The sequence below is a fragment of the Oryzias latipes genome, chromosome 1 (genome assembly GCF_002234675.1).
Source record: "Oryzias latipes chromosome 1, ASM223467v1".
NCBI classification, from domain to species: domain Eukaryota; kingdom Metazoa; phylum Chordata; class Actinopteri; order Beloniformes; family Adrianichthyidae; genus Oryzias; species Oryzias latipes.
The window spans coordinates 29,597,472-29,658,419 of NC_019859.2; the positions used below are offsets into that span (position 1 = coordinate 29,597,472).

Here is a 60,948-nt window from a genome sequence, read left to right on the forward strand (position 1 = left end):
ATCCATTTGTTCTGATAGTCTGTTTTTTTTTTTAAATTAAAGAACTATATATTGTATTATCTATCTACATATTAAACAGGAGCATATATTTAATATTTTATTTTAAAATGAATCATATAATGTGATTTCATTATGTAAACAATATATACACATTATGTTGAGCACATACTGTGTTACATCTGCTTTCCTGATCATTTTAAAATAAAAAACTGAACATATATATAAACAAAATGGCAATACTTAAGTTTACACATTTTAACATCTTACCTTCCTGGATACCTTCCAGGATTTTTGTTAATTATTTATTAATTTATTTAGTTTTTTATTCATTTTATTTTTTCTGCATTTGGCTTTGAAACAAGATGTTGCAACATCACATATAAATTTGGGCCCAGATGCCACCAGATGCTGAAGCAGAGTAAGGTCCCCTTTCAGCCCGGCTTGACCTGCTTTCTATTGTTCATATAAAATTAAAAAAGAAACAGGGAAAAAAAAAAGACTTTAACTAGTTTTCTGGATTATATGCACCATATTTTAATTATTTTACAGTTGTGCATATTTAAATATCATACAATATTTTAGTTAATGTGAATTTGCTGTTAAATTTCGTACATACCACATGTGTCAATTGCCTTTTTGTAAACCAAAATCATCAATCTTTTTCTTCACAGCAAAAGAAAATGGAGGTTTTTCTATGAAGTTACTTATTGGTCGAGCTGATTTAAAACAATTTTTTTGACATGGTTTGGTTTTGGCATGGTTTTCTCATGCTTTGTTCTCGCAGGTTAGCAGTTACTTCTTCCTGAGTCGGTCACAGCTGCCTGCAACCACTAGTTAAGTCTGTTTTTAAAGAGATGTCTTTTTGTGTTCTGCTCCAAGTTTGTCTTTCTTGGAACATTAAATGTTTTGGATAATGGAGAAACCAAAGCTTTCTGAACCACTGAACCAAAATGAATCAAATTGTATTGAAATAGTTCAGAGTTGTGAAGCATTTGACAAACTGACATATATTGACCAGACTAGAAAAGTGCATCAGAATGAAACAAAAAAGACGCAGCATGTCATGAAAGAGTGTGTTAAGTCATGTGTTCTTTCATAAATAATTATAATGTGGTTGTCACTTAGTAACATTTCATGTATAGTATAAAGCAAATACTGTTTGTTTGCAAGATTAGTTTAAAAAATAAAATATCGTTAAAATACCACATTTCATAAAAAGAAACAACAGTGAAATTCTTGAGCTATGCTACATGAATATTTAGGCATATCTGTCCTGAATGTGTGGATAAATGTTTTTATGTTAAAAAATGTTAGGATTGTAAATGTCAATGTCTGAACGCAAATTTCAGTAAATGAAATTTTCTACCAAACTGACTAAATTTTTTTCCCCTGTTTATAAATTAATGTGACCACAGCTCATCTAGTGAAGCTCATATAGTGATGGGAATTCTGGCTTTTCTCATTGAGAACAGGTTCTTCTGGCTCGGCTCACTAAGAGCCAATTCTGTGCTCCAAATCAGCTCTTCAGATTGTTTTGTTGTTTTAAATTATTTAATATCAATAAAAATGTAATATCATGCACAAAATGAATTGTTAATATTAAAAAACATGTTTTTCTTAATATGTTTTATATAAAATGCTTTTATTAGTTGCCTGCTGATAAAATGTAAAGATAAAACAAATTAAAATACAAAAAACTACAATTAAATTTACATAGTTAAAAAATCTGTTTTATTTTTTATCAAATTTAAAAAAAAACAACACAAAACACTGCAACATAAAATATAAATTAAAATATGCAAAAAGATTTGAATAAATCTCGGTTGGCAAGTTTCTCAGCTTCAGTCAGTAATGATCTGCTGTGGTTTTAAGATTCTCTCAGTTCTCAGGTGCAGGTTAGTTTATGAGTCAGTTCTAGATTAAATTAAGGGGAAATGGTTCCAGGTTTTACTTCTTTTCCTGGTGTTACATATTTTTTTCCACTTTATCTTTCTGTGTTGTTGTTTCTTCTTGTTACACTTGTCTGTCTGTCTCTTTTCCTCATGTGGCTACTGAGAGTGGAGGAAGCGTGCAGCTTATAGAAAAAAAAGATATATATATCTGCGACCGACTCATCATTACTCTCTGAACAAAGGAATAGTCCCAAGTGGGCAGAAATTGTGGGCCCCAGATGGGTTTGTCTGCAGTTTCCACTGTGGCCCCACCTGTGTTTGCCCACATTGGCTTAGTGCTCAGTGCTGTCCACCAGGCAGCTGGCTAGCGCCGCCCGGACGCTGTACCGCCTGGTCGACAGCACAGTTGTCCACCGGGCAGCTGTTTTATAATTGGTACGGAGCATATCTAGTATTGCTTAATGTTAAATGACTTTCCATTGAAATGATGAACATACATCATCATCCAATCATCCATGTCCCATAGTACCAATTATCTGTTAAAAAGAAAAAAAAACATTCTGGAAAAAGAATGTATTCTCCAGAAATCAAAAGGAAAGGTTAAAAATGAAACCAAAGAAGAAACAATGAAAGGCAAGTACTATGGGACATCACTGATCGGATGATCGAAAAACCAAATGTATGATCAAAAGTATCTATTCCAGTTGTTTCATTTTGTGAATTTTCATTTTTATTTCTGGAAATCGCTTTCCCATAGAAAAATATTCATGAACATTTTGGCCAAACAGGGTCACCAGGTGGTCTACAATCTTAATGTTTCAAGAGGGCCACATGCGTACCTATACAGTTTTGCCTATTTGTTTTCCTGGAGACAGCCTGTGTCCACCAGTAAGGGCAGTTGTGACTTAGGCTGTTGATTTATTTCAAGCATTGTAGTCAAAGCAATAAAGAATTTACACATATTTATCAAACTCATTACAGACAAAAACGTCACTTAAATCATATATGCTTAATTAAATACAGTGATTATTAACTGAGGTATAAGTAGAGTTTGATTTATTGCTTGAAAAGGAGTGGGAAGAAGCAAGCTTACATAATCCCACCCCTACTCAGTGGGAAATGAAGTGGTTCTCAGAGTAAAGAGAATCGGAGAGGACTGCTTGCATCTTAGCTCCATCTTTCCCTTTGGTAAAGTTCCATTTAATGGTTGGTGGATCTTCTCTGACTGATTAGGACAGTTTTCATTTGAAGTAATATGGTTTTCACTCATGCCTTTGTTGTTCCTCCACCAGGGCTTCACAGTCTAGCTCCTCAAACATGTTTTTTGTTGGATATACCAAAATGTCACATTCAAGAACCAGGAGAGTGTCTTTTCCAGCTGGATGCTGTGAACTCTTTGTCTGAAGAAAGGCAGATGACACACCCTGAGCTGATAGAGCAGCTCCAACTGGGAGAGTGAACGATAGCCACCTTGATCAAGGGGCACTTCGGATGGAAGTCATTCTTCAAAGGTCAGAGAACCAAAAAAGTGGCGTTCCAGTGTGGAGCCACTTCCATCTGTGCATGTGTCCCTTGATCTTAATGAAGTCGGTGTAAAACAGTTTCATATCACAGCCCCTCCCTGCTCTCAGCTCCCTCCCACGCTCTCTGCCTCAGCCGACATCTAACAGCCAGTTAGGCAGCACGCTGCAGGTCCCTCATGCTCCAAGATTAACATGGCTGTGTCTTCATCGCTATGAATAATGCACATCACATCTAACAGGAATGAAACTCCCACCAACACCATCCTGGATTTCTCCTGAAAGCAACCGAACAAAGTCCAGCTCTGCTTGAGTTTGAAGAAGCTTCTGCTTCACGTGAGAAAAACGTTCTTTGTTCACAAAGCTTTTTGAAGACTCACACACTGGCGGCTGCTGTGCTGGTGAGATGATTGTTAAAGGTCAGTCATTTCTTCTTCAACCTGTAAGACAGTGTCCACAGTCAAAAATGGGGAAATCGTAGTGACAGTAATTTGCATTATTTTCCAAATGCCAGTATTAGCTTTTTCACATTGGATCTGAGTTGTGCAACTGGATAAAGAAATACTGACTGTTTCCAAACCCAATAGGATTTGTGAGGACAATGGCATTCTCTTTAGGCTGCCATGTTTGGAATTTTCCTCTGAGGACATCCAGGACAACAGATGGGCTGATAAAGGTCCCACTCAGAGGGACAATTCCACAATACCTGTCAGGTCTGAGTCTCAATAAGGAGCTCTGTGAGGATCAAAGACACTCATTTTCATTTTTTTAACACTCATTTTCCAGACAGACACACATCGAAGGCTGACCCTTTGTTCTCCAAGAGGTGTGTGACCAAAAGGCTAGGGTGGGGGTGAGCCAGGTCTCTTTTTGTTGCCATCGCATGATGTCATCAGACTGCAGCAGGGGGGGGCATGGTTTTGGCTGCGTCCTTGACCAACCTCTGTTGCATGGAATGACAGCAAGCTGCTAAAGTCGGAAAGGTCCAACTGCGTCAGAGGTGTGCTTTCTCAAAAAGGTTTTTAACAAACCATTTTCCTTTCCTTCCTCTCTTTTCCTTACTAATAGACAAGTCTCCACCCCTTTGAGGCCAGATGTCTTATGCTTGGTTGAAATTCTCCTAACAGGTTTTATAATTCAAAGATGGTCGCACCTGTCTGTCTGCTAACACAAGCGTTTCAGCTTCTCATACAGATTTAGGTGAATGTTTCCAGTTTTATAAATGGTGCAAACATCTTTAGATAAAACTGTCAATCCAATGGAAAATAACATCACAAAGCAACTGTCTGCCATCTTATGTCCATTCACAGAGGAACAGTGGGAATGACCAGCACTACACAGCTTTTTGAAAGTACAGAGAAATACAGAGAACACCAGGTAACCACAGCTCTGGTTACATCGTTTGGATGTTATGTCTAAACGGCCTACACCTAACTCCCATTCATCCATCCATCTTGTCACTCTTTTCAGTGTCATATGGCTGTCGGAGCCTGTTCCGGCTACTGTTGGGCAAAGACGGGCTACATGCCGGAAAGGTCGTCGCTGGTTACAGGACCCGGAACTGTGATTAAACACAGAACTCTAAATACAAACGGAGACTTAGCAGTTTTTTCAGAAGGCTCACAGTCACTTATTAGAAAGCTTTGGAATGGAGGTTCACTCTTAATTTCAAATTTAAAGTTGCACAAACAAAAAAGCCTTCACACGCGCACACACACTGTCACACAAATGACAAAAGAGAGGAAAGGTCATAGGGAAACGATTCTCATAGGTAATAACTGCAAGTGAAAAACAAAATAAACACATCCAGACTCATGTTTAGATGTTTAGAAATCCAGTTTCTGCTCAGGAATTAAAAAAAGCCTCCCTGAAACTTTGCTTGGGTTTTTGCCCAGCAACAGGAAGCTCTGTGCTGAAACAAGCAATACCTTAAAATCAGGCATCAATAAAACAAACACATTAGAATCAATTATATGATCAGTCCTAAACAATGCATATGTGTCTGTGAAATAAAGGGAATGGTCCAGGAAACTTGCTCGATTGTAGCTGTGTGTACACCATTGACTGTATAAGATAACTGGACTTAGTGTGACGTCATCCACGGAAAATTACTTGCTTCTGGCCCTAATGAAACAAAGTCAATTCAATCGCTATTGCTTTGTTAAAACCAGACGAAGTCAGTAAGCAGTGAGTGATCCAAGACTGTCTGAGTCTCGGATCACCAAAGGTCCCCCATTGGTGACTCTGTTTCCAGGCAAGAGCGCTAACCGTACAGCCCTGTCTGTCTGTCATTCACAGTAAATGAGAACTGGACTTAACAACCCCTCCCCCCTCACGTTCCAAATACAAAGCACCCGCTAGTCCCAAAAAGCAGAAATCCTATAGACTTCTATTGACCCTTGTGCTATCTTAGATGACCCCACCCTTACATTGACGTGTTCTCCCTACCATGACAAAGGTGGATAAAGGTGGAAAGATTTCATGTAATCCATGGACACCAGTGAGGATCAACAATCATTGAAGAAAAAAGGTTCAGAGCACTGTTTAGTGGGTCTAGATGACCCAACGTTAAAGTGCCTAGGATAGCACAAGGGTTAAGAAAAAAACAGCTATTAGTCAGTCATGATGTTAGACAAAATAATTCTTTCGGTGATACCTTTTTATGAACATGTTCTTGCTAATCCTATTTCTTTTAATGATATTTTTGCTTTATCGCAAGTTATTCAAGTAATAAACTGACAAACCAGATGCCACAAAGGGTGACTGAATGGACTTTATTTTGTCGGAACCAGAAGCAAGGCATTTTCTGTGGGCGTCCATCCAGTTATATTATACGGTCAATAGTCTGAGTCAACGTTTCTATGGCAACCACTCCTTCCAATCAGGAGTGAGCTTGATGGAAATCCACACCCCTACCACTGAAAGCGTCTTGGGAAAATCTGCCAATCTAATCAAACATTTGACCTGACACCTCATACTTTTATTGAAGCAACGAATTGACTGATTTATAACTTGAATACCTTTCACTACAGAAAAAAAAAATAGGGAAAAAAAATTAAGATGAGCAAAAACATGTTAAAAAAAGATGTAGCAGAGCAAGAATGGTTATTTTGACAAATATAATGATTGAGGAATAGCTGTTTAATTCTTTTGGAAATCAATGGGAATTTGGTCACTTGGGACCAGCGGGTACTTACTATTTGAAAGGTGAGTCCAGTTCTCCTATACAATCAATGGTGTACACCCATCCAACTTGCAGATACATGCTATTTTAAACGGACACAAACAATGTTAGGATTAAACTTTTATGAGAATTTTTCCTTTTTTATCTGCACAGAATCTGTGAGATCAAATCTGTAAATATTTTCTAATTAAAAACTGCCTTAATGATTGGCTCTGCAATGACTGTGTGTCTTTATTATACTTCTGCTACCTTGTCACATGCACACTCAGTTTCAGACATGTGCATGCACATACAGTACAAAACCCTCTGCATTGAGTATGGTGCTTTTCTGCCTTCCCTCCACTATGGGAGATAAATATTTAAAAACTTAACTCGCCTTCAGTGCGGACTCTTACGGTTTGAAATGTGTTCATGTGGCGATAATGGAAAGCTTGAGGTGTTTTCCAGCCGATCAATAGCTGTTCACAAGCTCACAGGGACACAGTATCTCAGGCTGCAGGCAGACTGCCAGCGGGCGGGAAATGACTCCAGTCAGCACTTTAGAAGACGTGCATGTGCCGAGGACAAACATGTGCACACACATTCCTGAAGTATTTGTGATGCTGATGAGGAGGACAAAGCAAGGCCTGCACAGGTGCTGCCCCTTAATGGCTTAAAGATTTGAGAAATTTCAGGTGAACCTGCAAAGAGCATGTATGGATTTAAGCAGCAGACCAGAGGCGGTAACAAGAAAATGAATAATCTGTGGCCTGCAGACTTAGATATGCTTGGATTCTCATAAGGAGCCTATCAAATGTGGCCTTTAATCACAGAGAAGAGCAGTGGCACAATAATTCATGTCGTGAGTCAGAACCACCTCTGCCTCAGAGAGGCAATGGATTTATTAAAATAGTCATTTGTGTGACATTTGTGTCTCTGATTAAAGCAAAACCTTTGTGGCGGCTAGTTATGCACACACGGACATCTTGGGAACATCAGCGCCATATTAGTCCTCCAGTATAACCTCTGAGTGATCAGGTTCTGAAGGATATCCTGTAATCGCCCAGCAGTAGGAGAGTGGCAGTTCACAGCTGAGCTTTATGCCATTTCTGCAGCATTCAAGGATAAAATGACTGTTGTGACTCATGGGAGACAGCTGAGGAAGGCAGTGTTGTTTATCCCCACCAACCTGACCACACTAAGACCAGCATGGCGGGGGGGGGGGGGTATGAGAGCAGCCAGGAAAAGCAAATCTGGCGGCAGGACAAACGGGCCAAATGGATGACCGAACATCAAATATTTGTTTCAAACAAATATTGTAATACTGTACATCCTCTCAGCGCACAATCTCCAACAAGAATGAGTCATTTCAATTAAACACCTTTTAAAAAAAAAGATTTTCAGGATTTACCTTGTTCTGTATTTTCCGTGATCACAATACAGTTGAAACATTAAGGCCTTCAGAAATGAAGAATATTCCTCAAATCTCCACATGGCACAAAGGAATCCACAAGCAAGTCCCCCATACTTAGTTCTGCCCAACAACAATGTTCCAAAAAGGGGGTGAGACAAAGTAAAATTGGATTTTGTCAAGTTCATCTATCTGACAATCAAAGACCCCCCTAGTTGTGTTCAAATGTGAGCTCTAGCATCAAATTAACTAAATTAAACAGCAAACTCAAAAAAGCCTTTTGAAACCAATGGGTGTGCACTTTTAGTATAACTTCTGAACATGGGACTTATGGGGAAACAGTTTTCCTTCTGAATTCAGACTCTAGTCGTCATTTGACAAAGCAAGCTGAGTGTTGGAGCTCAAGTTAAACATTTGTTCTCTCTCTCTCTGTTTACAAACTCTCAACTGGACTCCCAACTGGGAATTGAACCTTCTTTGCAGAAAGCATTCATTTGGAACCTGAGCCTACTGATGAAAATTAGACAGAGAGACTCAAAAAGATTTGGCTAAAATTGAAATATACCAAATTATAAATCAGCCCTCAATGCTTTAGTGTTCAGAATTGGAACAAGAAAAGGATTGCGTGATGGATTATTTTTAGTGGTCTCTGCTCTGCCTGCTTGTTGTTATCTTGTGGCTCTTCTAATAAAGTTTTATTGATTTGGCTTTAAATGAAACAGATTAAAGGAAGAAGCTGCTAAACCCTGAGCACACCTCTCCTTTTGAGCAGTTTTCGGACAGACCTGAATGTGTTTTGCATTTTGATGATCGTCTGTGTTTGTCCTTGGGGTGTCATTGTATTTCTTGAAATAAGAAAAGCAGACAAATTTGTGCATTGAGGGCTGTGGGTGGTCTCTTAATGTGGACAAAAAATCTATTCTTCTCCTAATTGTCCAATGAAGGTTCATCCTTTCTAAGTAATAGTTTGTTGCAGCAGACAAATGAGCTGTGAGAGGTCGTCAGCTGAGTGCAGCAGATAGCATCTCACCCCCACCTCAGAGGTGTCCAGCCGCCCTGCACACGTCTGCATGTTTGATATCTGTATGCTCTGAGGAGCGTGGGGGTCATTCATCAATAGAGGCCTCTGGAGGCAGAAAATCTTTACTGTTTTTTTGTGGGGGTAGGACTGTGAACCACGTTTTATACCCTGAAAGAGAGCAGACAAGAAGTGGGAGGGGGGACACATTAGACTGACACATGCTAATCAATGTAAACTAAAAGAATACCACAGTTTATGAGTGAAGGTAGTGCAGACAATATTTAACTTCTTGTACAGAAAATAAAACGGAAGAAAATAATTTTCTGATGAAGAAGATATTTGTGTTAATACCCGCTACCGGCTTATCATCCTGGAGATGCTCTTTATTCTGCATGGCAGAAAAGTCTCAAAACCACAGACATGCTACAGAACTCCAGCAGAACTGCAACAGAAGTCCAGCAGAACTGTAGCAGCCTTCCAATACAACTTTAGCAGAATTTTACTAAAACCTCATCAGAATGACTGCAGCAGAACAGGTGCCTGCTCACCTTTGTAATGTTTGTATTTGCCCAGGAATGTTGTATACTGAACATGTGTTTGTCTTGTATGCATATAAGTACTGTATGTGCGTGTGCATCTGTATTTTGTACTTCAGTATGTACATATGTGAAGGTTTTTGCAAACAGATACAGTACATACCAAAAGTTTGGACACCACTTCCAATTCATTTGAAGGTGAGTCTGTACTGTATGTTTGTAGTTATTCGGTGTATGGATAAGTTTTTCTTTGGACACCACTTTGATAAACATCGGTAACGCTTCATAATAAGAGTTCTTAATAAACCATTTACAAACATTAACAAGCACTGTTAATGTTTTATTAAGCTGCTTATAAGTACATTAATTAGCATTTGTAATATCTTACAACTGACTTACAAGTTTAAATAAGCTGTTTATAAAAACAGTGCTTGTTGATGTTTTATAAATGGTTTATTAAGGACTCTTATCATAAAGGGTAACGCTTTATTATAAGAGTCCTTAATAAACCATTTATAAGATATTAACAAGCACTACTAATTTTTTATTAAGGCGCTTATAAGTACATTAATTAGCATTTGTAAATGTCTTACAACTGACTTACAAGTTTAAATACGCTTGTTATAAATACATAAAACTTTTCCAACTACTAAAGGCCCGTACACACCAGGACGAATTTCACCAGCGATATTCGCCGACATTTAACGCCTTGTGACTAAACAAAGGGCACCAATGTGAGTGTGCACACCGACGCGAGAAAACGCCACGCGTCAAAGCGTCACTTTTTAAAAAAACGCCTCGGGTTCGTTTTTTTGATTTGACGCATCGCGTCGAAAACTATACGACCAATGAGAATGGCGCAATGGCACACGTGTCTGGAGCTTCTGAAGTTACAGTAAAACACAACTTGGGGGCGCTTAAACACAAAACTGCCTTTCTGAGCACATATACCAGCGAAAAAGATAGACTCCAAGTAGCGTCTACACTGCCGCGAAGAAATAATGACGGACATTCTGAAATATCCCCGAACCAAGCACCAGTTGGAGCAACTGGTGCTTGAAATATTCATGTTTTCTTTGTATGATTCTGACAAGCGCGTAAATACTTGCTCTTTTCTTCTGAGTGAAAAGTGACTTTAAGAAGCGTAAAGTTGCACAGCGCCACCTTGTGTACAGGAGTATTTCTGTTTTACATTAAGCGCCATCTAATGTCAGGGAATGAAATTGCATGTTCGCTCGGCTCATCGTCAGCGAAAATCACCTGGGTGTGAACACAAAAAACGCAGCGAAAAACGCTGGCGAATAACGCCTGGCGAATATTCATCCCGGTGTGTACGGGCCTTAATAAGACATTAACAACCATGACTAATGTGGTATGAAGCTGATTATAAAGACATTTATAAGCATTTATTAATCATTTATAAAGTATTTTTTGGCATTTGCAATTTTATACAAATACCTTATAAGACAACAATGCATGTAATACTTGTGTTCTTGTTAACAGTTTATTGAGTGTTTTGCAGCCCCCCCAATCTAAAGCGTGACCAAATATTTACAAGCCATTTATAAATGGCTTGTACAGGATTAATAATAACAGTTCCCATGTTAAGATGGACTTACATTTTTTTAAGTCCAGCTGATATGACTCAACCTCAACACTACACCACCTGGATGAACGAGAACCTTCATTGACAGTTTGAGTCAATGAAGAACCATAAAGAACCACAAACTACAGAAAATGAAAAATTATCTTTTTTACTTTAAACAGGCCACAAACATATAGCAACTCAACACATCACAACCACATTGTGAACGAAGAGACACCCGTACTGCCGTTTACAGATTGTGCCCTACTTTATATAACATTTTGAACCAAACCACTCAGAATCTGCCCTTACCAAGGGTTAATAACTTTCCAATTTTTTAAAAAGTGTAAATTGTGTCTCCAAACTTTAAATTCACATAAATTATGTCGATGAAACCCTTTGTAAAGTCATTGAGCTTCTTTTTGGACTGTGCAGTTGTTTCAGCTCTGAGTTTTTCTTTGGGGCTGCAATGGCAAGTTCTGCCACCGCAGCCCTGCAAACAATTGTTTTCCGATCGACTCCCACTTTATGAAATGCTGAGGACAATGTACGTCCTTTGTTGTAGGCCTTGTTCACCTTTTGGTAATGCTCTACCACCTCATCAGGGACACGTGCTGAAATATAGAAATGGTGGTCAAGCAATGAATTTAAATTGTGTACTCTGCAGGTTTGCATGACATATATTAACTTATGTGGTCCAAAATTTTTCCAACTGCATTCCCTTAACCTTTTAATCAATATGCTAACAAACTTAAATTTGACCCTGATTGTCAAACTTATATGTTCCTGATAATATGGTCTGGCACAGTCTGTGTGCTGCCCCTTAGAGGTTGAAACAAGGTACTAAGGTTTAATTTCACGATTGTTGAACTCATACAAGTCTCATCTCATTTGAAAAGTTTCACGTCATGCTTGGCAGCTCTAGCATAAAAGCCCTGGCCACCTTAAAATGTGTAACGGTCGGACATGGAAGTTACGCACCAGTTGCAACTGCAACTGGCATTGAATCCAGCAAACTCTGTCCTTTTGGGATTTGCAATGAAGATTCACTCGGGATTCTTTGCTTAATACATCAGACTTTATTAATTCAATTCAATTCAATTCAATTTTATTTGTATAGCCCAAAATCACAATAACAGTCGTCTCTATGGGCTTCGAAGTAAAACATGAAATCAAAAGGATCACGAATACAAAGAGTTCAATAGAAAAATACTAAAATGAACTAACAAACTGACTAAGCTATACTGGCATCCCTGCCCTTAGACCCCCCTTCGCGGTAAGGAAAAACTCCCCAAAAAACCGGATTCCGGAAAAAACGAAGAAACCTCAGGGGTGCCCACATGAAGGAGGGATCCTCCCCCAGGACGGACAGGCGATTTACCAGAACTCTTAGAGAAGAATTAACTTATCTAAATCTACAACTACATATATAAAAGTCCAGCAGACGAGCTTCATCCAGCCGTGGTTGTGGGGACAGTCAAAGGCGCGAGTCGAGCCGGAGACAGGAACCACAGCCAGGTGTAGGAGCAGGAGCAGAGACGAGGTACTCGGTCAGGCACAGAGCAGAGACGAGCCAGAGATGAGCCAGAGGCAGGATCCACAGCCAGGTGTAGGAGCAGGAGCAAAGGCGAGGTAAACGGTCAGGAACTGGAGCACGGATGAGCCAACTGGAGTCTGGAAGCACTCCCACTCCCCAGGAGGGGAGAGGAAAAGAGGGACAATACATGAATCGCACTGCACCAAACAGAGGCATGGAGAACTAAATAATAAATTATGATCAAGAATAGAGGAGAGGAAGGGTAGAAGTAAAAAAGGAAAGAGGACAGAACCCCAGTGCACCATAGTTACCCCAGCTTCAACTTCTAGCAGCCTTTTAAAAGAAATAGTTTTTATTAAGTTTAATTTAAACAAACTAACATTAAGTTAAATAATCTCTGAATACTAACTAGTCTGACAATAAGCCTGTCCAAAGAGGAACGTTTTCAGTCTAGCTTTGAATGTAGAAACTGTGTCGGCCTCTCTTACATGAGCTGGGAGTTTATTCCATAAGACAGGGGCTTGGTGGCTAAACGCTCTACCTCCAACCGTACTTTTACTAATTCTAGGAACCACAAGCAGTCCTGCATTTTGCGAGCGAAGTGTTCTGATTGGTTGGTAAGGGACTATGAGGTCCTTAATATAGGACGGGGCCATTCCATGTAAGGCCTTATAGGTTAACAGGAGGATCTTGAACTTAATTCTAGAATCAACTGGGAGCCAATGGAGCGAAACTAACACAGGAGTGATGTGATCTCTTCTGCTGGTTCCAGCTAACAATCTAGCAGCTGCGTTCTGAACAAGCTGGAGACTTCTTAAGGAACTCTTAGGACACGCTGCTAACAAGGAGTTACAGTAATCCAGCCTCGACGTAACAAATGCATGGATGAGTTTTTCAGCATCACTCTTAGAAAGTATATTTCTGATCTTAGCAATATTCCGCAGGTGAAAAAAGGCAGTTCTACATGCCTGAGATATGTGAGCCTTAAATGATAAATCCTGGTCAAGTAAAACCCCAAGGTTTCTAACTGTGGAATTGGGGGCTATACTTATACCATCCAGGGAGACTATCTGAGCAGACAGAGCATCTCTGAGGTTTTTAGGACCAAGTATAATGACCTCAGTTTTTTCTGGGTTCAAGAGGAGGTAATTAATTGTCATCCAGGTCTTGATGTCACTGATGCAGGCGTTCAGTTTCTCTATCTGGTCATTCTGGTCAGGCTTCATGGATAAATACAACTGCGTATCGTCGGCATAACAATGAAAATTAATGCTGTGTTTCCTGATTATGTTTCCTAGGGGTAACATATAAAGCGTAAACAGGATCGGTCCCAAGACTGAGCCCTGTGGGACTCCATAGTTGACTCGAGTGCACTGAGAGGAATGGCCATTTACATTAACGAACTGATACCTATCAGACAGATAGGATTTAAACCACTGGAGAGCAGATCCTCTGATCCCTATGTCCTGCTCTAATCTATGGAGTAAAATACCGTGGTCGATAGTGTCAAAGGCTGCACTGAGGTCCAACAGGACCAGAATAGAAAGTAGTCCCTTTTCTGAGGCCAATAACAAGTCATTAGAGACTCTAACTAGTGCAGTTTCCGTACTGTGGTGAGGTCTAAACCCCGACTGAAAGTCTTCAAAGTGGCTGTTGTCCTGTAGGTGGCAGTAAAGCTGCTTAACTACAACTCTTTCTAGGATTTTAGAAATAAAGGGCAGGTTTGATATCGGTCTATAGTTGGCCAAGATGCTAGGATCCAAACTGGGCTTTTTCAGAAGAGGTTTAACAACTGCATATTTAAAAGACTGTGGCACGTAACCCATTTCCAGAGAGGTATTTATCATTGTTAATATGGGATCATTAATTAGGGGAAAAGTTTCTTTAAAAAGTCTAGTGGGAATTGGGTCTAACAGACACGTTGAGGATTTGGAGGACGTAATAATTGATGTTATTTCCGCTTGATCCACAGCAGTGAAGCAGTCCAATGTTACAGAGGTTTCTATGGATGCCTCCATTTCTACCGCTTCGGCCTGCTCTGGGCTGATAGTAGGAATAACTTGATTTAACTTATGTCTAATATTTGAGATTTTACTATCGAAAAATGTAAGAAAATCATCAGAGCTGAGAGAAACAGGAACATGTGGTTCTACTGAGCTCTGACTGCGAGTTAATTTAGCTATAGTGCTAAAAAGAAATCTTGGATTGTTTCCATTCTCTGATATTAAGGTTGAATAGTACTGGCTTCTAGCTCTACGCAGAGCTTTTTTATAATTTAATAGGCTATGTTTCCAGATATCCAGAGACTGCTGGTATGATGTTAGTGTCATTTTATCACTCAGACACAGGGATCCTGCAAACCCTCAGCTGTGCCAGCAGCCCCGCCGTTGAGCATTGTTGAGGCAGTGTCTTGAGTCAGCGGCTTGAAACAATAAAGTTCTGGACCATGAGCACCTGCCTCGGGAGAAGGTGGCATAGAAAATCCTCAACCTCCACAGAAAGTTCTGTGATGAAACTGGCATCACTTTGTTCTGAATCACTCTTCATACTGAAGATTCAGTGTGAGTGTAACCTACCCTAGCCCGGCCACTTATTTTTTTTCTTTCATTTTTTAAATTTGGGCTGGGAGTGGAGTCAGCCTCCAACTGTCCTGCAGGACAGTCCCATGTTATGAGTCTACTCCTAAAAAGCTGCTGAATGTCCACCACTTTGTAGAGAGGATGGGAGGGATTGTCCATGGTGGTCCATAGTTTAGCCTTCACCACCTATTCTATTCTATTCTATTCTATTCTATTCTATGAGATGGAGCATGAGATTTGAAAAATGTAAACTGTCTCTGTGGATTCAAACAATTTCACCTTTTATTTTTTTTTTCATTTAAATCTGCCTAAATGGACAGCAGGCAATCTGATTCAATGATCAAATATTGCTTTGATTGTATTCTAATACAAAAGTAAGGACTTAAAATCTCATTCAATGGCTGGAACAGGAGCCTGTATTTCTGTGATCCTGAAAGGAATAAGTAGAGAAGATTGATAGATGTTCATTATTAAATACTTATTTATTATTAACTTTAAATATTAAAATTGTATTATTTTTGGTGTGGAAGATGTTTTCTTTGTTAATTACTAATTAATTTAAAAAAAATAGAAGAAAAACACCACGAGGTAAATGTATACAATTTTAAAGATAGAATCAGGGATTACTGATGTCATAGATCTCATGACATCAGCGCCCTTATGTAATGATGATGTCAGAGCACCTGATGTTAGCTTATGTCATCATGATATCATATGACATCAGTGCCCTTATGTAATAATGTCAGAGCACATGATGCTAATTTAAGTAATCATATGACTTTAAATGATATCACATGATTTCATATGACATCATGCAGATGAGGCACTCTAGTCCAGATATACATCTCAGAATTCTAGTCCAAACGTTCGCTGTGGTCGAAGATATCAAAGGTCATTGCTCTAGAAAGAGTACTTTGAAAACGCACTTGGAGCACATTCTTTGCTGAGACAAAAAGCTTTTGTTTCTGAAACTTTCATTAAACCGTCATTTCTGTTATTTTACACCTAACGAGTAGTAAAAATGCCCCGTGTAACCAACGCAAACAGGCGCAAAAATCCAAGCCCAAAACTCAGTGAAGTTCTGGAGGAACTCAATACGCTGAAAAAGGCCCATGAAAACCTCATCCAGGACAAAAAAGGCCAGGGTCTTTCTACCAAAGTGGTAGCTCTTGAGCGTGAAAATGCTCAATTGAAGAAAGAACTGGAAGAACTTGCTGTTTCAACTGACACCAAAGAGTTGAGAGAGAAATTCAAAAACCTAAAAGAAGAGAAAGATCAGACGAGAGAAGAACATTTGACCCTGAAACAGGCCAACCTTGACATGGTCTGGGAGCTGGAAGAATGCAAGGCCGTGTTGATCCAACAAATGGACATCACTGACAAAAATGAAGCTCACATCAAAAAGCTGAAACAGCAGCTTAAAGATTTAAAAGAGCAGAAGGCTGCAAAGGGAGGCAAAGGACCCAAACCAGACAACAACAAAGCCTTTGAGGACCTTGAAAGAAAATATCAGGAGTCTCAAGAAGAAAATGAGGAACTAAAGGCAGAAAATCAAGTTCTGGTTGATGAAGTTGAAGATTTGGAGAAAGAAAATGCTGACTTAAACAAGAAACTGGAGGTCTCTGCTCAGCATGAATCCACTATCGCTGTGCTGAAAGAGCAACTGAAGAAACACGAAGAGGAGAAAAATGCACTCCTTGAATTGAACAAACTCAAGGAAAAAGAAGCAGAAGATGCAAAAAGGGAGTTGGAAGAACTGAAGGTAAACAAAGAGAAGAAAACAGTCTCTGTACAGACTGACTCTGATGCTGAGGAGAAGAAAACCGTCTCTGTACAGACTGACTCTGTGAATCAGGAATGCATCACTAAAGAGGGAGAAACCACAAATCCCAAAGACCAGACTGGGGAAAAGACAACAGAGGTTGAAAAAACAAACTGTCCTGACACAGAAAATGATGGAAGGGCTGAGAAGAAGAGTGATGGAATGAAGAAAGATCCTCAAGAAATCCAAGAGGAACTTTCAGTCAAGAACTTCGAAAGCAGGGAGAAAACAGAACAACAGGCTGAAGTAGAAGTGGAACCAAAGAAAGGAAAGAAGGTCAAGAGGTTTTCCTTCACCAAATTTTGCCGCAGAATTTTTTGCTCGAAAAAGTAAAGCAAGCGACTGCGCTCAATTAAAAAAACGGGCTGCATGGATAAATTGGCGTTTTCTTTCCATGCATGCGTGGGGTTTTCTCTGGGTGCTCTAGTTTCCCCCCACAACCAAAAATAAAAAAGATGTAAATCAAGATTCGTCAGGGTTTTGATGCTAGTGGGAATATGTGAAGTGATTGAGTTAAATCTTTTTTGGATTTTGTTTTTAGTTAAAAAAAACGGGCTGCATGGTTAAATTGGCGTTTTCTTTCCATGCACGCGTGGGGTTTTCTCTGGGTGCTCTAGTTTCCCCCCACACACACAAAAAAAAGTGAAAATCAAGATTCCTAAATGTAATGACACAAGACACTGCTAATATCCAGGAAAACATTTAAAAATATTTTAATAACATTTATTTTTAGAAAAATTTAATAAGTGTTCATTTCAAGTCATTTATCAACATTGTATTAGGTTTTATTTCCATGTATTTATGAAAATGTATATAATGTATAATGTATATAATGTTCAATTGCTAGATAGTTTTTAGTTTGTAATAAAAAATATACAAATAAAAAATAAATAAAAATAAACATATATATAATCCAGCCTCAGAGAGTCGCAAACTTTCTGTGATGGTCCCAAGCCCATAGAAATGGAGAGGGTATATATATGCTGGTTGGACTCCAGGTTTTTCTTTGCCGTCCGTGTTCAGTCAAAAAAGCAAAAGGCACTGGTAGATGGTTCTCTGGCTTCAGCTAGACGGGGTTCAACTCCCTGCAGTGTCCTTGAAAATTCTTTGACTTTGACATGAAACATCAAAGTAAATGTCTTACAGCTTGTAAGTCAGTTGTAAGACATTTACAAATGCTAATTAATGTACTTATTACCGGCTTAATAAAACATTAGTAGTGTTTGTTAATGTCTTATAAATGGTTTATTAAGGACTTATTCTAAAGCGTTACCGAAAATCAAGTTTAGCCTCAAATACTAAAGAGGTTTATACAAATGGTGTGTCTGAAGTTCCATAACCCCCTGCTGTAACAAGGACATCCGCCCAACAGAAGAGTGTCATGTTTTGCTTGTTTTGTGTTATTTTTCCAGTCTCTTCTTTTGCTTCTGTGCAGGCTGGTTGTGACTCCGCCTATTCTCCTGTGTTAAGCAGTCACAGCTGCCTGCACTTTAGTATTAATCTCAGTGTATTTAAGGAACTATGCTGGACCCTTTAGGGTTGGCTCGTTTTGCCTCTTGACTAGTTTGGTTCTTGTTTAAATATGTATTTTGTAAATTAAATATTTGGACTTTGCTTCTACAAGTGCTTGTGGTTCCGTCCTGCATCTTGGTTTCCTACTGCTTGCCAAACCGTGACAATACGAGTCGACCATGTCAATCCCAGCAGGATGGTCTCAAGCCAGAAGCTGAGGAGTTGTCAGCCTTAGTCTGAGATGTGCGAGGCTGTCAGGCGTGACATAACAATGTCCCCCACCTGGACCATGCCCTCCCATCCCGACAAGTGCAGCTGGGATCTCCTGAACTGTTTGATGGGACTGCTGGGAATTTCTCTCTTCATGGCTCCATTTTGAATTTAATGTAAGAGAGTTAAGGGAGCTCCTGGCAGTCAAACTAGCTCTCAAGGAGTGGCAACATTGGTTGGAGAGTGCAGAGCAGCCATTCCTGGTGTGGAGCGACCACAAATTATGTATCAAGAGACTAAACTCCTGTCAGGCACACTGGGCTTGTTCTTTGACAGGTTCCACTATACACTCTCCTACCAAACTGGCAGCAAGAACGCTAAGCCTGAAGCCCTGTCTTATCAGCACCAGGTAAAGGAGGAGGTCAAGGATTTGGGGAGTGAGACAACTATCTTGGCTCACAAGATGGTGCTGGGAATACGTCAATGGACTTGAGTGTAAGATTAAATCCTCTATGCCTGACTCCTCTACCATTCCTGCTGGTTGTCCTTCTGGGTGTCTGTATGTCCCTCCCAGTCTCCGTCCCCAGGTGCTAAAGTGGGGACACTCCACACATTTGGCCTGCCACCCTGGAGTTGCTCTGACTGGCTTTCTAGTGGCGCCACACCTTTGCTGCATCCTTTCTTGTGTGTGCTAGTGTTAAGGTTCCTTGTACCCCCACCCCCTCACCTTGTTGGACTCCTACAGCCTCTACTAATGCCCTCCAGACCCAGGTCTCATATAGCTATAGACTTTATCATGAGACTTTCCAGATCCAAAGTAAAACCCTTACTCTGACAGTGGTAGACAGATTTTCCACGTTGGTTCATGCCATTCCTTTGCCAGAGCTTCCATCTGCCAATGAGTTAGCGGTAATAATCTCCAACCATGTAATTTGTCTACACTGACTCTGCGAGCCATGTGCAACAAGAACCCAAACATGTAGTCTTCTCAACGTGGGCAGAGTACTCTCATAATGCTCTGGTCAACTCATAAGGCCCCTCCCCCTTCCAAGTGGCCAATGGGTACCAGCCACCCCAACAGTTGGCTTTGTTTGGTCCAGCAGCTTTTGTGAGGCGCTGCGGGCATACTTGGAGGTTTTTTCAAGAAAGGTTACTGAGAAACCAGGTAGAGGTTGACCACCGTGGCAACCCGTAGACGGGTTGCTGCACCAGAGTACTGGGAGGGAGACGGTGTGGCTTTCTTCCACTGATGTGCACCTAAAAGGGGGTTCCAAGAAACTGCTACCACATTACATCAGTCCCTTCCCCTTCACTAATGTAGCGCTTGTCCCATGTAGCCAATGAAATAGTAAACAACTAAAATATTGCAGTTCTATGGGCGGGACCCTGGGTGTGATTTAAAAAACAAAAAAAGTATGGTTTGGTGCTGCCACAAATCACTGACTGAAATCTGCATTCTGCATTCAACACATATGCAGATTTCCATCATCCTTCCCTCAAATAGTGTGATTGGACTACCATTCTCAACCAATCAATAACACTCAAAGCATTCTTTGATGGACAATCTGACATCCAATAGAATTAGCCAAATCATAGCTAGTAACTTATAAAAATATCAAAACAAATATTAAGTCAAAATCTTTACCAACAGTTTCACTTAACATAAGTAACTTACGTGGTATAGAAAACTTAAACATAATTAAATTATGTACCACATATTTATTAAGACAAATACTATTTAAATGAACAATTTCTCTTTTTTTTTTATTAAGACCGGGCTACACTAAGATCATCAACCTGGTGGTATTTAGGCTGGATATCCCTTCCACCCTTAGGATCCATCCAGTCTTCCACGTCAACTAGTTAAAACCTGCTCCAGGACTCCCTTCTGCACCTCGTCTCGTAGATGGTGTTCCAATTGTTAGACAAATATGATCAAAGATAGATGACAAACTGCAATCACACACAAACACTGGCTTTGGTGATCTCAGAAACTTGCAGTGAGCCGTCCCTCTGAGTCACAGAAAACAGAAACAGCCAAGGCCTGCCAGTCTTCATACCATTTTTTTCTTCATGCTCAGATTGATCACATAAACACAACATAATCTGCAAAAAGATAGTTTATTTTCTTGCGTGCAAGAACTTAAGACGCCATTTTACTTAGAAATAAAGGAGCTGATTTTAAAAAACTGAAGAAAGTTTCAGTGATGTCAGAGATTCAAGATGAATGACTGAAACATGGGCTGCCTGACCCCCCCGCTTGTAAAGGATATTAAATCATTAGTGTGAAAATCAAAAGTAGATGTAATCTGTTTTTGCAATAATGTTTCTGAAAATGTGGACACCTAACTTATGAGTTGAAGTCTGACTTCAGATTGGCCTTGCAGAGGAATCAGAATGACAAAAATCCAGTAGATCTTTCTAGTGATCAGAGTTCAAGTTTTAAAGATCAAATTAAACTGCTAATTTGATCAGAATAATCTCAATTTGATCAGAGCCATGCACAGGTTAGAATCTTTGATTTTTATTAGTTTGTCTTTGATGGGACCAACTGAAAAAAGATCACTCCTGACATGAGCTTTCCCTCTGATGCCTCTGAGTGCTGCGTCATGCATAGGCTGAATGGTGAGTCAAGCCCAGTTTGGACTCAGCTAATCCATTATGAATGGTGGGGGGCAGCTGCCTTCTTTCTTCTGAGAGCTGCTGGGGATTGTTACTGGGCACATGTGACACCATGTTCTGCAGAAAGAAAGGCATTTGTCTAAACAGCCTGCATCACGCAAACACGAGCGAATAACTGAAAAAAGCCTTTCTGTGTCGTCCTAGGATCAAACTCAGCTCAAATGAACCCAAATCCAGGTTCAAGTCCAGACCAATTCACTCAGGAGTGTTGCTGTGATAAATCCCCCGGGCTCCGCTTGTTTTTCTGCATCCTCTCAGTTGTCTCTAAACTAACAAGTCTCTGCTGAACAGCCCTGCTCCAGGTCCCTGAATGCACCATTTGAAGCAGCTGTCAAAGTCTAAACAGGTGATGAACTGATGCAATTTTTTTCTTTCAACCCGCAATAACTCTGTTGAAAACTTCATTTTTCGGTAAAATGCAAAAAAAGAGTCACAAAGGAACCACAGCTGCAGAACTGTTGTGCGCTAATGTGCAGCGTTGGTTATTAGGCAGACATTTCAGACTGTTTATGAAACTGTACAAACTAAATTACTGAGTGCATTAGCGAACTGAAAATAAATACTGCAGTTTCTCCAACAACCTTCCTTTCCTGCAAGCTTCAATCCGACCATCTAAAAGCTAAAAATACTCTCTTATTAATATTTCATCACACTGTTGTAATGAATTCCAGGTTCCATTCAGGAGGAACCTTTTAATTCAGTTTCATCTTTTTTACAAAAATTATTTGGATATTTCTTACTGCATGTTTTCTCCTATATACACTCCACCTTTATCTTATTTAAACTTTAATGATGATTTCGACTAAACCTAAAACACATTACATAATTTCCTTTTATAGATTTAAATTTTGAACTTCATGTGTTGGTAAATTTGTGCTATAACCCTTGCGTTAAATAAGGCACGTTAGCTTTGGCAGTGAGGTCATCTGGACCCCACAAGACAGTGCGCTAAACCTTTTTTATTCAATGATGTCCAGGGATTACATGAAATCCTCTTCACCTTTATCCACCTTTGTCATGGCAGGGATAAAATGTCAATGTAAGGGTGGGGTCATCTGGACCACATAAGAGAACACAAGGGTTAAAAAGAATCTGTCCTGAAATGATTCCAAATGATTGGGGAACCCTCCCCTGAGATGAGAACGCAATCGGTTGAGCAGGAACCGCACCTTCAGCTTTCTGATTAATGTGACCATCTTTTTTGTAGATAATGTAATTGTGTTCTCTGGCTGAATGCCCCCCAATGAGAATCTGAGCCTGGCACAAGCTTAGAGGATTTCAGGAAGATGAGCTGCCGCCTCCTCCTTTGTTAGTGAATGTCCTCTGTGTGTCTGCCTCTGCCTTCTGCTATTATTAGCACAGCAAAAACCTGCAGATACCATGGATGGCACAGAGACGTCACACACAGACCCCACCTCAGTGATTCAGCACTTTCTGCTGCAATACCCGTGGATGTAACCAGTCGCTTTGTGTATCATCTACTCACAGAACATCAACAAGTTATTTTAGGACATAGCTGTCAGAGGCTTTTGATTGATTCCATTTACACTCAAATCTGTGGTCCTGTTTTAATTTGCACTCATCCTCTCATTACCAGCTCGCCCTCTGGCTCGACATCTTCCCCTCTTTCAGATGAGCCTGCTGAAGAGCTGCCGCACACTGAAACTGAGGAAAACACTGGAGAGCTTGCTGCTGTGCAGAAACCACAGAGACGAGCTTGGGCTCCTGGGAATGAGGTACAGCTGAAGAACCCAATGTGGACTTACAGCCAGAAAACCTGGGGATTCCTTTTCTTTATTTGAATGACAACCTTTTCTGTTCAGGCTGTTGTGCATTGAAGCCCTTTGATTTATGACTCAGCAAATACAATTAATTTTTTTGTGAAAAATAAATTTTGAAGCGTTCCTCTAGTTCTGTTGGCAGATCATGCTGGTAACTTCCTTTAATCTGATCTGATTCATTTCCTCTCTTTCACACACACACTCCTCATGAATAATGCCTTCAACACGACATGGACTTATTGATTAAACATTTTTAGTTTATTGTCATTAAAGATGCAGAATATCTGTTGGGTCTGGCTGAATCTTTGATTTATTTAAGACTCTTGAAGCCTTTTTTCCCTGAATAAAGGATGTCAATGATTTGGTATTTTTGTGTTTTGTAGGTCTATAGGTCCAGCAAGGACCTTTCTGTGTGGACTTTGCATGTGTGGTTTCTCTCCAGGCACTCTGGCTTCTTCCCACAGTCCATAAACAAGTCTCATAGATGAATTGGTTACTTTAAGTGTCCTTAGGTGTGAGTGTGTGGCTGTGTTGCCCTGGGACAGACTGTTGACCTGTCCAGCAGGGTGTACCTTGCCTTTCCCTGGCAACCCCATGACCCAAACAGGGATGTAGTGGGTTAAGAAAATGGATGGATGGTGTGTTTCTCTGTTAAAGAGCCTGAAGTTCATCCATCACCTTCAACCAGGTCTAAAACACAGAGTCCCCCAGGTTAAGGTTCATGTTTTGAACAGTAATCATGCATTTTCTCAACTAGATGAGTTTTTTAATACTCGAAAAAGTTTAGAAAAATTTCAGGCTTGTTTTAGGACAAACCACAGTACAGAGACTGCTCTTTTAAAGATTGTTAATGATTTTAGAATAAATTATGACTCACAGAAACTTTCTGTTCTTGTGCTGCTGGATCTTAGTGCCGCTTTTGGCACAGTGGATCACCCGATTTTATCAGACAGACTGAGGAGTCTAGAGGGTCTCTCTGGAAATTTTCTTCTTAAGTGGTTTTATTCTTACCTTACAGATTGACACTTTTATGTTATTATGGATTCATGCTATTCAAGAATCAATGAAATAAGTCGTGGGGTTCCCCAAGAATCGATTTTAGGTCCTACACTTTTTAACTTATATATGTTGCCTCTTGGGGATGACACAGCTTTTCATCGCTGTGTCTTCTGATGATCTTTTAAATTGTATTTTTGATATAAAGTCATGGATAGCAGAAAACCTCCTACAGCTCGAATAGGACAAAACGGACATTTTATTCATCACTTCTGAAGACAAGAGAAAGATGATTTTACCACATCTTCAGAATTTTAAATCTTATCATTGTGTGAGAACCCTGGTCGTACTTTTGGACTCTGAGCTTAATTTTATTCCACACATTAAAAGTGTCATTAAGACAGGATTTTATCATCTCAAAAACATTGCCAGAGTCCGCCCTTTCCTCTCTCTTGCCAGCACAGAGGTGCTGATGTGTGCTTTTATTTTTAGTCATTTAGATTATTGTAATGCACTGCTCTCTGGTTTACCAAAAAAGTCTCTTTCAAATTTACAACTTCTACAGAACTCGGCGGCACGAGTTCTGACGCGGACCAGGAGGCGGGAACACATTACAACCATCTTAAAATCGCTGCATTGGTTCCCTGTGCATTTCAGAATTTTATTTTAATCCTTGTGCTCTCCGATGACCCCACCCTTACATTGACGTGTTCTCCCTACCATGACAAAGGTGGATAAAGGTGGAAAGGATTTCATGTAATCCATGGACACCAGTGAAGTTCACAAATCAGTGAAGAAAAAAGGTTTAGTGCACTGTCCTGTGGGGTCTAGATGACCCAACTCCCAATGTTAAAGTGCCTAGGATAGCACAAGGGTTACATTATATTCTTTTAAAGTATGAGCCCTCGCAGACCCTGAGGTCCTCCGGCGCTGGACTTCTTGTTGTCCCAAAGGTGAGGACCAAAACTTATGGTGAGGCTTCGTTCTGCCGTGACTGTTCTCGCCTCTGGAAGAGCCTGCCAGAGAGCCTGAGGGCTGCAGAGACTGTGCAGGTTTTTAAGAAGAGGCTCAAGACCTACTTTTTCAATTTAGCTTTTAGTTTATCGTATCTGCTTATTTATTCTATCAGTCTTAATACGTATTAGATATTATTTTATGTATTTCATTTCATTTTATGCATTTAATCTTTTTCACAATTTTATGTTTTTATATTCCTCTTATGTGTTTAATTTTAGTTTCTTATTATGATTTTAGCCCCAGTGTTTCTTGTGGGGATCTTTCCTACCAGAGCTGGCTCCTGGCTCCTGGCATGAAATGATTCCCAAATCCTGTTTCCTCACTGCAGAGCCAAGCCTTAAACTTCTTTTAGTAGTTACTTTTATCAGTATTTATTGTGTGTGGGTCATATGTGTTAATGGAAGGGAGTGGTAAGGGTGAAGGGTGGGTTGGATTTTTATTGTAGTAATGCTTGTTGTTTTTTTTGTTCTATATGTTAAAGCACTTCGAGTTGCGCAATGTATGAGAAGCGATTTTTTAAATAAATAGATTTCATAAAAATACAGGAGTTTGATCAACTTTAACTTGGTTGACACAAATATATAATCCACTAAACAGACATTCTAATGGTTAATTTTGTTTATAAAACAACATTTCACAACCACAGCTCCAAAGAGAATGCAGGAAAACATAAAAACTAACCCAAAAAAAAAGTAAATTCAGTTCAATTTTATTTATTCAGCCCAATATCACAACATAGTTGTCTTAACAGGCTTCCCACCAATAATTGTACAAAAATATAGAATCAGTCATAAGATATTAACAATGGCTAATTGTTAGACTAAACTAAACAGACCCTGGAGATCCCTGCCTTTAGATCCTCCATCTTGGTGAGGAAAAACTCAGATTTTGGGAAAAAAGAAGAAACCTCAGAGAAGTCTACATGAAGGAGGGATCGTCTCCCAGGACAGACAGGCGATGTACAAGGACTGTTGAAGAAGAATTACTGTAGCTTATCTAACTCTAAAACTACATGTTTGAATATTGCAGTTCCCCGCTCTCCACGCAGGGAGAGAGATCCCTGAGTTCTCTGGCAAGACCATGAGCCTGGGTTCAGATCACATCTGAGTCGAGGGGTGTCCGTGTCCCTTTGGTTCTGGTCCTTGCCCTTGCGTACTGTCCTTCTCCAAAATTCCAACTGTGGGTAAGCCTAATCAGGCCATAATTACAACACTCCTTGGGGACCCCCACTTCTCTTGGGCATCCTCCTCCTGCACACAAGTGGACTGCCCCTGGGGGTACTCTTCGCTGGGCCCCTGGACGTGGCGGGGGGGCTATTCTTCTGCTCAGGCTGGAGCTTGCACTCTCCGTCCTCCTGTGCCCTCTTACTCTCTGGCATTGCAAATCCCTGTGGCGGACCTGCTGGCCCTGGACTGGGTGGCAGAAGTGATTGCCCCGGCGGGCGGTTTTCCTCTATCTACTATACTGTGTGGGTGTTGGGGGTCCTGGCTACCACTTGTTGTGGTCTTGTTGTGGAGTTGACTGGGCACTCTCCCCATTTTTTTACATTCGATCATCCACCCCAGCAGAACATAAACACTCACTCTAGCACAGATACTAGCTCACCTTTGCACACATAGTTTGCGTGACTGAATGAAACGTTTTAGTCAGGCTACCTCTGGTGAGCAGATGGACAGCTGTCTGGTCCTTCAAAGAAATGCCATTTTTGATAGAATGTTGTCATGACATTTCCAGCCTCTGTTTTTGTCTGTCATGTACTCAGTTCATCTGTGAAGAGCACAGGGTGTCAGTGGTGAATTTGTCAATCTTGGGTTTCATTGGCAAATCCCAAATGTCTTGTACGGTGTTGGGCTCTAAGTACAACTCCCACCTATGAATGCTGGGCCCTCACAGCACCATCAAAGAGTCTGTTTCTTGCAGTTTGAGCAGACACATGCACATTTGTGGTCATTTTGCAGGGCTCTGGCAGTGTTCCTCCTGTTTCTGCTTGCACAAAGGAGGAGTTAGTGGTCCTGATGCAGTGTTGTTGCCCTCCTATGGCTTCTTCCACATCTCCTGATGTACTGGCCTGTTTTCTGGTAGTGCCTACAAGCTCTAGACACTAAGCTTACAAACACAGCAAACCTTCTGGCCTTCTGGCATTTCTATGCTGTCCTGGATGAGTGGTACTACCAGGGCCACTTGTATGGGTTGTAGACGCCATCTCATGGTATCACTGGAGTGATAACACTGTCCGCATCCAAAGGTGATCAAAACATCAGGCGGAAAACATAAGGAAGGAGAAGTTTAATGTTGTCACCACTTGCAGAACCACTCCCTTATTGGAGGTGCCTTGCTGATCACCTATTTTTTCACCTGTTATCTATTCCGCTTGCACAAAAACATGTGAAATTGCCAATGTTGCTTTCTAATTGGACAGTTTTATTACACAGACGTGTGATTGACTTGGAGTAACATTGAGTTGTTTAGGTGTTCCCATTATTTTTTAAGCAGTGTATAAAAAGATCAGCAATCAGTGACAAACAGGTCTGGCAGAGTCCTGCTGTAAGCCAAAATTCTCAGGTTTTTTTTTAGTGCAGCAGCATTAATGTAGGATTTTCTATTCAACTCCATGGTTCTCAGATTATGTTCTCTGGTCCACCATCATGTATGTTTTCTCAGCTCTCTTCCTTCTTCATGCTTCTGTAGATCTTCATGAAGATCAGGTTTGTTGGAACATTGGTTAGGCCACACGTTGGATTTGGAGCAGAAGATATTAACACCAAAACATCAAATGTGTTATCACAGAGAACACAAATGAAATCAGATCTTCTTGCTCAGTTTGTCTGCGACTCCCTTTTTGCACAGATTCAATCTAAACCATCCAGTTAAGACACGCTCTTTCTAAAGTTTAGTGGGCACCCACTGCCTTTTAAAACTCTTTGCAGTTTAAAGAAATTAAATGCCGGAAATAGAAATTGAAATCTTTTCTCAATTTCTAAGTGGAGAGATTACGGCTTTCACAGTAGAATCTCTCCTGCCACACCTTCCACCCAGCAGCATTGCAGGGGTATAAATCTTTGAAGACCTGCAGCCTGCGTCACATTTGGGTCCCACCCAGGCAGTAAACAAGCGGAGAAACTAGTTGGAGACTCTTTGCAAGGGCCAGAACCGGTGGTGGGTCATCAGAGGCCAGCAGCACGTGATCCACCTCTGCAGAGCACCCATGACAGTCATCACCCAACTCCAAGAAAGAGCCCAGACAAAGTGGAGCCATGATTATGTGATCTGTGATGAGCAAGCATCTGTGACTTTGATAGAAAATAGGCTAAAAGCACTGCTTGAATCATAACAAGTCTTTATTTTATGGTTTCACACAGCAATACATGAGTCACAGTAAAGAGAACAGCATATCAACTACACGTTCAATCCTCAACCTTTCTCTACTATAGAAATAAAAAGGATGAAACACCTTCACTGGGCAGAATCATACAAGCACAAAACCAGGACCTGTTGGTGTTTAAGGCAGTTTACATCCTACATTACTCATCCTATGGCACACTGATGCTTGGTTATGGATTGGTGTCAAAAGCTTTTTTTTCTATGAGTGAGCTTAGAAAAGTCTGGCAGTGCTGCAGAGGTGACGTATTTGGTCTACAGAGTTGAGGCTTAACAGTTATCAGTGTGGGAGCTATTAAAGGCTTGGATTTCTTCAGACGATCCTTATGAACCTACATGCACTCCTCTAATAGCAGTCCAGTTGAGATAGGCCACAGTGTACAGACACAAACACAGTACAGTACTAAGACATTTGCAGAGCAGTCTGGGGTTTTGTCTCCTTCTCCCTGTGTGTTGGGATTGCTGTGCTGGAGGCAGCAGTGCTTGACCAGAAACAAAGGAGGCTTGATGTCAGCTACAACAGTTGTTTTATCCAGTCATGGCTACAATCAGAAAGCAGCAAGGTCACATGGTGTTGGTGCTCTGCATGCTAAGTGACAAGATGCTGAGCTCCGAGCTGCTTCTGATCCTCGGTAACTGTGAAGAACTGTCACTCACACATGCGTAATTGCACCTTCAGTTCCGGCAAATGCAGTCCAGAGTGATGGACGACACACAAGCATGAACCCCACATGCTGGGCTCATGGTTTATTGTTTACTTCAAGCTTTCTCCTTATGTTAGAAATATTCAATGGTGGACTGAGGACGCTGATGGTTCTTCACACTGATGTCATGCTGAGTTGTGCAAAAATGGAGCTGTTGCTTGATCAACAACAGAAACTGTCCCCTAAAGACACTAAAATGTGTGTATTTTCTGTCCAAATTGTGTCATTGGTCTTACAGAAAATATGTTTGGAAGTTGTGTACATGCACACACATATTTGGATTGTGCTGACTGTGTGCAGTACAGCAGAAACTGACGATGGTCCTGCAGGTGGATGAATGAGAAGACCGGCTGAATGTTGAAGACAGATGCTACTTAACTGTTCTGTGTTGAGTTTGTGGGAGACTCAGATGTTGTATGTTTTATATAAGAATGGGGGAGAGGTTCTTCAACATCACACAAACCTGAAGATCTGGCACTCTAATCACTTGAAGATATCCTACACTCACAATGATTGGGTAAAGGGAAGGGAAGGGATTTTCTTCATCTCTCTAGTTTTTCTGGTTGGTGGGGACCTCCTCCTGCTGCTTTTCCATCTTCTTGGAGGAGACTACGGTCTCCTCATAAACTTCACGCTGGGACACTTTGCCTGCAGGCTTGCTCTGCTGTGGCTGATCCTCCTCTTTGCTTTCTTTCTTAGACCTATTGCTGGAGCTGGTGTAAATGCGGGTCTGGTAGCTGTAGCCCTGCCCAACACCAGTGCTTAAGGGGGCGCTGGGATAGGTTATGCCTGTTCCAATGCGGGTCTCCTCTCCTTCCAGTAGTTTCCTGTAGAGCAAGTAAGGGTGAGGCAAAGGTAAGAGGACGAGGAACAGGGGAGTAAGAAAAAATGCATGATTTGATATTTTGCTATGGTGTTGCAGGTAATCTTTATGGGTTGTGGCTCTAGGACTCACCTGTATGCTGCAATCTCGATATCCAGTGCCATCTTGACGTTTAGCAGATCCTGGTATTCCCTCAGATGACGAGCCATCTCGCTCTTGGTGTTCCTCAGCTCATTTTCCAGCTCTACCATGCTTTCCTGTGAAGGAAATGCAGAAGGTTTAGGGGGAACTCACTCCTAATGACAGCTTGATTCGACTTTGCATTCCATGGCATTTATGTGGGAGAAATGGACTAAGCACTTTCAGAGGGAATGAGTGAACGCTTAAACACTTATCATTAAATGGCTTCTTCTATGGGCGTGGACACCAGAGTGGCTCGGGGGAGCTGTTTCAGGACCGCGGACAGAGCCCGAAACCAGCAGCTGCCCTTCTCTATGATAATGTGACTACGGGGAAAACAACTTGGCCCGGCATTGTACTTGAAACTTTTACTGGGACTAAAATGGGATTTAAGGAGTTAAAAATAAAGAAAATTAGGCTTACCTGGTAGGATAAGATCTCCACGCCGTGCCTGTCCTCCATCTCCCGGAGCTGCTTCTCCAGGGAATCGTTGGTTCCCCTCAGACTCTCAATCTCGATGGTCTTGGACTGCAGCTGCCTCCGGAATTCGTTCAGCTCCTCCCGACTGGCTCGGATAGTCTCGTTGCTCCGGTTGGCCTGCTCAGACAGGTCCGCAAACTTGCTCTTGTACCACTCCTCTGCGGACTGCAGGTTCTTGGACGCCATGGACTCGTACTGGCTGCGGATCTCTTTGAGAGCCGAGGTGAGATCCGGCTTGGACACTTCCATCTCCACAGATACCTGGGCGGCCTGGATCATGTCTGTCAGCTCGGCCACCTCCTCTTCATGCACCTTTCTGAGGAAGTTGATCTCATCCAGAAGAGATTCGACCTTCTTCTCCAGGTCGAGACGTACCATGGTAGCATCATCCACATCCTTCTTGAAAGCCTTGAGGATGGCCTCGGCCTCCTCCCGGGCGCGGAACTCCTCCTCGTATTTGGCCCTGAGCTTCTGCAGGTCTTCGTCGATGCTGTCCCTCTCTATCAGCAGCTGGGACTTCTCGCCGTTTAGCTCGTCGAGCTGCGTGCGAAGTTCACGCATCTCCTGCTGATAAAGCTCCGCAAGGCGGGACGGCTCCGCCTGCCGCTGGCGTAGCGCCACCAGCTCCGTCTCCAGCACTTTATTGTGTTGCTCCAAGTTGCGCACTTTCTCGATGAACATGGCAAAGCGGTCATTGAGACCTTGCATCTGCTCCTTCTCGTTGGTGCGGACGATCTTGAACTCATTGTTGAGGACGCTGCTCTGACTCAGGTCGAAGGTCTCCAGCGGCATAGAGAAAGAGCGGCCGGACCTTTTGCTGTATGAGCTCAGGGATGAAATACCGGTCCGGGACAGAGAGGAGGACCGGTATCCTCCGCGTGGTGAAGACGTGCTCATCGCAGTGCGCGATGGAGAAGAGGAGTACCGGGGAGAATCCCCGAAAATCCTCCGGTAGGAGGATGAGGAGAAGACTTCAGATCCGTAGCTCATCTTGACTCGTGTGGAGACGATGCGAGGCGGTGGGCGCGTCCTCCTTTTATACGGGGATCAACCCAATCACTAATTAATGCCGGCTCGGAACATCCGGGCTCGGTTCGCTCCAAGTGCGTCAAGACGTCCAGTGGATGATGTATTGTTCTGAAAATGTTTTTTTTCTGCTCAAACACCAAACTGAATAAAACGTGACTTCAGCAGGTGTGCGTATTTTACGCACATCATCATGCGTGCCACTTCCTCCCAACGGGGACGCAGTTTTAGAAAAAAGATAGACATTAACCGACAAACATATCATTAGTTCTCTTTTATTTATGCATTATTTTTTTTATTTTTAAGAAAGCAAAACCCAACAATCAAATGTTAAGTCACAAAATCAACAAATTACGCATTTATTTGTTTAATTGCCTTAGACCAAAAGAATTTATATTTGACACTTTTGTACCTGATGTGAACAAAATATGCCGAAATGAAATTCAATATGACACAAAACAAAGTAGAAATGAAAAAGTTCTTGGCAGCAAAGGATGCCGAATTTGATTTGAAAACAGATATTTGCTGCCCTCTGTTGTCTGAAAGTCTCACTTGGTGTTGTCTGTAAATGATGAACATTATTCAACTTCAAATAAATAAAGGTTAATTAAGAAAAAAAGTCACAAAGTTCTAGTGGGAGTGGGCCAGATAATCTGTGTGGTGATTTTCTTTTTTCTAAGTTGACAAATGTTATTTGTTGTTAGTATAGAGTTTTCTCAATTTAAATACAAAAGCAAGAAAAAATGTCTGCTTTGAAAAAAAAGTCATTTGAAAACTCAACAGAATTAGCATAAACATGAGAGAGTATGATGATCTAAAATTAACTTTAAATACAAAAGAAACAAATGATGCTTGATTAGAATTTTTTATGACAAATGTTATGTAATTGATTCATTATTGATTATGCTTTTCCTATAGCACTTAAAAACAAAAAGCCATTGATAAAACGAAAAATCTTAATACTTCTTTAAAAAAACGGTTTCCTTTAAATTTGGTTAAATATTTTGAACTAATTTCAATTAATTATTAATAATATTGACAAAGATAAATCAATCAATGCAAGCTTATTTAAGCACTGTAATAATAAAAGAACACTAATGCTAAAAAAACAACATTAACATTTCAAGAACTGCTGTATTAATGTTAATACTACTAAAACTGTTTGAAGTAGGCTACACATTATATCCTTTCATTTGTAATGGCTGTTCTCATTTGCCACCCTCCCAAAGCCCCCACCCCCCTCTCCCCCTAAAATATTCTTCTTTCGTCTTTGATTTAAATTTTTATTTATTATTTACCTATGGTGGTGAGTCAGGCGTCAGCATTTGTTGTTTTGGCATGTGAGATTTTTAATGTCAACAGTTTCTGAAACTCACATCTAAAGAAAAAAGACTTTTAAACATTTTCATTCATTGAGTAACAATTAAAATTATTATAAATTATATATATATATATATATGTATAAAAAAACACCAGGTAATTACAAAGACAATCCACATTCAGATGCTGCTGGTCTACAGGGCAGACAGGTGAATGTTTGGAAGTGACTGAGAGTGAATTACAGTCAATCAGATTACCTCTGATTGTGGGAGGTGGGCTGCACATTCTTATTGTGCCATCTATTTATTCACATGTTTGTGCTCCATGGATTTGATTGTTTTTCCTCTTCATGGTATTTTAAAGTTGAACTGTAAAAGCTTTATTGTATTTTAAAAAACTTATTAAAAGTCATTTTAAAGGTGACAAATTATAATTCAAATGCAAATATAGCTTGAGTAAATTTGAACATTTTCATTTAAGTCAAATTTTTTGTTATCATTTTTAATTTTAATTATCTTGTTTTCTTGAATCTAAGTTTAGCTGCTGTGTTTCTTTACTTTCAAGCATTTAAGCTTTTAAGTGTTCTTCATCAGCCTGTCGTATTTAACTTTCAGATAAACACAAACATACAGAAAAACACTGGAACAGATACTGAAACACAGTTTTAATCATCTGCTTCAAAAACAGGAAAAAAGTCTTGGTGCTTCAAGATGCCAGTTTTCCATGCTGTATTTCTCTGAGCAGAGGATTTTCCAGCCACTTGATGCATTCATCCTCAAATTATGACATATCAGAGCACTTACTCTGCTGCACAAAACAATTCCCCTGCCCTGCAAGGATTTGGAGGCAGTCACCGTACAGACATCCAAGCTTTCATTCCACAGTGATGATGTGTGCAGACAGTGCAGGATGGTATACTATCAGCTGAGCTTTTAGTGTTATTACACTGATTTTTCAGAGTCGGCGCTCATCCGCAGACTTCTGAACATAAAAACCAAGTAAAAACCTGGTAATGGCTGCACGGTGGTGAAGTGGAATCATTATGGGATCCCTCAAGAGCTCCACGACGGTTTGTGGCTCTGCATCTTTTCTCAGTTTCTCAGTCACACGCAGAAAAACAGCACCATCTGCCTCAAAACAAATATGGCAGGCTAGTAACTATGGCAACCAGAGGACAGGAAGCAGCACAGGAAGCACAAACAAAATCACTGGAAGAAAAAAAAATGAAAGGAAGTTTTGAAACTTCTCCACCACAAGGCTTTCGCCATACAGTCACTGCCAAGTAGTGGAGCCCCCGCTGCCACCCTTACCAAATAACAGCTGTCTTCCTGTATTCTGTTTCCACGCAACAGCAACCATGCATGAGGTGGATACATGCATACAGGTGCCTTTTTTATCAATGCGTTTGGGCTGGAAATAATATGGAGCTCTGCATAATTTGTGTGAAAAGTTCCTTCAAACAGATGTGATGAATGAATCCTTCATTTGCATGCTTTTTGTTCTATTTGAGCAATATACTCAGAAATACCGTTACTCGTACTCGACTACAGCTCCAGGCTGCCCTCCATTTAATTATCATGTAGTAAGCAGTCTTCAGGAACTTCTCTGCAGGAGCAGACGTTCAGACTCAGAGGCAGGTAGGTGAGCGTGAAGGGTGTTTGGGTGAGGTTGGAGTATTATGGGATGGCCTGCGCGAGGACTGCGGTGTGTTCACATCCCATAGCAGGTCACGTGTCGGTGCCACGAAGACAGCCAGTTCCGCCTCTCTGAGGAGTGCTCAGACAAACGCCGCCTACACCCGCAGGAGGCTCACAGGGAAGCACAGAGCCCCGCACAGACAGAGCCCCGCATTCGAACGTTTGCTGCTCCGCGTTGAGGATTTCTGCCCGCGTTTGCTCTGCTTACGGCGCATGCTCAGACCAACCGTTCGCGCTTTAGTGTTTTTGAGGAGCCCCGAGGTGAGTTTGGCCAGATCCGTGACGGGAGGCGGGCGAACCCGCGCGGGCCGTTGACGGCTTTTGTTTCTCGAGACAGTCACTCGCTCAGCTTGGGCTGACCTTCCCGGAGTGGGGGCCCTTTTAGCTAGCTTCAACCGTGGAAAAAAACTAAACAGAGGTCGACGAAAACCCGTAAACCATGACGTCAGCGGTCGCTTATTCCTACAAGTCAATATTTTATGACTTTACACGCGCGCGACAATTGTCAAGGAGGTGCCCCCAAGTCGCCGCGGCCCCGGACTGTCCGTTCCCCGTGTCCCTGAAGGCCACACGCGGCGTTTGCGGCCCGACTGACAGCCCCCGTCGGGCTGGAGCCCCCCACCCCCCACCCCAGAGTCAACAGAGGAGAAACCAGCGCGAGGCTGACTGATCAAAGTCCACAGGCTCAAGCCGCTGTAATCACGTTTCTCTGTTGATCTGGAGGTTCTGGTGATGGACGGAGACTGATTGAGTTAGAAATCTGTGTCCGGTTTTTGTCATCTGCTGGTGTTGGTTAATGATCCAACCTCTGATGTTCCCCTGTTGTGAGAAAATCTTTTAAACAAGCATAATTACCCAGACCGACTCATCTAAAGTTGACAGGACGTTGTGTTCTGTTTGTGTTTCTTTTCTTCAGACTTTCTACACTTTAGAAAGATGACTACTTCATGGAGCGACAGACTGCAGAACTACGCAGATTTGCCCGCCACCATGGACGGCCTGGCGATGAAGAAATACAGGAGGGAGCCCTACCACAGGTGAGAGGCCCCACTTGAAGATCTGATGATCCGCAGAGGAAGCATCACAGACTCCTCTCTCATCATCCTCCCACAACTGATTTAAACTCGGAAAACTATGGTAACATTGGATGCAAAACAGCATTTTGAAACAAGGAAAAAGGACTTCCAAAAGCTGGAGCCATCAAGTGCGTTTGTGAAAGAAGTGGCTCATGTTCTTTTAGAAAAATCCTCTTCAGAAATACAGAAGAGCTGTTTTTGGTTTCCTCAGCTGACGTTGTGGGCAGGAAAACGAAGCCTCTTCCTGTTCTTGTTACCCGCAAGAGCAGATACTGCTGGTGTTGTTAATGCGTCTTCGTGGACGGCCTGTGAAGGCAGGTGAAGTATGAGAAGCAGTGTGGGAAATAGGTTGGAATGGGGGGAGGACGGTTTCAGGTGTGATGTGTAACTAAAGAGCGTCGGCCAGAATGAAGGGAAAGGTGTAGAAGACGGTGCAGCCATGTTCCTCGGGCGAGTCAGAGCTGGAGGTAGCTGAGATGAAGATGGATAGGATCAAGAATGGATCCGTCAGAGGACCAGATCATGGTAGATGTTTCAGAGATAAATGCAGAGAAGCAGATTGAGATTGTTTGGACATGTTGAGAGGAGGAACTGTGATTATTATAGGAGATGGATGCAGAGGTTGGAGCTACCAGGTCAGAGGCCTAGAGAGAGAGAGAGAGATCTCTAAAGGGAGCCGGCGAAAGGAGGAGACAACCAAAGTTGGGTTTTGAATAAAAGGATTTGTGTTAAATTGGAAATTAAACCACACTTTGAGCTTGTGGTACTTTGTACATTAAGGATTATTTACTTTATTACAACATAATTATAATTTAATCAATTCAGAGGCAAAAAAAACTGTTGACACCCAACTGTTTTCTTCATCTGCCTCCTTTTCTGCATAAACCTTTGAAAGGAGTTGAAGTGGATAGCGGTTTTTTTCTGTCTCTTTGGGCTCCGGGTCTGTAGTGATGCTTCCCCTCCGAGTCTCTGGTGGTTGTTATGTGGGACACGTCGGAAATCACGAAGCAGACCAGCTCCTGTTGGATCGGATCCCACATTGGACTGCTTGGTTCTCGGCATGAACATTTGTGCAGAACTTCCCAGGCCTTCAGCCCACCAAGCTCCAGTTAAACACCACGTCTGATTCTATAGCCTTTTTAGTAACGTCTATAACCAAAACCCAGGACCCCCCCCACACATACACACATACACATAGGGAAAACAAGATTTTGTTTTTACAGTAATAAAGCTGATATCAGTGTTTATCTGCAGGGGGTAACATGCAGGGGCAGAGTCCACCCCTGCTATTGTTAATCTAGGGTCGCTAAGGAGTGGCATGTGTTGTGGTGCTGTTAACCCCCCCGGAAAGATCTTACCTTCCAAAGCTAATGATGCTCTAAAATAGAAAAGGAGTGAAATCTGCGGCTCAACGTGAGCCGGCTGGCTCCATCAGGCTGACGGGGAGCTTCTGCAGAACAGCTGCTTCTTCTTTCGCTGATGGACTTCAGTCTTCCTGAAACTTCTGAGGAGGCTAAGTTAAATGTCAGTAAGACTGTTTGATCTTTTTCAGGAAAATTCAGATATTTCAGTGTTTATTTGGGAGTGTAGTTTTTCTTCTAAAACGTATAAAAACTGAGATCAGTGTTGTAACGTTGTTGGATTGCAGCTTTAAGGCAGATTCCAGCCTGTTAGAGGTGAATATCAGCTTTTGGGACCGCCACCGCTGCTCGCGTTTCCACAGCGAGCTCTGCAGCTGTTGCTGCGGCGCGCCTCGCTCCACACCGCCTCGGATTGTTCTGGACCTCTTCGAGGGATCACAAACATCACACAACAACAGCCCCAACTGGCAACACACAACAACAGAGAAGGATGCGGAAAGGCCACAATCGTTTTTGCAACAAGTCAGAAAATGTCTGAATGGCAAGAAAGCCGGGGGGAGGGAGGGCGCTTTGTTTGTGGCCACGGCTCTTGGCTGCCGTGGGGGGAGCCCGTCAGAACAGTCCGACTCCAGCTTAATTTCACACAGAATGTTTTGCCGGTCGTGTCCTGGACTAAACTCCAAATGGGAACTGGTTCACTATGGATCTGCTGCCAGGTAGTGGAGGAGTTGTGAGAAGGACAGGACACTTTGGGGATCACCGGGTTCATCTCCAGGTTCTCCAGGCTCCACCTGAGTTCCAGTGTGCGGCTACAGGGAGACTGAAAGTTAGAAAGTTGTGGAGGAACACAGCTGTACTGTGGGGGCCACTGAAAAGTGTCTTCAGGCTTCTGTCCTCTCACGTTTGTAATGTTGGGTTTTTGTCCAGCGACCTCTCATTGGGCGTTGTCGTGTTTGGTGTAAGTGGAGTCAAGGAATGACTTTTGGCTGAACTTCAGTAGAAGATGGTGGAGTCCAGCTCTGCTCTGAGTCTGTGGTGGACTTGGGTGACCCGAGCCGCCTCAGGCAGCTTTGAGATGAAGAGGGGAAAAGTTCAAGTCATTAGCGCAAATATGCACGCGAAGTTTCTACTCTGTCCTCCTGACTGCTACTAATCGTGTTTACGTCTACCTAACCATTTCTTCAACTTGGTTTCTTTAGGATCTTCGTCAACAGAAGTCTGGCGATGGAGAAGATCAAGTGTTTCGGCTTTGACATGGATTACACCTTAGCAGGTAAGACCTGCACCTTTTTCTGAAACGATAAGAGAAGAAAAAAACCTTTTCTAGTTGGCTCCCTGTCAACAAGAGTTTTTATTTTTTTAATTTAAGTTTACTTTGTATCATTTTAAAACAAAATTACACATATTTGATGTACTTAAAATATTTTTGTTATCTAACATTTCTCTTTTTTTATTATAAAAGTTAATTTTTCATTTAAAACAACTGTTCAAATTTGAAAACTTATTTGACTTTTTACTCCAAACACAATTTGACTAAATTTTTTTACCAGTGAAAACTTTTACGTTCTCTTTGTTCCTTTTATACATAAATAATACCCATATTATAAACTATTTAAAAATAACAGGAGTAAAAAAAGTAAATATGGAACTTTGATCAAGTTAGAGTAACTCTTTTAAAAAGGCATTTATTTATGGTTTTATGTTTATAAAACATTAAACTAATGAGTCTTTGTCCTAAATGAGGTCCTCCAGTCCTTTTCTCTCTTCTGATTGGTCACTGAAGAGCAGTTTGCTGAAGACCTCAATCAATTTAGTCCTGGTTAGCTCCATGTGAGCAGAGCTTCATCTGCGCTTGACTCTGTGCTCCTGTTCCCGTTTCTTATCAGTGGAGTGCAAACTTACCCCGTGCTTCTTTGTTCAGGGACATGACTCCAGCATTTGCTCTCCACGGGTCTAAAAATAGAGGCCGCCCGGCTTTGGAAAGCAGGTCGCATTCGTTTTTTGAGTTTAGCAGTGGTGGCCCCCCTGGGAAGGGGCTTCGCTCACGGTCCCAATCCCTGCTCAGGAGCTGGAGATGTCACAGATGCTCAGCTGTTGACATGCTTCTCTTTATGCGAGCTCATAACCAAGTGTTAATGTTTGCGAGAAGCTTGGCTGTCGCGTATCTTTGGAGTGTTCTCATGATGGTGGTGGTGGTGGGGTGGGAGGGTTGTAAGTCTGAAAGAGGAGCTTTGGGGGGGGAAACCATCGTCTTTGAAGATTGCAGTTTTGTGTTTAGGGGCATAGACAGACAAAGAACAAAAGCAGTCTTTTTACTGGATGAAACCCATACCTGAAGAACTCCCCTGTGGAAATGTGTGGAGAACTGACTGGATATGTGAAGTAAGGAAGAGGCCATATTCCCTTTTTGCTCAAATCTGCCCGTACTTCTTCCCAAGGCGTGTTGGCCATCAGCCTTGAGCTGGAGACGCTCTGTTCCATCGGCCATAGATCCTGGCTGTTTTCAGCACGCAGCGCCACACCTGATGTCTGTCTGTCTGGATGGATGGGAGTCAGTCCTCTTAAAACAGAACATTTTGGAGTTTTTCTTTAAAAACTGGAGGCTTTTGTTCTCATTTTGTGCCAACTGCACCAATGGATTGATGTTCACCAGGGAGAAACGCAAACTTAAAGAAATATTGTATCCATGAGGTGTTGTTTTCACAAAACAAAAACAAAAACAACACATCTTTCAACACCACTTAAATGCAGAGTAACTTTCTGCACCTAAACAAATGTCAGTTTATTTGTTGTGTACACTTATACATAATACTAATTTAAAAACACTTAAAAGCTCAAAAGGTTGATTTTGCGTGGTATAGGCCATTTAAAAGGTTTATTGGGCTGTGTATGGCCCCCAGGTCTTAGATTGCCCACCCTTGAGAGAGATGATGGATCCACTTATTTTTAAATGTGCTGGATGAAATGGGAGCAAAGATGTTAAATCTAAAGAAAGTTTAGGCAAAGAAAAATAGAGGACTGGAGAAAACCTCATTTTGTAGTTTTAAGGCGTTTTCCTTCATTAAATTTGTCTCTGTTTTTCTCTAACTCTGTTACATAACGATGTTATGACAGCTTTTCTGCTCAATACTTAACTACAAATGTGGGCAAAACATTTTTTGAAAAGAAGACAAGTCCAGATCCTATGACTCATCTTCAACACAACGTCACCTGGATGCATGAGACTCTTCTCTGACAAGTGAGGTGTTGCAGGTTTACAGCACCTGCCTGAAGAGGAATCAAAGAGTTTTATCGTCAAAGTTCAGCTTTACTTTACTCTTTGCTTGTGTCTTCATAAACATAGACCTCTTTAAATAGATGAGTCTAAACTTGATGGTCACTTAGGACTGCGACAGACTGAGCATGGATAAGTCCGCCTTACAGGGAAGGAGATATGTGAACGAGCAAAAGTAAAAAGTAAAGCTCCTCCTGCATTTTCCATGAAATGTCCGTGACAGTTTGCTCTCCAGGAAGGGTGGCCTCTGTTCCACATTTCAGACGTCAGGTTTATTTTAGGCCAAGCTGTACTGCTGCTATAAATAAGGCCAGAACGAGGCTGACATGTATTTGTCTTTGTCTTTCCTCATCCCCTCTGGCTGCTCTGTAAGCTGGCTATGTCCTCACAGCAGACCGGTTTTGGTGGCCTTAGCCTGTGGCATCTCTGCTCACTCCGTCACTCACAGACGGAGGACGAAATAAATGTCACACACAGCTGCAGTTTCTCTGAAACAAGATGGCTGACCTGCAGTTCTTCAGGCTTCTTTCTAGACTGTTTGCTCCAATCTGAAGGCCGGCGCGTCAGCTAAACCACAGAAAACCCTGAAGCTTCAAGCTTGCTGCTTATGTGAGAAGAAAAGCTGTTAGCGCTCCACCTATCTTCTCCAGGAAGCATTTCTGACACAAACAAAAGCATTCAGGGTCGTACCAAATGATGCAGAAGGTTTGGCTTTAATCTTTCAGACCTTTAAGATCTCCATGAAAGATTCAGACTCAACCACAAACCATCCTGTTTGTTTCAGAAAAAGATGTCTTTAAGCTATGCTAAAGACTATTTCAGCTAGTCAGTGACAACAGATGAAACAAAAACTCTTTAGAGAACATGAAACTTCCACTGATAGTGCTTCAAACTAGGGTTGTTTCACTTCTATGTGTCCAAAACTTTAAAAAAAAATCTTTTACAATCAGCTAACCTGGACAACCACGTGTTTCCATGGCAACATGTGCTTTGCAGGCGCTGCGGCCTTTTTCTTCAAGCAGTCTTGCACTTTTCAATCTGTTAAAACATTTACTTTTTGCCTTCTTAGGTGAAGGCATTTTTTTGTTTTTACATTTTTCTGTAAAATCCACGTTAACAGTGTTTAAAACATTTAAACTTTAAGCTTTAAGACGGTAAAATGTTTTAAAGCTTTGTCCGAGTTTTTCATTCTTTTCTTAAACACTCCAATTCCCAGATGTTTGCAGCTGTGGCTGCTTTTTGATGAGCGTCGCTGCACAGAGTTACAAGTATAAAGCATTAGGGGTGTGTATTGGCAACAGTCTGGCGATACGTATCCCGATACGCGTCCCACGATACGATACCCAATATTGTACCGCAACAAATGTTCTTTTTTTTTTAGTCTAAGTTAGAAAAAAACTTTGTGAATTTCAAAACGTCTTTGATTGTTTATGTAATGATCGCAATGTTGAGCTCTGCAACTGTATCTCATATATAAGTTGCTTTTACCCAAGCAAATTCATAGTGCTTTTATTTTGGTAACTTAAATATATAAAGGGAACAGTCAACATTGTTTGATTTCCACAACAAAATATATTTCAGTATAAGAAAAATAATAGAATCAATAGACCTTAACCAATAAAGTTCTAAAAGTAGGATTGCTTAATGTAGCTTCTCCAGTATTTTTTAATGGTTTAGGAGCCTGAACGGTGCTTCAAAAATAAAGGGAAAAAAACAAAACACTAATTCTTTCCAGAAAGATTAAAGTGTGATGATGAGGCAGCATGACAGGGTGACAGAAAGTTGCTTTAATGTGGCTAAGATGCTTTGTTTACAGTCTGCACCACGGCTGCAGCCGGGCTTTCTCACATGCGAAAGTAAACATGTATTTCACCGTTCATCGCCACGATGATGGCCTTTTTTTAGAGCGTGGTACACACCACTCTCATCCATCGGGTCGCTGAACTAGAATCTATTGCTGTGAGGTTCTGCAGAACTTTGGCCCGCTTTGCCAAGAGCATTTTGGCGGAGTCTCCATCCATGAGCCCGCTGCACAGCTGCAGTTCTTCACTTGTTCTTATCTGAGCCCGCCCGCTACTAAGCACTGCAGTCCGCATTTTTATAAGATACTGGCAGCAACATGGCACATAGTTTCTTTCGTTACCCATCCTAAGTAAAACTAGTCGTGCTGGTTCACTGAGATCTTGTTGTTTTGTGCGGTGTAGAGCTCAAAGAGGCTCAGTGTGCTGTGCTGCCAACTAGCAGCCGGAAGTTTAAGTGGAAAACAAGAGTCATACTCTGAAGGATGCCCATAAATAATGAAAAGAACATCATCCTGACAGCATTTTGAATGGTCGCCACATGAACTATCGAGATATATCGCCGAAACGATTTTTTCCAACAGCCCTCTTTATAAAGCATCTTTGTCCTTCACTTTAAAATTCCCATTCCAATCATCTTTTGATCTGTTAAAAGAGTGTTCTCAGTGGTCTTTAATCAGGATTTTGCCGTTTTTAGCCAAAATCAAAAACCTGTCGTTTTCTAGAACATAGTTTATGCAGAGCGACAGGAGTTCGTTTGAAATTCGCCTCTGAGTTGTGGGCAGGACTGTTGGTGCAGAGGTTTTTCATGCTTTTGGCATGCTAATTGTAGTTTTTTACATGACAAAACTATTCTTTTTCAAATGGAATTTTTTTATCTGCTCCTGATTCACAACGATTTGAAAAAGAAAATACTCAGAAACACAGTTTTAATCTTAATGTTTTCATTAATATATGTCCCCCATCTTGGGCCAGGCGATATTTTACATCAAGATATAGTTTTTTTCATATCAGGCAATAACAATATATATCACAAAATAATCCAAATAACTATATTTGTCAAATTTGAGAAAGACAAATGTGTAATCATCAGGAGGATGTTTACATTTAAATATTTATTCCCTATAAGACTTTGAACATAACAGACGCACTGAAGGAACACGATTAAAGGAAAGTTTCAAAAAGGAACATAAATAAAACAGAATGCTAAACTGTTTGGTCAGTTGCATTTAAATAAAACAATTCTACAACTAAATTCTGATGTTTTCAAGTTTTACAGAACAAACATAAACTTGACAAACATTTTTGTTAACATCCTGTGAATAAGCTATGAACTACAAGCACATTTTCTGAATTTCTTGTGGTAGTTTAGACTGTTGCCGATATATCACAATATATTTTTTCATTGTTTTATTGCCTTATTTGCAGAATGTTTTCTTTTGAAGATATAGATACACAATAGGTTTATGCAAGGAACCCAAAAGATGACATCACAATTCTCACATACCTCACTGATATCGCATTTGACCCCATGACAATTTACAGAGCGTACTGAACGTCAAGAAGTACGTGTTAATATATGTATTTTCGACACATCCCTAGTATACATTTTATATTGCATGTCGCCAGCAAGCCTTAATTAAATGATTTCAAGTCCGTTTGATGGCGGTATTGCACATGGAAGGTTGTAAAATGCGAAATGGCGATTTCGGTGGGCAGAACACAACACACTTAACCACGTCCATGTTGAGACACGCCTCGGTCTGCACACTGCAGTCAGGGGCTTCTTGTTTTTTGGGCCATTGAGACCTATGGGATGCATGCTGGTCCACAAAGTGATGTACTTGTGCCAGTTTTATAAATAAAACGTGGTTATCCTGGTTCTGCAGTGGACCGAAAGCAGAAGCCAGGACTGTCCAGGTGACTAAAAAGCCATAAGAGGTCTTCAGGAACCAGGTGGATCCCTGACCTGGAAAGACTTTCTCATGAATTATAAGTGGGACTCTTGGCTCTGTGTTAAAGAAAACAGCCTGAAGAAAAAATTGTCCCAGTTTTCTAACAGATTGTGGCCTCAAAACCCCCTTTTCCCTCCTTCATGGCGGTGCTGACGTCCTGATCTTACTTTTTTTCCCCAGGAGTTTTTAAATCTGTGAAAAATGTCTGCGTTTGCACAGAAATGCTGACGTGTTTGTGGTCAGAGTCCCTGTTGGAGACACTTGGCTGTAATCATTTGTTAGAACAAGGGGGGTTGTTTACCTTGTGTGCGGGTGGTGTGCATTACATGCTGGCCTGAAGTGACCTGCAAACTGTGCAGAGACTGCTCAGCAACCAGAGGGACAACAGGTCTGACAGCAATCCTGTCAAACACATGAGATGCTGCGGTTCTGCTGGTTCTTGGTAGAGTATGTAGGGAATGAATCAGACAGCAGTGGGAGGGGCGGAAGGAGCTCAAGACTCCATCAAAACCACAAAAACAAGGACAGAAGCAGCGGCAGGCACCCTGCAGTGCCAACTCACTCATTCATGCTCTCTAACTCTGTTTAGAGAGGAGAAAGGGGTCGTCTCTGTTCTGAGAACTTTAAGGACCAGAACTTGCTCAGAAGATTGAAGCAACAGACAGTAATTCAAAGGTTTTAAAGGTGAACATGTGTTTTTCAGGTGCAACTGTAGGTCAGTGTCATAACAAACGTCTTATTTTAAAGAGCTGAAGGTCAAGTTCATCAAAGCTCACCTCCTCATCTTTCACATCCAGATGGTTTAGCGGGAAGAACTTTAAGGTTTAGGAAACTACTCCTTCACAAGATCTTTACAAGCTTGTCTCTTGTCTGACTTGTCAGTTTTCTTGTCTTTACCTTTTGGCTCCTTCCTGTTTTGGGGCACTACAGCAAATCGACCAGCATCATGTCCTTCTTCACTGTACATCCATGAACCTCCTCTTTGTTCTTCCTTTCTGTTCCCCTGGACTGTAGACCAGAAGAACTGAAAGTCCTCCACCTTCTTCTCCTCCGCTCCCTGAATCCTCACCGTTCCACTTCAAATAGTTTTTCCTGCCGCAGTCCCACCTCCACCTGAAACTCATCCCACCACTGCCTTACAGCTCTCATACATGTCCTGCACATCTCTGCCACTCCAGACTTCCTCGTTCAAACCACAGCTACTCTCTTGGTTTATTTGATATTTTCAAAATAAAAGCGGAACTGTGGACTTTACTGTTAGCTTAACAACTTCTTTTCTGCTTTAGTTGTAGTTTCAAATCGCTCTGTGTTTTTCTATCGATAATGGCAGCATCTTTAAACTCTGCAGATTGACCCCGCCCTCGACTGATCCAGCATCAATGCTATTGATAGGAGGGGGGGGGTCACATTGATTCCCATTGGACAGCATAAGTGCGAAGCAGCTTTTTTTATTGCATCACAGGTTTTCAAGACTATTACAAATGAACCTGTTAAAACGGTTTGGAGTGGGGGGTTAAACAATGTCCAATGTTGCTGTGGGCACAGGGGGACCACAACCCCCCCCCCCCACACACACACACCCACACACTTGCCTTTAAAAGAGTCCTCATCAGGCGTGTGCGTGAGTCTCATGCAGATACAGAGAAGGGAGGACCGATCCCTGCTTGGCCCCTCTAAGCTGAGGGTTTCTTTGTTCAACCCCCTCCCCAGAGCTCCTGTGACAAACGCTGCAGCAGCTCAACATTTTGCTGATTGACATAGTTTCCTGTTTGCACCCCCCCCCCCCCCCCCCACACACACACACACACACGAACACACACAGAAGTTCTCTCCATGCTTATATGTTTAATGTTTAGGGTCAGTTACTGCTTTAGCATCTGTGGGCTGTTGTTTCTGTTTTCTGAAGTGTGTGTTCACGGATGTCAGATCTGCTGCTGAAAACAGAGCCACTCTTCATTTTCCCGCCTGTCCTTGTAGACCTGAGCCCTGTGGCTCCAGGCCCGGGGTTGTGGGGGTGGGGGGCACTCTTTTGCTCAACAGTATTTGTGTTGCACAACCGCATGTTCAGCGTGGCTCGCGGACTCTGAGCAGGAGCAGCTGTGTGTGTGTGTGGGGGGGGGGGGGGGGGGCAGCCTGACGGTCACAGACTTAAGCATGTTCTTAAACATAAAGTCTCACCAAAATATTCAGTTCAGCCTGCATTTATTCATCTAATAGTTTCTCTTTCAATAGACAGCAGGTCAGTGCGAAAACAGCCCACAATAATTCATAACAAAAGTAGATTTATTAGAGTTTTAATTTTCGCTTATTTTATGAATGATTTCATATTTGGGTGGACTCATTTCTGATTTGTTAGATTTAGGTGATTCATAAATCAGCAGCTTGTTTTCCTTTATTTCAGTTCTGGTTTGTTCCATGAAGTGGGATTTGTGGTTTGGACAATCTGAATCGAATGTGTGTTTCTACTGAAGCTTGGGGGTCGTTTCTATGGTCCAGTAACATCCCGAGGCTTAATCATTATGAGATAAGGAGCTGCACCCTCTCGGATAACATTTCATAGGAGTGGAACTTAATACCCTGAGGACATCGGCTGCAGGTGCACCAATGAAACTGCAGATTTTCTGCAGCTTCGGTGTTGACCAGCACTGGTACCACCATCAGAATACCGAAGAACACCCTCCTCTTTATTACATCTGCTATGGAGGGACAGCCGTGGATTTTTTTGGAGAATGGACCAGGTTCCTTTTGTTTCTTAATGTTAGTTTTCATTTTCACAACAATCGTAATCTGTGGTGGTTTGAAAAAGAACATTTCTAAAGTTTGATAGCAGATAAAACTTCCACTGCGAGAACAAAAGTATCTTATCAAATATTTACATGAAAACATATTTCATAACCTTAGATTATTGCACTTTTGCAAAACTTCTGGTGAAATTCTTTTTCTTTCAGACTAACAAATGTTCTTCAGACTTTCCTTTTTGCAGTTCTATCGTTTTTCACTCCTGAAGCTCCATGAACTTTGTCCTGACGGGTCATGAGCTTCATTTAGAGTGTAGACAAACTGGTTCTATCAAATCTTTTCAGGAGGATTCTGTCAAAAGCTGGGTGTGGCCTAAACTTCCAGCCCTCCACCGCACGGTCAACAAAAACATCAGGATGTTTTCTGAGAAAATCCTCTGCAGTTTAGCTCTGCTCTGGCTTTGCTCTGAACTGTTACATGAGCTGTTGTGTGTTGTTTATTTCCAGTTTACAAGTCACCTGAGTATGAGTCTCTCGGCTTCGAGCTGACTGTGGAGCGGCTGGTCTCCATCGGTTACCCCCAGGAACTGCTCAGCTTCGTCTATGATCCGTCCTTTCCCACCAGGTCGGTCCATGCGTCTCTGCGCTGTCACGTTCTTCATTCTGTTCTTCACACACAACGACGCCTTTGTTCTCTGCTCATGTCAGGGGCTTGGTGTTTGACAACATGTACGGGAACTTGCTGAAGGTGGACGCTTACGGGAATATCCTGGTTTGTGTCCATGGATTTAACTTCCTCCGAGGGTGAGTCATTCTGTCCGATTCCTCCCGTATGTCTCCATGTGTTACTACCTCAACTGACTGTTCTTCTTTTTAGACCGGACATCCGTGAACGGTACCCGAACAAGTTCATCCAGAGGGACGACACCGAACGCTTCTACATCCTCAACACGCTCTTCAACCTGCCAGGTGAAGTCTAGAGCAGCAAGGAGGTGCTGACGGTGTGCAGGAGACGGACATCTGACCTTCTGTCTGTCTGTCTTCTTCAGAAACCTACCTGTTGGCCTGCCTCGTGGATTTCTTCACCAACTGTGACAGCTACACTAGGTGAGAAGCTTTTGTGCTGCACTCAGCAACAATTTTCTGAGCGCCGCATGATGACGCAAAGACAGCTGCAAGCCACACAGGTTCAAGACCAAAGCATGGGAGGGTCCAGCTGTCTGATCCGCTAATCTCAGCTAATTCCTTAAAGATGGTAATCCCATGGGACTTCAGTCTAAAACCCCCTCCTCTTCTCTGTTAAAACCACAGGATTCTTTAATCTGTTGCAGCAGATGTTACAAAGCATGGAACCTCATCAGATTGAGACAGCAATGAAAAACATCTTCTCTGAATAATCACAGATTAAAATCCTGAAATAACAAACCATAATCTCCTTACTTTTGCTGTAAAGGTGTTTAATAGCCTGTAATTTTTGAGAATGTGATCTGGAATGGCTGCATGTCCTTTGTCCTCTGAAACCTGGTTGTTGGTCTTTTAGGGGGAGAATGCTTTCCTGTTTGGCTGGGGACCCTCCAACAAGGGAAGGCTATCCCATTTAAAAGCAAACCAAAAAACTAATGTCAAGCTTTTGAGAAGCTGTGTAAAGATCAGGCCTGTCCGACGGCTTTGTACCTGTCTGTCTTTGCTCCCCTCCCCCAGCTGTGAAACCGGCTTCAAAAATGGCGACCTCTTCATGTCCTACAAGAGCATGTTCCAGGACGTCCGCGACGCCGTCGACTGGGTCCACTTCAAGGTAGAGTAGGAACGCTCAGAGCAGCTGTGAAGCTGACCTCTGATCAGGTTCATCACTTGGTTTCAAGATGGGTTTATTTTCCTTAATTTATTCTTTCTGCCAAAAACACAGCTTTTCTGTTACTTTATAATGTAAAAGTTAATAACTTTAGTTTAACCTTAGTACAGTTAAAGCATTTTTCTCACGTTGGAGGATATATATAAAGAAAATTAGGATTAAAACTGTGTCTTTGCGTATCTCTTTATTCAAATCTTGGGGAATTAGGAGTAGACAAGAAAATGCTGTTTGAAAAAGCTTGTAGTTGGTTCGTACAAACTACAGTTGACAGGCCACAAGCTCCCTGCTCCCCCCGCTAATGCAATTACTTGCAGATTAATAGATCCATAAACGACTTTGTTTTCCTCATCTGAGCTGGTATCTGGCTTAAAACTGTAAGACTAGATAGCTCCAATATTGCTCAGCATTTTTTTGTTAGGTTGGGGGAGTGAGAGGCTGCAAGGTAGCAGGAGATAATGTAAACAAATGGATGATGGGAAATAAGTGCAGGCTCACTTCCACACGGTCCACAACTCAGATGAACTCCTGCCGCTCTGCAGAAACTGTCCTAGGGAATGACTTAGGTTTTTTGGTTTAACCCAAAAACAGTACAATCATAATTAAAAAAGCACTGGGAATGCTTACAACAGATCAAAAGACGTTTGGTGTGGGACTTTAAACTGTTAAACTATGTAAACAAATGGGTGATTGTGGAAGAAAAAGATGGGGAAAAAATCCATACTTTTACACAAAAAGAATGGAGAGGATTGGAGCTGATGGAGGATTGCGTGCTGATGTTCAAGCATGTCGGGATTAACCTTTACTCCCACACTCAAAAACAACAAATTCCGCTCAGACAAACGGCCGGAGCTGGAGCTTCATTCAGACTTTTCACATCCCTAAATATCTCTTGAAGTTGAGTCATGGGTTTAACTTCAAGACATTTTAAGATCACCTGGTGAAATGAGAACCTTCACCGACATTCCCCATAGAACTCCTTTGGATTTTTAATGGAAGATGTCAAAGTTCCTGAAATCTGAGTCCTCTCACTGAAACCGCGGGACTGGATATTGGATCCAGCCACTAAATGGTTGGAAAAGCATAACTGTTCCTCTGCAGGAGCATTACATTTTTCCCAAAACTTTAATGTTTTTGATTATTTCTCTTTTTATCACGCTTCTTTTCTTTTTGCATTGTTTGCTAGTTGAGTTTTTGAACTCATCTGGATTGAGAGTGTGTTGCTGTGAAGACACATTTACAGACGTGTGCTCTGAACACACGTCTGTAAATGTGTTTGGGGCAGCATGCTCCTCTGCTGGAGCTGTCTTCAGTTATGCGGTTTCCTCTTGTGTTTCAGGGAACGCTGAAAGAGAAGACTGTGGAGAACATGGAGAAGTATGTGGTGAAAGATGTGAGTTTCCTCCCCCAGTCAGTTTGTGAAGGAGCTTCTGTATGAAGGGGCTCACAGCTTTTTCTTTTCCCATCAGGCCAAGCTGTCTCTTCTCCTCAGCAGAATGAACGAAGTCGCTAAGGTTTTCTTGGCGACCAACAGTGACTACAAATACACGGATGTGAGCATGGCGTTCAGAGATGCCTTTTCAGCTTGGTTTCTATGAAGGGCTTCACGTTTCCTGAGTCTTTGTTTTGTTTTCCTTCAGAAAATCATGACTTACCTGTTTGACTTCCCCCATGGCCCACAGGTGAGCTGAAGGGGCTTAAGCGTGCTGGCAGACGAGGGTTATGAGCATGTGCGTGTCTGACTGTCTGCTTCTGTTCATCTGCAGCCTGGCACCCCCCACCGGCCCTGGCAGTCTTACTTTGATCTGATCCTGGTGGACGCCAGGAAGCCGATGTTCTTTGGGGAGGGGACGGTGCTCCGCCAGGTGGACACGGTGAGCAGGCAGACGGAGAAAACCTTCCTGTTTTCTGAGACAGAAAGTTTGTGTTTGATCGATTTCTTCACCGTTTCAGACCACAGGTCGTCTAAAAATAGGAACCTACACTGGACCTCTGCAGCATGGGATAGTTTACTCTGGAGGTCAGACTGGATGTTGTCACTCCTGCGGCTGTTGGCAGCACAGCAAGTAAACGGTGTGTAAATACAGACTCTGTCACCACCAGGTTCCTCGGACACTGTGTGTGACTTGCTGGGGGCCAAAGGGAAGGACATAGTCTACATTGGGGACCACATCTTTGGAGACATCCTGAAGTCCAAGAAGCGTCAAGGCTGGAGAACGTTCCTAGTGATCCCTGAGCTGGCCCAGGAGCTGCATGTGTGGACCGACAAGAGCTGTGAGCACACACACTCACACACTGATGTGTCAGCGGTTGATCCGGTCGGGGTTGGGTCTGAAGAAAAAACCTGACCCGTTCGGGCAGATCTCCTCACGCCTCAACCTCCTGCCACTCCATGGTGTCAGGGACTCTCAGCAGGAACGTCTTAGATGGCGATGAGCTGAGGCTCTGTGTGTACCTCCGCCCCACCATCAGGTAGCAGAGTAAATCTGAGAACTTGGCCCCGCCTCTGCAGCCTCCCATAAAGGCACGCTCAGACAAGAACCGTGTTTTCTCCTCTAAAACACGTTGATCTCCTTGAAAGTAATCTCCTCAACTTTGACCTTTTTTCTCACAAACAACACGTTTGTCTGTGATGTGGCCACGCAGACACACCTGTCACCTTTGTCCAGCTGAGCTCACCCTCCTCTTGGCGTTCCTCCTTTGTGCTCTTTGCCACATTTTCTTGATTCAAAAGTCTAAACCTGTTTTCTGTCGATCTTTGCATTTTCAGGCTGGATTGTTTTTTTTGTCTGGTATCAGACTCTTTATTTTCTTTTGGGCACAGAAGTCATCATTGAGTTTGTCGTCTTTCCACCTTCAGATGCTAAATGCTCTTTCTTAACGGTAGTTTTGTGTTTTTCCCACAAGAGTCATTGGATTCTTCATAAAACACTCTAGAAGTCTTGATGTTCTTCTTTCTCTTTCTGGAAAAATTCAGTTTCCCATGATGCCGTTGAACAAAAAGACTCGTCGCCAAGAGGGGGTGAGACAAGCTGAGTGTTCATAAAAACAGGGAACAAATGGGCCAACAGCATCAGACGGAAAGATGTTTTCTACACACATTGATCCCTCCTGCTGTCTTCGTGCGAAACGTCTGTGGTGAATTCACACTTTTTTTAAAAAGTGAAACAAATCTGACGCCAAAAAAAAGAAGAAAAGAAGCTGAAAAAGGCTGAGGTTTTAGCAAAAAGACTCAATCATGTCAAACTCTGAGAATAGCTGAACAAAAATGAGGAAATGCAGACTCAGCATGAGTATAGGATAAAAACTCTGGCAATGCTGAAGAAGCTAAAGTTTCTTAATGCGGAAAAGGAAATTTAGAAGCGGAGATGTTTGATTAAACTTTCAAAAATGTAAAACGGTATTTACTAAGAAAGTTGTTCACAAACGAGCAGAAATCGAATATAACGTAATGTGAAGTAATGATCCATAGTCTTTAGCCCAAAGTCTGGGGTTGTTGGAAAAAAAGAATGTTAAACAGTGACAAACACCCTAAACAATGTCCTAGAAGAGCCTGGATCAATTAGAACTATGTTCCATTTATGATAACACCTTTTAAAAAGGAAATATTTATGTCAAAAACCAAACCTGCTAAGATTTATGGAGATTATTTGGCTCAAGCTCTTTTTTAACAGAACATAAAGGTGAGAAATAGTACAAGCAGTGTTTTGGTTCCACAAGCACAGAACAGGCGGAGGAAAAGGAACCAGATGCTTACGAGAGCGAAAGCAGAACAGAAAAACCTCGAGTCAGCAGCACAGCCAGACCGATCCTCGGGTCAAAGTCAAACAAACGGAGAGAAAGGGAACGCCCTCAAAAGCTGGAGCTCACAGCTCCGTTCAGACGCCCACACCTGAGAGAAACAGCTGATGTGAGTCATGTGACCCGTCTGACAGTCCAAACAGTACCCCTCACTGCCCTGGTTCTGCCTGGAACCTGAAGGTCCCCGGCCCCCCAAGGGAGGGGTCAAATGCAGAGAACACATTTTGCACAGCCAGGTGTTACGACCATTGACTGTATAAGAGAGAACTGGACGGATCGAGTGTAACGTCACCCTTAGATCATGCCTTAGCTCCAGCAAAATGAAGCTAATTCAGCCGTAATCTTTCTGCCATGCGGACACCGCCATGTTGGAGCCAGACCACAGTGATTGGTCCGAGTCGGTCTGAGTCAACGTTTCTATGTCAACTACTGTCGCCAGTCATGAGTGAGCTTGTTAGAAGTCCACACCCCTTCCACTGACAGCAGCTCAAGGAAGTGTCAATCAAGTCTTTGAGGTGTGGCCAGTGGGAACCACATGTTTTTACTGAGGCATCTAAACTGACCAATCAGTTATGAACTAAAAGTTATTACTATGATAAAGAAAAATGTGAAAAACAATTAGGATTAGCAAGAAGATGTGAAGAACGTAGCAGAGTTATTTTGAGCAATAGAATGACTGAGTAGCAGCTGTTTATTTCTCAATAGAAGTTAATGGGATTTTGGCTTCTTGGAGCCAGTGGGTACTTCCTGTTTTGAACGTGAGGGAGGAGGGAGCGTTCAGTCCAGGTCTCTATATACAGTCAGTGGTTTTGACTGATGGGACTTTAGCCTCAGAAGAGCAGCATCAGCGTGACATCGGTATCACAGATGCAGATGTGACAGATGTGGATCTTTTGTGTTTTGCAGCTTTATTTGAGGAGCTGCAAGGCCTGGACGTTTTCCTGGCAGAACTCTACAAGTAAGAACACCCCTCCCACAAACACCTCCACCCCTAAAGCCTCCAGCTCTGCTGCACTTTGCTGGCTGCACATATCAAAGGCATGTGAGCACATACCTTCATGAAGAGGGTCAGAAGGGTAAAGGCTGCAGCTCCTGCAGGAAACAGAAGCTCCCCTGCTGTATTTATGTTCTGGCATGAGCTGAACATGTGTGACATTCTGCCTTTCAGCAGGATAGTATTTCATTCCGTCCTCTCAGGTTGACAAAGCGTCTTTCTCCTTGTCTGTCTGCAGGCATCTGGACAGCAGCAGCAACGAGAGACCAGACATCAGCACCATTCAGAGGAGAGTGAAGGTATGAAGGGCTCATTTCTGAAGAAAACCCCACAATGATCTCAATTCATAGAAAAGAAACACCTTCAGACGGAGAGCTTCATGTGAAGGAGTCATGTTAGGACAGATCTGGAGGAGGTTTCACGCGTGTCTGCACTCCTTTAGATGACTCATGTTTGATTCTGACACAAACGGGTGCCGCTGTCTCAGCAAGAGCAGCACAGGGGCGGTCGCAATGCATTGTGGGATTTGTAGTAGACTGACTTTGATAATCAACAGACATTCAGCTCAGCTTTGGGGGGATAAATGTGATCCCAGAGAGAATCAGTGAGGAGGCACAGGCACACTCCCCACCTTCCTCAATGACCAAGGGTTCCTCCTCTTCCTCATAGTTGTTGTCTTCCCCTCCCCTCAGAAAGTCACTCATGACATGGACATGTGCTACGGCATGATGGGAAGCCTTTTCCGCAGCGGCTCTCGACAAACACTGTTCGCCTCCCAGGTGATGCGTTACGCCGACCTGTACGCCGCCTCCTTCATCAACCTGCTGTATTACCCCTTCAGCTACCTGTTTAGAGCCGCGCACGTGCTGGTGAGTGTCTGCAAATCCCTCTGTTTGTTTATTAAGGTTGCTCTGTCCTTCACTGCCAAACCTTTTAACTAGTATTTCACCACCAACGCTTTCCAACATGAGCGACTTCTTCAGCTGTTGACGTCTTCTTTGGGTTTAGGACTCTCAATGATAATAATCAGATGCAGATGCTGCAGAGGCCCCTCTGTGGTTGAAGACCCACCGAACATGTGACCATCTCTTTGTTTCAATGCTCCGAAAGACCAAAGTCTAGATATGCTTTTATTTTGAGCTTGAGTTTATAGCTGTGTTTATCTTTGACCTAAATCCATTCATCAAGGTCAACAAGCAGAACCCCGTCTGGTTGTGGTGTGCAGCGGCGTGCCGAAGCCCCTCCCACCCTTGTTTTCTATTTGTATTTTAGGATTCAGACGTCATTGTAGCCTTTCAGCTTTTCTGCTGCTAACAAAAAAACATTAAAAGCTCTAAATTGAATTTTTGTTTCAAAATGGCTCAAAGTGTCACAAAAAAATCAAACTTTCTTCCTAGTGGTTTTAGATAGGTTTGACCTTTGAGAAGTCGACCAAAGGAGAAACGAACTTTCACGTTAAAAATAAAAACATTTCCATTAAAAGTCTGTTTAAGCTAAGAACACGAAGGTAGACGGAACTTTTACCTTAAATCAGAGTAGAACCAGGAAAACCTGAGTTCCAAATGAAACACAGAGGTCAGAGGAGGACGCCTGCAGGCAAAACAAAGGGATTGTTTAACGTTTGTAAGAAAGTGAGAACAAATAAACTGGATGAGATTAACAATATTGCCAGTATCGTCATTGAATTTTATTCCTTTCCCCCCGTTTGCTGCAGATGCCACATGAGTCAACGGTGGAGCACGCGCATGTGGACATAGACATAGAGTCTCCACTCGCCACACGAAACCGCACCCACTGCAGCGACTGCAAGGAGCTGGAGAGCAAACGCCACCAGCTGACCCGCTCCTTCAGCGAGATCAAGCCCCCCAACCTGTTCCCCCAGACGCCCCAGGAGATCACCCACTGCCACGATGAGGATGATGACGAGGAGGAGGAAGAAGAAGAGGAGGAGTAATAGAAGAGATTTGCAGAAATGTGCTCTCTGCTCCTGACGCCTCCTGTTTGCCAGCAGAGATTCTGTCTTGAACTAACGAGCTGCACGTGAGCAAACATCCAACACTAAGCGAGGCGTCGGCCTGCAGTGCCGCATCCAAACAACTGTTTACACTTCAGTCCAGCTCATCTTTACTGTAATTCTAACTTTAAGCAGGATAAATCTAAGAAACCCCTACAGCCTGAGCTGCGAGTCTCCAATGGAGTAAAGCAGAGCGTCATCTTCTAAATGTTTGTCTCTCATCTTCTCATGTTGATCTGCATCTGCCAAAGTGGCCTGACTGAGACTTCAGTATCCTGAGAGTAACAAACCATCTGCTGTGAAACAACCGAGCTGCTCAACCAACCTTCTGCTGGATGCGCATGGTCAAGATTTCTGTCTGCACAGAGTGTCTGCAAGAGAACAGCAAATACTGTCTGCGCATGGATGGCACCTGCTGTCTTTGCAGGCTGCCTGCCCAAAGAGATCCTCTGCTGTACAGCATTCTCAGTCTGCGCCTGAAGAGCAAATGCTGCTTTAGAGAGGACATCTTCTTTAGCACATGCTGTCTGCGCAGGAACAGTGTTAGCTGTCTGTAGTATTTTTTAAGAAAACAAAAAGAGGAAAGCCTTTGCTCGGTTTTGTCGCCACAAACAATCAAACTGCTTTTTTTCCTTCAATGAAGCTTATTCTTTTTCTCTGGAGATGTTTTGTTAGTCATAATGGGCGCTGCAGCACAGAACAGATGTTTGTGTGAGTGGATGTTTGCCAGGTGCATGATGGGAACATGAAAGTGTTAAAAAGTGAAGAGTTTTGGCGTGTTCCGGATTTCTGTGTGCCTCTTTAGTCTGTGATGGACCTTTTCGTGTCCCTGAAGATGCTCCTCAACAGAAATGACAGCAGTTTGGATATCATGAGGGAAACAGGGATTTTATTAGAAAGTGGATTACTTCACAATTATTACTTATTCCTAAATTTGAACCTTTTCTTTTATGTTGAAAAAGTGCTGGTCCTTCTTCTAACACTCCTCTGCATCGCAGCGCCCTCTTTCTGTTCCACACTCGTGTTCATATCCAAGGATATCCAAACTTTTCAGACTTTCCGATTCAGTTTTTCATTTCTAAATAACTTAGTAAAAAATAGAGCTTTAAGATCATTTTAGAAAGCAGCTGTCTTTGTGATTTCTTTTCTGTTTTCTGTTTTGGGCTAAAGGATAGGTGGGAAACACCAATCAGCATCCTTTCTGTCGTTGTCCTGCCATCGGAGCAGCTCAGGGTTCTGCACAGAGCGGGCACTTTAGTCCCGACCAGCGTCAGTCCTGTAAATGTTTGGGCCTCAAAGGGAAAACTGCTCCTGCACACATGGGTTTGGTTTGGTGAGGAGTAGATCGGTGAAGCGGAGCCTTTATGAGTTTATGGTTAAAAGAACAATTGTGTGTTTTAATGAAAGAACCACAGTTTTAGTATCACAGAGGATGTGCATCAAATCCATTCTGCTATATCACATTTATTCTCCTCTTTTCCATCATTTAAAAACACGTTCTGTCTGTTTGTTTTTTTAATTTGTCACTGTAGTTTACACCAGAAACTGCATATTTGTACAAAAAAAAAGGTTTGAAGTGAAGAAAGTGTGAAATCAAGCATCATCCATATTTCAGCTCCACCAGGTTCTTGTTTTTCTAAGCTTGTTTTTTTAAAACGGTTTGCTTAACAAGCTGTAAATAGACTTTTTCCTCTTTCAAAGTCACATTCATGTTTTTTTTACTACATCTTCGACTGTAACTCCATTTCTCCTGAAAAAAGGCTTTTAGACGGTTTTCCTTCGTCCTGACGCCAAGAATTCCTGTGTGCACGTGAACAGGCACAGCCTGTTGTTTTCTAATCTGAAGTGATTTTTGTTTCCATGCAAACTCTTTTCCTGGATGATGTTTTGTTTGTTTCCAGAAACGACCTTTCAGACTGTACAACGAGTTAGGAATCTAAATCTAGAATAAATGTAGTTTGTTATAAATTGCTGCCAAATATTTTTGAAACTACACAAAAGCAAAGACCGCCTCTGGTTGCTGCACGGACGCCTTCACAGCATCAGTCACATCCTCCTGTCAGGCTGCATCCAAAAAACACTGAATCTGCATGAAGGTCTTGCGAGGCTAAGCAGAAATATTCACATATCACGGCGAGATTTACCAAACCTTTCATGAGCAGATCTTTTGTTTAGGCCTCTTGACAAAATGTTAAGATTAAGAAGTAGAACTGTTTATTGACATTGTTTTTACAACAATGAAACTAGCAGAATTTGGTCATTCTTCAATGCAATAATTGTAAATTATCGCATTGAAGAATCTTCAAATCAAAGTGTCATCCAAGCACATCTTCATTGGACCCAGAACTCCCGCCAAGCAGCTTCTGCAGGGGTGGGGTCAAATTTACCACAATCCTGAAAAGCTGGAAGGAAGAAGGTCCATACGTCCACCAAATCACAGTGAGGACACTTAGACAGCTGCTGGTCACCCAGGATCCACCAAACCGTTTGATTAATCAGGTAAATATCTGAACCAAAAAAAAAGTTTTTTGCCCAGAGCTTCTTGAAGTGGGCAAATACAAAATCAGAATGCTACTTTCTTTAAATGACAATACAAAAATTAAAATAATAAAAGCTTCTTCTTGTTGACAAAGTAGCTCTTTGATGCGCAGAAGAAAGCCTGCAAACAAAAACAGTAAAACTGTGAAAGTGAGCAAGAGAAACTGGTCTTCATCACCTGAAGATCCTGAAGTACATTTTCGTACCTCTGGATGAGGTGAGGTTATTACAACTGAAATGGGAAGAACAAATGTTCCAAAGACTGAGTCATGACTTTGGAAAATTTGCAGTTTTTCCATGCAAAAATAAAACCAAAACACGTGTAGTTTCAGCAAATAAATCTGCCAGTAAATCAAATTAAAAATGTGCTTTATTTGACAAGAATGAAGAACTTCAACAGGATCTTTAATTTCTTTTTTTTTTCCTTTTTTCTTGTTTATTTTTTGAAGTGTAGGTATATTTTTGCTGCATTTTTAATCTTTAAATTCAAATTATTTATTTTCTAAAGCACCTCTAAAGCACCTTGTATGAAACAAGAACAGCTCAAGGTGTTGGACATAAAAACCAACGAGAATGCAAAAACACCAATTCCCACGCATGGTGTAAAATAATAGAATGAGCCCTGCATAACAAAATACACAAACAACCACAAACCATATGGCAAATGGCGTATATTTGCTTAGCTTTCTACCTCCTCGAAGGCCCGAAGCGCTTTACAGTCACAAACCAATTCACACACACATTCACAAAGTGGTGGCAGGTCCACTACTGCCGAACACTGGTGCCAACCTTCCACCAGAGGGGGGGTGAGGTTCAGTGTCTTGCCCAAGGACACTTCAACACATGGGCGGGCCAGGCAGGAATCAGAGGTCGACCACCCTACCGCTGCACCACAGCCAACCCGTAGAGATGAAAAGAGAGATGACTATACAAAGCTAAAGAAGAGAGAACCCAGAAGGCGCCGTCCGCCTTTTCCTCCTGTTGGCTGGAGTGTCAGCATCTAAGCAGCACAAACACAACTCCCCCCAGCACCTCCCGCCCCACTGTCCCCCAACCCCCAGGTCCAATGCGCCCAACGTGGGCACACTAGGCCAGGCAGCTCGGAGGACCCCGAACAAGAGATGCCAGAGGACAAGCAGGGCCAACACTCTGGGAGCCCGAAACCAGCCAAGGGTGAGAAGACACTCCTAAAATGTAGAAGTAATAAATATAACAGATAAAGTATAAAAACAGCTAAAATATTAAGATATAAATGTAAATAAGTTGATGCATAAAAAGTGCATTAAAACGAGAGAGAGAAAAAAGAAAGTCTAAAACACCTAGAATATAAATTAGAAGAAGTTAAGATGTAAAAAAAAAACTAGAACTCACTAACCAGAGGTGTTTCATTATGAGTAGCCCGGGGGGGTGGGGGGGGTCACAGCTCGTAATTGAAAAAAGCAAGTCAGAGATATGGCGGTGGGAGTGTGATGCTGTGGGACTGTTTTGGTTCTTCTCAAGAAACTTTGTATTGAAGTGTGTTAACGCAAGTGTGTGCGTGTGTGTGTGTGGGGGGGGGGGGGGGGGGGGGGCATCCTATCATATCCTATCCTGTCCTGCCACAGCTGGATCATCATGTAGAAAAGTCTGGGATCTCTTGAGCATCTTAAATAGATGAACATGTTTGTTGTTGAGATTAAACTGCAGCTCGGTGACTCATTGACTTGGTGCTTCCAGCTAATGAGACAATGAGACATTTGCTTCCCATTTTTGTCCAATAACAGAAAAAGAAAACAGGAGAAGTGAACGTTCTGCTGTGTCTTTCCATATCAATCAAAGACGTTGGGCGTTTACATTGGACTCTGTGATCTAAGCAAACAATGACACAGCCGTGGAGAGACAGCGACCACCAGTGGATGCATCCTGCAGCTGTATGGGAAAGAAGACTTTTGCAGCCTCAGATGAATGAAAAACATTCTTGATTTGACCTAATGAAGGCAGACGCTGTTAGGATTATTTTTTGCTTTTATGAGGCAAAATTAAAAGGGAGCAAAAAAATTCAGAGAAAGTCCAGAAGCCATTTTTTCTTTTACTTAAGGAAAACTTGTCTCTCGGCCTCCAGTGTGGCTCCACTGGTTTGTGAATGTGTCTGAATGTCCCGGTGATGGTCAGAAATAAGCGTGTACTGACAGCCATGCCTCTGTCATGACAGCTGTGGCTATATCTGTAGCTTACCACCACCAAGTATGAATGAGGAGTGAATGAATAATGGACAGACATTGTAAGCGCTTTGAGCGTCTACAGAATTCCAATCCGTTATTATTAGCCCTTGTGCTATCCTATGACCCCACCCTTACATTGACGTGTTCTCCCTACCATGACAAAGGTGGATAAAGGTGAAGAGGATTTCATTTAATCCATGGACACCAGTGAAGATCACAAATCATTGAAGAAAAAAGGTTTAGCGCACTGTCTAGTGGGGTAAACTCCCAATATTAAAGTGCCTAGGATAGCACAAGGGTTAATAGAGACAAAATCTGCAGAAAACTGTTTTTTTTTCTCAGTCATTACATGCAATGTCCTGAGAGAAGCTCACCACTGACAGATTGTTTTCTTCTGTCAGTCAATCATGTTTATTTTAAAGAAATAAAGAAATGTAAGTGAACACCTCTTAACCTGCATGCAGAAAACACTACTG

The 60,948-nt window shown here is 42.1% G+C and overlaps 2 protein-coding genes and 1 long non-coding RNA gene across 5 annotated transcripts; 2 read left to right on the top strand and 1 right to left on the bottom strand.

The window, feature by feature from the left end:
- Positions 1 to 28,584: 28,584 nt before the first annotated feature.
- ina (internexin neuronal intermediate filament protein alpha) lies at positions 28,585 to 32,123 on the bottom strand. Its single transcript, XM_004066240.4, has 3 exons — positions 30,773 to 32,123; positions 30,302 to 30,426; positions 28,585 to 30,173 (listed from the first exon to the last, which is right to left on the bottom strand). The coding sequence occupies exons 1-3, from the start codon at positions 31,817 to 31,819 to the stop codon at positions 29,897 to 29,899; spliced, it is 1,449 nt and encodes a 482-aa protein (XP_004066288.2). The 5' UTR covers positions 31,820 to 32,123; the 3' UTR covers positions 28,585 to 29,896.
- Positions 32,124 to 34,904: 2,781 nt separating this feature from the next.
- Positions 34,905 to 57,701, top strand: nt5c2 (5'-nucleotidase, cytosolic II). Of its 3 annotated transcripts, none has more exons than XM_004066187.3 (18): positions 34,905 to 35,133; positions 35,789 to 35,909; positions 38,509 to 38,582; positions 47,583 to 47,700; positions 47,784 to 47,879; positions 47,953 to 48,044; positions 48,125 to 48,182; positions 48,777 to 48,870; positions 50,264 to 50,317; positions 50,394 to 50,477; positions 50,565 to 50,606; positions 50,691 to 50,798; positions 50,878 to 50,944; positions 51,028 to 51,198; positions 53,632 to 53,683; positions 53,958 to 54,018; positions 54,412 to 54,588; positions 55,434 to 57,701. In XM_004066187.3, the coding sequence occupies exons 2-18, from the start codon at positions 35,809 to 35,811 to the stop codon at positions 55,671 to 55,673; spliced, it is 1,689 nt and encodes a 562-aa protein (XP_004066235.1). In that variant the 5' UTR covers positions 34,905 to 35,133; positions 35,789 to 35,808; the 3' UTR covers positions 55,674 to 57,701. The 3 variants fall into 3 exon arrangements, with proteins under 3 accessions (XP_004066235.1, XP_011477802.1, XP_020561195.1); XM_011479500.3 differs by lacking the exon at positions 34,905 to 35,133 and adding an exon at positions 35,171 to 35,696; XM_020705536.2 differs by lacking the exons at positions 34,905 to 35,133; positions 35,789 to 35,909 and adding an exon at positions 37,454 to 37,472.
- LOC105354772 lies at positions 51,205 to 52,691 on the top strand. The gene is made up of 2 exons (XR_909329.2): positions 51,205 to 51,807; positions 51,902 to 52,691. It is a non-coding gene; the product is annotated as an uncharacterized LOC105354772 (long non-coding RNA).
- Positions 57,702 to 60,948: the final 3,247 nt, after the last annotated feature.

Coding starts and splice junctions, on each gene's coding strand:
- ina (XM_004066240.4), bottom strand. CDS start 31,819: ATGAGCTACGGATCTGAAGTCTTCTCCTCATCCTCCTACCGGAGGATT. Junction 30,427..30,772: donor TGGAGATCTTATCCTACCAG/GTAAGCCTAATT, acceptor TTTCCTTCACAG/GAAAGCATGGTAGAGCTGGA. Junction 30,174..30,301: donor ATCGAGATTGCAGCATACAG/GTGAGTCCTAGA, acceptor CTTGCTCTACAG/GAAACTACTGGAAGGAGAGG.
- nt5c2 (XM_011479500.3), top strand. CDS start 35,669: ATGATCCAACCTCTGATGTTCCCCTGTT. Junction 35,697..35,788: donor ACCTCTGATGTTCCCCTGTT/GTGAGAAAATCT, acceptor TCTTTTCTTCAG/ACTTTCTACACTTTAGAAAG. Junction 54,019..54,411: donor CCATTCAGAGGAGAGTGAAG/GTATGAAGGGCT, acceptor CCCTCCCCTCAG/AAAGTCACTCATGACATGGA.